Genomic DNA, 67,114 nt, shown 5'->3' with positions numbered 1-67,114 from the left:
GAAGAAGCTTCCTCCTCCTCCTTCTCCTAAAAACAAGTAGGGCTGGTACCTCATACAGCCGGTATGAGTCCCTGGAACTAGAGGGCCAGACAACTGATGAGGTGGGTGAAAGTTCTTCTGGGGCAGAGGGGACTCCTAAACCAACACCAACTGTACTCTGCATCACGGCCACCTCCGCTGAAAGGGGAACAGAGGGCCTGATGTGCACACTGGACCCAACTCACAGGGAAGTCTGTTCTCTCTCAGGAGCTCTGTTGACAGAGGGAAGAGTGCCAGCAAAACTTGAACTCAGGACATGAGGAGAGCAGACTTCAGGCTGCTTGGGGAACAAGCAAGTAAAGTCCCCTAGGAAAATGTTTTTGCTGGTGCTCAAGCCCACCAGTGCTGGTCACTCGCTAAACGTTGTCTCCTAAGGGCACAGGAGCAGGCAATTCCTAAATGTCAGAAGTCAAGCAGATGAGGCAGAAGGCTGAACAGGGAAATAAGGTGAAAAAGGAAGGTGTATGCTCAGCGGAAGCAAGATCAGCTGACATGAGAAGAATACAGAGATACTGCTTGCCACTGTGGGGGTAAAATTCATGAGGCCAAAGCTCAGCTGGAGTAAAAGCTGGCCAGAAATGTGGGGGACAAAAAAGAGTTTTTTCAAATACATTAATGGCAATAGGTAGTGTGTAACATTAGCCTGTCATAGGATGAGAGTGGTCACCTCACAAACAGGAACAGAGACAAGGCAAAGGCATTTAATGCTTTCTTTGCCTCTGCCTTCAACATGGATGATGGACCAAGGGAATCTCAATGTCCTGAACTGGAGGACCATGACTGTGAGAATGATCAACTCCCAGATGACCCTGAAGTTGTGCAGGATCTACAACAGGATAACCCACCTAGTTGATCTAGGAAAGCCAGTAGATGTAATCCTTTTGGACTTAGCAAAGCTTTTGGTACTGTCTCACACAATATCCTTCTGGACAAAATATGCAGCACACAGCTGGATAACCATGTTATGTAATGAGTGAACAGCTGCCTCACAGGTTGGGCACAAAGGGTTATACTGAAGGGGGTATCATCAGGCTGGTGACCTGTCACTAGTGGGGTTCTGCAGGGCTCCATCCTTGGCCCAGTTCTCTTCAACATCTTCATTAATGATTTGGACACAGGACTTGAAGGAATACTAAGTTTGCCAACAACACTAAACTGGGAGGAGCTGTTGACTCCCTCAGGGACAGAGAGGACCTGCAGAGACCTCAACAAATGAGAGAGATGAGCAATCCCCGACTATATGAAGTTTAACAAGGGCAAGTGCTGGATTCTGCATCTGGGATGGAGCAACCCTGGTTGTCTGTACAGACTAAGGAAAAAGAGACTGGAGAGCAACACTGCAGAAAGAGACCTGGGGGTCCTGGTTGATGGGAAGTTGAATATGAGTCAGCAGTGCCCTGGCAGCCAAGAGGACCAACCGTGTCCTGGGGGCATCAGGCAGAGCATCGCCAGCTGGTCACGGAGGGGATTGTCCCACTCTGCTCTGCACTGGGGCGGCCTCACCTTGGATGTTGTGTGCAGTTTTGGGCACCACAATATAAGAAAGACTTTAAGTTATTAGAGAGCATCCTAAGGAGAGCCATGAGGATGGTAAAGGGACTGGAGGGAAAGACTTATGAGGAGAGGCTGAGGTCACTTGGTCTGTTCAACCTGGAGAAGAGGAGACTGAGGGGAGACCTCACTGTGGTCTTCAACATCCTTACAAGGGGATGAACACTGGAAGAGGCTCCTCAGGGAAATGGTCACATCACCAAATCTGACAGAGTTCATGAAGTGCTTGGACAATGCTGTCAGGCATATGGTGGGATTCTTGGGGTTTCCTGCACAGGGCCAGGAGTTGGATTTGATGATCCTGATGGGTTCCTTCCAACTCAGCATATTCTATGGTTGCATGGTTCTATGAAACTTTCCCAAAGTTCAGTCAGGAATTCAGGGATGCATTTTTTTCCAATTCTGGTATGGATAAATGCTTTCAAGAAGGTCCTTTTTCTGAGCCTATGTGACTTATGGCCCATTCTATGCCCTATGGAAGCACAGAATGATTCGTGTTGGAAGAGTCCTTCAAAAATTATCTAGACCAACTTTGTTGTCGTGAGTAGAAACACTTTTCGCTAGACCAGGTTGCTCAAAGACCCATCCAACCTGGCTTCGAAATCTTCCACTGAAGGCATCAACAACTTCTTTGGGCAAACTGTTTCAGCGTGTCTCACCACCTCCATAATGAAAAATTTCTTCCTTACGACTTATCTAAATCTACCTTCTTTCACCACAAAATCTTGCCTCTTGCCCTGTCACTACAGGCCCTGGTGAAGGTGGGGTGTCAGTGGAGTGAATGAAGAGAATCACCTCCCTCAACCTGCTAGCCACGCTTCTTTTTATGCAACCCAGGATACAACTAGTTTTCTGGGCTGCACATTATCACCTCATGTCCAAGTTTTTATCCACCTATATCTCTAAGTCTTTCTATGCAGGGCTGCTTGCAATCAGTTCATCCTTCAGCCTGTAATTATATTTGGAATGGCCCTGACCCGGGTGCAGGGCCTTGCACTTGACCTTGTTTCACTTCATGAGGTTCAAAGGGGCCCACTCCTCAAGCCTGTCAAGGTCCCTCTGGATGGCATCCCTTCCCTCCGGTGAATCAATTGCACCACTAAGCATGATGTCATCCACAGGCTTGCTGGGGGTGCACTCAATCCTGCTATCAATATTATTGATGAAGATATAGAACAATAACTACACTGCAACTATATCTACCAATTCCCTGAGGACCCTGGGGTGAATTCCATTAGGTCCCATGGATTTGTGTATGTTCAGGTTTCTTAGATGGTACTGAACCTGAACTTTTCCTACAATAGGAGGGACTTTGTTCCCCCAGTCTATGTCTTGAGTTCAGGGATGTGAGAGATGGGAAACAGAGACTGCCAGTGAAAACAGGCAAAAAACTTGTTGAGTACTTCAATCTTCTCCATGTCAGTAGTCACTAAATCTCCTGTCTTATTTAATAGGGGGCACATTTTCTTTAGTCTTCCTTTTCAGTGTACCTACATAAAACTTTATTATTCTGCACATCCCTTGCCACATTCAGTACCAGATGTACTTTAGCTTTTTTGATTCCATCCCTACACACCTGGACAACATTCCTGCATTATTCTCTGGGTATGTGCCCCTACTTCCACTGTCTCCGCATTTATTTCTTGCACCTCAGTTCAACCGGAAGGTCCTTATCCACCCATATTGATCTCCTACCTTCCTAGCCTGCTTTCTTACATGTGGGAATCAAGTACACCTGTTCTCTAAGACAAATGTCCTTAAATAGCTTCCAGGTCTGTCCTGCTCCTTTATTTCTGAGGGTAATTTCCCAGGGGGTCTCATCCCGTATTTTCTTAAACAAGTGAGAGTTTACTAAATTAAGGGTCTTGTCTTTACACTTTGCCTGGTCCATACCCCTCAAGTTAATGATGGGTCTAGGCTTAGGCAGCAGCCCAGGTTACCACCATTCTTGACCTCTTCAATTAGTTAATTTGTGTTGTTAAGCAACCAATGTTTACTGTAACAGTAGTGCTTCTCCTCTAGTTGGACTTTATTTCACCTGGATTTAAAAATTATATGCAGCATGTTTCAGGAGCCTTCTGGATGGCTTACAACTTGCAGTGCCACTTTTCCAGCAGATGTCAGGTTGACTGATGTTGTCCAGAAGGATCAGAGCCTGTGAGTATGATGCAGCCTGTAACTGAAGTAAGAAAACCTTCATCAACATCCTCCTCCCTATCATTGGGTGGCCTGTAGTAAGTACCAACCATGAGGTTTCCTTTGTTGGTTTGGCATCTAATTTTTTTACCAAGAAGCTCTCAACTGTTCATCACTGTTTTCCCAAGACAGTTCTGTCCATTTTTTTACGTAGAGGACAACCTGTGCCTACCTTCCTTCTTTCCTGACCCTTCTGAACAGTTTAAAGCCATCAATTGCAACACTCCAGTCTTGGGATTAATTTCACTTAGTGAACTATGACTGTTGCTCTGGAGGATATATGGAGACATCCATCTCACAGATGTAGCTGAGGAGGCAGGACTGCAGCATATACGTGCATACTTCAGACAGAGTGATCAAAGTTGTGTATTAAGCCTACAGCTGCAAAGCCCCATTAACAAGTTTTTCACCTTGGGCTGTCTAAGGCTGCACAGTAACTTCAATATTTTCTCAAGGCCTTCCTGAATCCTTCCTGAGCCATCATACTTTATATATGTTCTGCAGTGAAATTAATTCTGTTTTATGGGTGCTCCAGGTACGTAAAAAACATCAGTAAAGTCACAAAGTCACTCAAGACAACTCAAATCTGCCCTTGATGTAATTGCAGACTTTGGATGATTTGAAAGATATCTTTTGTCCATGTATGATGGATTTATCATGATGTTCTAAACTACAACACATTGTTACATGAGTAAAAAAAGTTGATGTCTCAATAGGGAAGGACGTATAACTGCATATTGTTCAGTCTCCAGCAAAGAGTTTTTTCTCATGATAAAATTTTTTTGTATTCATAGAAATTTGAAATCTCCAGATAGAACAGTAATCTCTTAAAATAAGAAATCCATGATGAGACATATAATAGGCATTAGGCAGAAAATTTACATATTACAAAGGGATCCATAGATACAGCTTTCTTGCTTGCTTGCTTTCTTTTATTCATTCGTGCTTTCATTCTTTCGTTCTTTCTTTCTTTCTCTTGCAAAATACTTATATTTTTTTTTAAAGTTTTATTTTGGTTCAAGGAAAGAGATAAATAGTTCTTTGATAATTCCAGACCACAAAGTTTTTGATAACTTCTGAGCTCAGTTCAGGGATAATTCCAAGAATCAGTTCAGATCAATTAATCAAACAATCAATCAATCTGCCAAATTATTAAATTTCTTGGTTAGTATTTAATGTTTCAATGTGATATAAATAGAATACATATGAAAATGCTACTGTACTGGATTAATTTGTATTATATATTAGTGGTTTAATAAAAAGGTCACATGAATGTGACATTTCCTTTGCTGCTGCACACTTTGTGCATGTTACCTGGGGTCTCCCAGTCCAGCATGTCTGGACTGCTGTTACTTGCTCTGTGCTTTAAAAAGGAGTAACTTCTTCCCACTGAGGATTCCTCTGGGGAAGGAAGTGGCACTTTCTTTCCTAGGCCATCCACTCCACAAACAGCGTGAATAAAGGTGACTGCAACATATGACTGAGATTTCATTTGCATTTCAAGATGGTGAGAACAAAATTTTAGTTTTGACTTGTGCCTGGCTTCTACAGTGGTGTGGGTCTGATTTGTCAAGATGAAGTAAAATATTACAGAGGGTACGCCTTGTTGCAGAACTGAACTGTCCTGTACTATCTATAAACTGCAAGTGATACAGGCAGAGATTGAGTGGCCGAGTGACTTCCCAGCTGTCTGGTGCCCTGGCTCAGAAGACCTGCAATTGATGGTGGAAAGCAATACTACAAGGATGGGAAGAGGGCAATTCGCTGCAATACTTCAGAATGTGGAAGGCATCTGAGGTACCCTATCTCTTTGGAGGTTATGATAAATGAGCATCAGAGCATTGCAGGTGAGCACTGAGAAGAGAGTACTCCGGAAAAAGAGCTCTAGAAGTACTCTGGAAAAAGTGCTCTGGAAAAAGAGAGGCACTGGAAAGCTGATGTCTAGGACTCCTTCCCAGACATTTTGAGATTGGGAAGACCTACGCATTTCAGAAGGAGCTTGTGGTTCTCTCCTTCTAGGAGATACCCAGGAAGTCATAGTGGGCTTTTTGCTCCCAGGAGCCACTTTGTTTGTTACAGTCTCTAACTGCTGTTTCCTTCTTCTCCCTCCTCAATAATAATAATAATAAAAAAAAATACATGTCTTGTAGATTGTTCTGGAAGCTTCTCTGCATGCAGGCCAGTATTCACAGAGTAAGTAAATTTCATTCACAGAATGAGATAAAAAAAATCAGTAGGATGTAACTATGATATATCTAATTTTTGATAATTCCTTCTCTTAATCTGGCTCATGAGTACCCTTGCTGCCCCTTGCTGCCTACCTTTTGGTAGGATCTCTGCAGATGAAAGTGTTGGGGCAACCACCAGCATCTACTTCCCTACAGGATGCTGCCAACTATCACTTGGGTATACAGACACTTCAGGCAAGTGGTCAGCTTTGATTCACTGGTCCCCTTGGGTGCCTTTATCTCCTCAAGATATGATGCATCACTGTGTCACCTCTTCCACTAGCTCTCTCCTTTGTCCATCTCACCCAGACAATGGATCAAGGTAGTGAGAGGGGTTACTATTCTCTATTTAGCTGGACAAAGAAATATTCTGTCTTCTTCATCCTAAGCTTCTCCTGTCTGTGTAGGCTGACCATAGTAATGTTCAGCACAATTCTTGTCTGAGTTACTACAGCTCAAACCCACAGTTTATGTCATGAATCAGGCATCCGGACATTTGATGTGGCAGGGAAGAGGTGGATGCTACATGTTCAGTAATGACAGACATTGCTCATATGCTGTGAGGAAGAAATAGTCCTCTGTGAGGGCGAGTGGGGATGAGAGATTGTGGGTATGTAGCAACCGCAGAGAATAACAAACAGGAGGCACCTTCATATGGCTGAGGTGGATACGAAGAATGACAGAAGAATGAGAGGAAGAAAAGATAGAACAGTCAGAACAGACTGACAGCAACTATTACTGACACCTATGACACTTTCAAGCCAATATTCGTAGAAGCAGATGTACTTGAACTGTGTCAGCAGTATGTCACAGTATCAGACTGGGAAAGATTGGAAGGGACACCAGCAGGTCATCTGGTTTAACATCCCTACTCAAGCAGGACCATCCTAGAGCATATGGCACAAGATTGTGTCTAGACAGTTCTTGAATATCTCCAGTAATAAGACTCCACAACCTCTCTGGGCAATCTGTTCCAGCATGTGATCACCAGCACAGTAAGGAAATTCTTCCTCATATTCAGGAGGAACTTCCTGTGCATCAGTTTCTGCCTCTTGTTCTGCTGCTTGGCACCACCAAAAAGAGCCTGGCTCCATCCTTTTGCCACCCTCCCTTCAGATACTTACATACATTGATAGGGTCCCCTATCAGTCCTCTTTATGCAACTCAAGGGGAGACTGCCCTGATATTTTCCCAGTATCAGCTATTTGAGAAAGTGATGGCAAGTTGAGCTAGAAAAAGTGATCTGTGCAGGATCACACTGCTATCTCAGGAACTGCTTGGAAGCAGCTGAATTTTTACTTCAATCCTCATATCTGTGCTATCATCACTAATACACTAGATGAGGACAGATGTGTAAATGCTGGCTATTTTAAAGAGAAGACTCTCTATTAAATCTAATTTAGTTTCATTAAACATATTTCTAAAAGAACAAATATGTTCACCAAAGTTTGTGAGGAATTGCGGGAGGGGCCTGCCCTGCAAAGGTGAGTGAGTTGAGAGACAGGGGGGTCAGCAGGGCATGAAGGGCCATGCAATGACCAAGGACACAGCCCTGCAGCACCTGTACGTGGCAAGTGGGAGAGGGATGGTCATAGTGATTGGGGACAGACACGGCCCTGGATCACTGGGCAAGTCTGCTGGGATGAGGTCGGGATGAGGTCAAGCTGGGAAAGTGGAGCCTGTGGAACAAGAGATGCACAGGCACAACATATAAGGTAAAGCCTGAAACTGAATGCAACTCTGAAGTCAAGGGATTAAGACCCGTGTGTGGAGGGTAAGACCTTGAGAAATCGCCAAACAAGTCACTTTCAAGTCTGGCAAAGCGAAAAGGAGAAAGAATGTCCAAACAAGAAGTATGTTTTCCTTGTGAGAACAGAGCCCAATTTGATGTAGAAGTACAAGCAGAACTGCAATGAAATCTGCCTATACACATTTAATGTGAGGACTAAAGAATTTTTGCTCTGCATTGCTGGCCCAGGGTAGCATTTTCCATCTAGTGGAATAGGCAATGGAAACCGACTCCCCTTCCAAATGTCATTCTGTGTTCAGGGATGGATGCCTGCCACATTCTCCCCCAGTGTATGGACTCGAAGGCGACCAGGGGAAGCAAAGCGCAACACTTCTCGGCGCTGTCGTCCCCGACCTGCGCAGCCCCGGCCGTGGCGGCGAGCACAGGCTACCCCGCCTGGCTCTTCTCTGGCTGTCGCCCGCTTCTCCCTCCATCGCCCCGTCGCCCCGCGACCCGTCGATCCCGCCGCCGCAGGGGCTGGAGCCGGTCGGGCAGAGCCGGAGCCGCGCGACCGCCGGGCTCGGTCGGACCTGGGTGAGGACTGCGCGGCGCTTCCCCGCCGCCGGCCCGGGGGCGGCTCCCGAGGGGGCGGCGATTGGTGGCGCTCGCGGCCCTTCCCCGCTTGCCCAGGGCGCGCTCGCCGCAAGCGAACCGCGGCTTAAAGCCTGGCGGGGGAGCAGCCAGGAAAGGATCGTCTGGCGCGAACAGTCGGCTACCCCCCGCGCCTTCTGTCCTTCTGCCGCGGCCCCGAACCCAGCGCGGCTACTGAGCGGGAAGAAACAGCGAGCCCTCGGGGGAGAAGGCGGTTGCCGACGGCAGCTTGACCAGCGGTCCCCACGCCGGGGGCGGGCGAGAGGGGGAGCGGGTTTGCAAGAGGCCGGGCGCGAGGCGTGCGTGGGCGGCGAGGCCTTGTTCCGGTCCTGGCCTACGGTGGTTGCCGCCACCCGCCTGCCTTCCGAGCGACCGTTCGTGGCGGCGGGAGCCGGCGCTAAAGCGTTGCAGAGAGCCGGCAAAGAGCGAGCGGCGGCGCCGGGGCGGGCGCGGGGAGGTCGGGCCGGGCCGGCGGCCGCGGGCAAGGGGCGGGCAAGGGGCGGGCAAGGGGCGGGCTCCCCGCGCGGGAGGCGCGAGCTTTTCCCGGGCTCGCGCGAACGGTCCAATGGCAGCCGGGCGGTCTCGCGCGGCGGCCAATGGGCATGGCGCTGCGGCTATAAAGGGCGCGGCAGCGCCGCGGTCGCTGCAGTGGCTTGTGTGTCGGGCGAGAGCGCGGCGGCTTTTGCGGAGCGATGGCGCGCACGAAGCAGACGGCGCGGAAGTCGACGGGCGGCAAGGCGCCCCGCAAGCAGCTGGCCACCAAGGCGGCCCGCAAGAGCGCGCCGGCCACGGGCGGCGTCAAGAAGCCGCACCGCTACCGGCCCGGCACGGTGGCGCTGCGCGAGATCCGCCGCTACCAGAAGTCCACCGAGCTGCTCATCCGCAAGCTGCCCTTCCAGCGCCTCGTGCGCGAGATCGCGCAGGACTTCAAGACCGACCTGCGCTTCCAGAGCTCGGCCGTCATGGCGCTGCAGGAGGCCAGCGAGGCTTACCTGGTGGGGCTCTTCGAGGACACCAACCTCTGCGCCATCCACGCCAAGCGCGTCACCATCATGCCCAAGGACATTCAGCTCGCCCGACGCATCCGCGGAGAGCGCGCCTGAGTCTCCTGCCGCAGCCCTTCCCCGGCAAGGCACAGAGGCAGCTCACACAGACCCAAAGGCTCTTTTAAGAGCCACTACATAAGTCAATAAAAAGAGCTGTAATCCTATTTTTAGACTGCTAGCTTTAAAAGTTATTTTCAGGCTGAGAGCGTTTATTCTAAAGTCCTAGCTTCTCTTATATCTGTCCTATTTTATATTATTGTTTCCTCCATGTATAGAATTCTCCTTAATAAGCCTGACAAGGCTAAATATTTCTCTCTCTGAAATTCACCCGCGGTACTTTGCAGATACTAAAGGGGAATAACAAGTGCTTATGAACTCCTGGGCAGGGGAAGGAGATACAAATCAAAGAGCTGAAATCAGAGATCGATATATTAAAGGGGTTGAGCAGACAACCTGAGGCAGGATGGAGGGGTCTACATCCCTGTGACAATGCTGGACTTTACACAGCTTTGAGGGAGAAGGGAGGTGGAAGGGCGGTCGGTGGGGGGACAGGATAGGGTCAAGTCTGTGTCCAGGAAAAGCCCCCTGTGCTCAGGAAATCTGCACCTTAAAGTCTGCGGGTGGCTGGGTTAAAGCAAGAGCAGAAACTTCCTGTGGTTCCGTCAAACCTGACTAAAACAGATTGTCTTAAAAGGGGGTTCTGCCTTGTTCCAACGATTGTTAATGCCAGAAGCAAGAATTTCCACCTCAATAAATCAGTTTTAAGGCTGGTCTCAAAATGAGGGACTACCACGCTGATGACACAGGGTACCTGAGGCTTCTTTCTTGCAGCACAGAAAAGCACCTGAAAAGGCCAAGAAACTGATTGAAGAGTACTGTAGACAGGAATAACTTATCGTGTTTGTCCAGTTTTGTTGTCATATAATAAAACACAGCAGGAAAGATTATGTATTTTCTGAGCATTTTTGGGAAGGGGGTATTTTCAATAAGAGTATTATAAAAATCTTGGAGTACAAATCTATGTATTCTTGCAATAATGTATATTAATGTATATATATATATATATATAAAAAGCTGTAGTGCTGATAAAACCAGCAGTTTCACTGGGTGGGTGAGCTGAGACAAAATCAGAGGAGTGAAGGGGGAAATGTTAATACAGTCACTGGAGAACACTGAGTGCATGATCCAACTTTTATCCCTAGCCAATTCGATACACGCCTTTATATGTATTCCCCTCCATTTTTTTCAGGTTTGACAGTTACAAGGATGTATAAATCATTTCGCTTGGAGCTTTCAGTCCTGTCACACACCGTGTTTACAAGATGCCTATTATTTTTCAGTATGTGCAAAGGACTACCGAGACATGCCAGAGCAACAGAAATTAAAAAACTTATGGTTTTCAAAAAACTCTTTATATGCAGAACACTAATAAAAAGGTGACAATAATATACCTATGGTAGTTATAAAGCAGGATTACAGCTTTTTCTTGACTTGTGTAGTGGCTCTTAAAAGAGCCTTTGGGTCTGTGTGAGCTGCCTCTGTGCCTTGCCGGGGAAAGGCTGCGGCAGGAGACTCAGGCACGCTCTCCGCGGATGCGTCGGGCGAGCTGAATGTCCTTGGGCATGATGGTGACGCGCTTGGCGTGGATGGCGCAGAGGTTGGTGTCCTCGAAGAGCCCCACCAGGTAAGCCTCGCTGGCCTCCTGCAGCGCCATGACGGCCGAGCTCTGGAAGCGCAGGTCGGTCTTGAAGTCCTGCGCGATCTCGCGCACGAGGCGCTGGAAGGGCAGCTTGCGGATGAGCAGCTCGGTGGACTTCTGGTAGCGGCGGATCTCGCGCAGCGCCACCGTGCCGGGCCGGTAGCGGTGCGGCTTCTTGACGCCGCCCGTGGCCGGCGCGCTCTTGCGGGCCGCCTTGGTGGCCAGCTGCTTGCGGGGCGCCTTGCCGCCCGTCGACTTCCGCGCCGTCTGCTTCGTGCGCGCCATCGCTCCGCAAAAGCCGCCGCGCTCTCGCCCGACACACAAGCCACTGCAGCGACCGCGGCGCTGCCGCGCCCTTTATAGCCGCAGCGCCATGCCCATTGGCCGCCGCGCGAGACCGCCCGGCTGCCATTGGACCGTTCGCGCGAGCCCGGGAAAAGCTCGCGCCTCCCGCGCGGGGAGCCCGCCCCTTGCCCGCCCCTTGCCCGCCCCTTGCCCGCCCCTTGCCCGCGGCCGCCGGCCCGGCCCGACCTCCCCGCGCCCGCCCCGGCGCCGCCGCTCGCTCTTTGCCGGCTCTCTGCAACGCTTTAGCGCCGGCTCCCGCCGCCACGAACGGTCGCTCGGAAGGCAGGCGGGTGGCGGCAACCACCGTAGGCCAGGACCGGAACAAGGCCTCGCCGCCCACGCACGCCTCGCGCCCGGCCTCTTGCAAACCCGCTCCCCCTCTCGCCCGCCCCCGGCGTGGGGACCGCTGGTCAAGCTGCCGTCGGCAACCGCCTTCTCCCCCGAGGGCTCGCTGTTTCTTCCCGCTCAGTAGCCGCGCTGGGTTCGGGGCCGCGGCAGAAGGACAGAAGGCGCGGGGGGTAGCCGACTGTTCGCGCCAGACGATCCTTTCCTGGCTGCTCCCCCGCCAGGCTTTAAGCCGCGGTTCGCTTGCGGCGAGCGCGCCCTGGGCAAGCGGGGAAGGGCCGCGAGCGCCACCAATCGCCGCCCCCTCGGGAGCCGCCCCCGGGCCGGCGGCGGGGAAGCGCCGCGCAGTCCTCACCCAGGTCCGACCGAGCCCGGCGGTCGCGCGGCTCCGGCTCTGCCCGACCGGCTCCAGCCCCTGCGGCGGCGGGATCGACGGGTCGCGGGGCGACGGGGCGATGGAGGGAGAAGCGGGCGACAGCCAGAGAAGAGCCAGGCGGGGTAGCCTGTGCTCGCCGCCACGGCCGGGGCTGCGCAGGTCGGGGACGACAGCGCCGAGAAGCGTTGCGCTTTGCTTCCCCTGGTCGCCCTCCCGCCCGTATATTGGTCTCAGAAGGGGAAGCGAGCGCCTCAATCCCGAGCTTTTTGCTCAAAAAATAAAGAACCTAAAAACAAGCTGACAGGGTCTGCTATAACCCCCTGAGCTTTTGCTGTCCCCGGTTCACACGGTATTTCGGTGGCACACCTCACGAGGAAGCAACACGCACCGGCTTTCCAGGATACATTTGTTTGTTTGGGGTTTAAGAGACCGAAACAGCGTTTGTTAATTATTTGACCCATCGCCCCCCAAACTACACCAAAGGAAAGGGGGCTCCCTCGGATTTTTTTAGCGAGTTGTGGAGGTTCTCTGCTCCGCTGAGGCAGATGCTACACAACACATTGTTTATTGCAAGCGAGATGCCACTTTCCTTACACTTTACATTGCTTCCACTGGCACTACTTTTTTCCTAGAAAAAAACTTGGGCTAGCATAGAACAAATGAGCACAGTATCAGCTCTTTTAATGAAAAGGTGGGTGGCTCTTAAAAGAGCCTTTGGGTCAAGGAAATCTGGCACAGGGAGGCTGCAGAGGCAGCTTACTTGGAGCTGGTGTACTTGGTGACAGCCTTGGTGCCCTCGGAGACGGCGTGCTTGGCCAGCTCGCCAGGCAGCAGCAGCCGCACGGCCGTCTGGATCTCCCGCGAGGTGATGGTGGAGCGCTTGTTGTAGTGCGCCAGGCGCGAGGCCTCGCCGGCGATGCGCTCGAAGATGTCGTTGACGAAGGAGTTCATGATGCCCATGGCCTTGGAGGAGATGCCCGTGTCGGGGTGCACCTGCTTGAGCACCTTGTACACGTAGATGGAGTAGCTCTCCTTGCGGCTCTTCTTGCGCTTCTTGTCGCCCTTCTTCTGCGTCTTGGTGACGGCCTTCTTGGAGCCCTTCTTGGGCGCGGGCGCGGACTTGGCCGGCTCGGGCATGGCTGCGGACACGCGACCGACTCGCAACACACGAAAACCGCAAACAAGGAACCGACGACAGCGCAGAGGCGGCGGGAGCTGCTTTTATAGCGGTGCTGTTGCCAGCGTCGCGTCGCTATTGGTTCGCCCCGCGGCCGGCTTTGCCATTGGCCTCCTGTGAATTCGCCTTGCCATTGGCTGCCGAAGGATTCCTTTCTTGCAGCCAATCGGAGCAGGCGCTGCCGCTCCGCCCGGGTTGTATATAAAGCGCCGGGCGGGCCGGTCTAGGACTTACGGAGGCTTTTGGGGCTGCGGAGCGAGCGGCGATTTGCTGAGTGGCTGCCATGTCCGGGCGCGGGAAGCAGGGCGGGAAGGCGCGGGCCAAGGCCAAGTCGCGCTCGTCGCGGGCCGGGCTGCAGTTCCCCGTGGGCCGCGTGCACCGCCTGCTGCGCAAGGGCAACTACGCCGAGCGGGTGGGCGCCGGCGCGCCCGTCTACCTGGCGGCCGTGCTCGAGTACCTGACGGCCGAGATCCTGGAGCTGGCGGGCAACGCGGCCCGCGACAACAAGAAGACGCGCATCATCCCCCGCCACCTGCAGCTCGCCATCCGCAACGACGAGGAGCTCAACAAGCTGCTGGGCAAGGTGACGATCGCGCAGGGCGGCGTGCTGCCCAACATCCAGGCCGTGCTGCTGCCCAAGAAGACTGACAGCCACAAGGCTAAAGCCAAGTAAATATTTCTGAAGAGTAATCAAGAAACAAAAAGGCTCTTTTCAGAGCCACCCACTTTGGTCATAAAGGGCTGAGTCATTGTGGTTTTCTTTAGTGAACTGAGGCAGAAATCTGTAAGCGTCCTTTTTTTCTCGGCTTTGCTTTAGTGATGGTATTCTCTTGTCCCATCTGCCTGTGTTTTGTGGGAAGCCTTTTAATAGTAGATGCTCAAATTTTTAAAGAAACTGTACTCCCCACTAAAATTCATCTTGTTGGTTGTTGCCTTTTTAGGATTTTTTAATTATTTGGTAAACTGTTCTGCTTTTAGAAAGTGGATATTTTCAATCTGTTAGCAGTAGCAATTATGGGGTTTGTAACTGGCATAAACATTACATCTGTAGCCAATCAGCTCTGGCTTTCTTTTAAGCGCTGTGCAGTATTTACTAGAGGGTAACATTAACTGAAGTCACTACTAATCTATATTATTACTGTTCAAGAGTACTAAATAGCTGATTGCTGTTGCGCCTCCAGGTTTCAAACTGAGAGAAAAGGGAGTGGGAAGGGAAGCAAAGCATGCACATGAAAAATTAAGCCCTGAAACAATCATCGAAGTCCTGGCAGTGACCCTGAACCAATTGTTTTGCAACATGAGGGGTGTTCCCAGCCTCGGGCTTCTGACTGATTTTCATTTTTGCTGGGTTTTAACACTATCATGTGTGTAAGAATCCCACTGGCTTTCCTTGGCAGAATTAATTGTAAAGCACTAGGGAAAGGTTTCAAGCAGGGAAGAGTCCTCAGTGTTCTCATCTGATGCCACGTTCCATTAAGATGACAGTCACTGCGTTCAACTGCAAAAACACTACCACTTAATTTCATTTTGCTAGCACTACTCACTGAATCCATGTCCTCTTCTCCACGTGGTATGGGGAGTTTCGAGCTCACACTTTGTTTTGGGAGAAAGTGAGTTGTTCTTAGAAAAGCTGCTGCCATGCAGCAGGGCACAATGTGGCTAAAAGTTTGTTTCTCTGCTTTGGTGCTGCCCTGCTTGTTTCTGATTTACTTCTGGCTTTAGTGTGGCTTTTCTTGTGGTCTTGTGCAAGCTCTTGACCAGAGAAGCCTGACAGCTTCTTGTCTTTCTGGGGCTCTCTTCTGCAGTTCTTGGCACTGGAGAAACAGGAGCAGTTTTCAATGTGACTGTGGTGTTCCCCAGCTCTATCCTCCAGTCTAGGGAAAAAGAGAGATGTGAGCTGACATATCTGTGGACCTGATGTTTACTGAGTTTAATTTTCCTAAAATTAAGTTGGTGATATATTCACTCCTCTATAAGGGAAGGAAGTTTACACTCCTATCTGTGTTTGTGTGTTCTACATAATGAAACTCTCATCTGCATATCAGATTGTAATAAACAATGGGACAGACTTCTATGAACAACCCTGGGTACATTATCTTGTTGTTGTGTGAGTGGATTTAAATTTTACTTTGTAGACTGCATAAACTTTCAAGAGAACAATTTTGTGGGCTTCTTTCCCTTATAAATGAATGCTTGGCTATCAACTATACAATGGTAATAGTCAAGAAGATAGAGTATTAATAGTTATTTTTGTAGTCGTTCCTCTTTCTTCCCTGCTGAAGAATGAGTTTAGTCATTACACAGTTCTAGTTTTGAATTATACATGTGGGAAACAAAGCCAAAAAAAAAAATATGGCTACATGAGGTCTAAATTATGAAGGGTCACAGGGCCTTGAATGTATATTGTACACCCAGACACTTCTGGGAAGATATTTTATAGACATGGTTTACCAAAACTGGGGTAACTAAGGAGATTGGTTTTTAAAATATATGTATTTCCTAACAATGCAGTTGTGAACACTGGTAGCTTCCTATAACCAGCACAGACAGATACCTGGATATTTTTTTGACAATAACTTGATTTTATATCAGCAGAATGGGAGAGGAATGTGAAAATGCCTCTGATCAGAAGGAGAAAAAGAGAAAACTGCCTCCTGGGACCCATTTAGCACCTCTGATAAGACAGCTTTCTTGGCAGTGCATCACTCACACTCCCCTCCTGTCCCTACTAGCAGGTCCTGCTCCCACACAGCCCATCCACTGACACTGCACCCCCCACCCAAACCCCCCACTACACATCCATCTTCTCCCACCACGTTTGAGGAAAGGGGTACGTGTACAGTTTCAGATGGCAGAGTGCACAGTGGCCCCTGGATTGACAAGATAGCTGCGCATTGAAATGAACGAATCACGTATGAATTTGTGTTTTATTTGTTTTTTCTTCATTGTGTGTTTTGTTCCTTGAGAGAAGGAACCAGAAAAAAATAACCAAAACACTCACAGGCCTTTTAATACCTATTGAGCACTTTGGCTTTTCCATGTTCTTTAATCACACAAGTTTCATTTGGGCACGTTAACAGAGGATAGCCCAGCTGAAGCATAAATGCAGCCGGGGGTGAATAACAGAGTGGACTGTTCCCACCAGGACCCATTGTTTCTCCAGTGGTGATGAAATTCTTAATTCTTCAGGTTTGTCAGGCTAGCCATGACAAACACTATATTTTCCCGCTCCCCACACCAGTGTCAGAGACAGGGATTCAAGGACTAATCTGCCTCTGGAAGGAGGAAGCCAAGGTCCATTACAGAAGAGTCTAAGGAGGAAGAGCAGGGTAACATGAGACAATTTGAAGAGAAGTAGGAAGGGGTGTTGAGCTGGGCAGAAAAGGACTTTGCAGGGGGAATGGGGGCATTGCGAGGGTTGGGGACTGAGTGGGCTATGCTGCTCTGCAGCCTCCTCCAACCCCCCTGCACTGCAAGAGTCCTCTGGGAACAGCGGGGAGAAGGCAAAGAAAAGGGTTGGATATCTCCTGAAAGAGCAGAGTGGGCTATTAGATTTTTAAATCCAGAAGCAATCTATCTCCTCTTCACTTCCCCCCCCCCATCAACCGATTTTTAACTCTTTCATTGTCAATAAAGAAGCCTGTAGGTAAAACGGAAGAGTACACATTACTTAGTTTAGATAAATGTTGTAAATAAACTACAGTTCTTCTGCAGTTTCTTGTTGTCTTCACCTGTTGTTCACCTGATGTCTTCACTCTGTGCCATATCCTGCTGAGAAATACGATCTTCCATGCAAATGTTCTCAGATGGAAAATACTGTAAAAATGAAAACAAAAAGAGTAGGTGACTTACCTGCCTTCATTCTGTTAGAAGTGTTAATCACCCTGATTGCCTTTATCAACATTTTGGAAATCGTCATTGTTTTATTTTTAACCTGTCAATAAATGCACAATTAGAAGCTGCGATGATAAGTCTGAATTATGACACATACACATCCCACGAGGTTTTGCCTGACATTTAAATATCAGCTAAGGTTAAAACTCCAGCAACTAAATATGCTTTACATCCATGTGACCATTTCACTTCTTTCGTAGGATTTGTACCTATGGAAGGTATTCAAAAGCCCCCACATGTAGAGAGCGGAACTGATTCAGGTAAATTTGGCTTCCTGAGCCAGCTCAGCTGAGTCCAAGCACCCGGGTTTGCCTGTGGTGCAGCTAGTCTGGTTCGCTGGTGCTTGGAGCACAGGTGGAGGCAGCTCTGTTTAAAGACATGTCTATGTGTAGAAAGATTGGGGCTATGTCATTCCTATGGTAATTCTTGTCCTCTTTTCCTAGCAGGATGATTAAAGATACTAACCTTGATGTGTCCCAAGTGCATAACGCAGAAATAAAAACTTGATCATGTCCAGTGTTCAGATTGTTTAACGTTGTAGTGGCTGCTACCTGCTACAAAAAGAAAAGGGAGGCTTACAGGAGGTGTGTACATTTCTTCACAGATCTGATGTTGCACAAAGGTAGGTCAATATCCTTTCCTCTGTCTGAAGTCCAAGTTTCAGATGTAACTCTCCATGTGTGCTCTCTTCTTATTTCAGGAATTGTTTCTTCCACTTTCCTGTAACCTTTGCAAGTAAAACATCTACATGAAAATACAAATAGAACTACAAATACAAAAAGACTGTGGATTTTATTAGTGATTAAAATTCCAAGCTACTCTGTTATTCCTTTCACACACAAGCAACTTATTTTCTAGTTTTGAAATGCAAGCAGAATTGCTTCCTGAGCTTTTCAGTGTTAGAAATGAAAGGATGAACCTTTGTGATTAATATGTATTATCATTTTTTACAAGAAATGCTTTTGGAACAACCACTCCATCAGGGCTGCTGTCAAGTAATTTAGTTCTTTGTAGCCATGAAAGAAACTTAACTCACAGCCTAAAAGGCCTTTCTACCTACATAAGCCTCTTGTTCTGTGACCCTAATCTTTGAGGAAAGAGCTGTTCCTGCTCATTGAAATGTTTCTTCCTTTCTTGTAAGTGTATGAGATGGGAAGGGAGAAGTTCCCAGCTATGTTCCCATTTACTTTTAGTCCTCTTCTCCAGTGAGATTTGTGTCCTGTCTTGAGCTGTCCTGTGCTCCGAACGGCTTAACCCTGACACCAGTTTTGGAACACAAAGTCTCATTTTTTTTTCATTTGCAATTTGAACTGGGCACATTTTCATTACTGGCCAAAACCATTATATATGGGTGTGTGTAAGACCAAATATTTTTCCCAAGCTGCCGTCAATACTTTCTCCTACAATGCTAATTATTTTAAAATATATTCTTTTTTTATTAAAACTGAAAAAGAAAGTCTCTGTGACAATAACATTGCAATAATTTGCCCTGTGTGTCAAGTAGTTATAATCTGTGGCCATTAGGAAAAAGAATTTGATTTCATAAGCAGGTGAGCAGATATTGATTTATTCCATTAATAAAAAACAAATGAAACAACAACAACAAAAATACTCAAAAAACCACAAACAAAACTGTCAAGTAGTAGAAAATTGCTACAGATAGTTGGTCAGGTTTTGGATCAGGTGTATGACACCTATTTCTAATTTCTAATTCACTATTCAATCAGTTAACTAAACAATACAGTTATTTTTTAAAATTTTATATATTTTTAAAATTTTATATTTTAAATTTTGTGTGTTTCACTTTTGTAGAAATAAAAGCAGAGGGTGTTGGTTTTCTTTTTTAAACATGACAGTGGATATAAATAAATTTTACTGTAGGTATGGTGATCTAGAGAATTTTCCAGGAGTGCTACTAATTTTATTACTCTAATAAAAATAAGATATGAGAAATTTTGTACTGGTTGTATTGTTCTTCAGTATTATTTATTGCCGGTTATTCACTACACTACTAAACTGTAATGTAACTCTGGTAATTTAAGATACAAAAAAGTGATGGTAAAAAAAAAGTATTTTAACAAATATTTTTGCATAACCAAATGCAGATACAGCCTATAGTTCAGCTAATGTGAATCAAGAGGTATTTTGAAGGCAGACATGGAGGGTAGATAAAAATACAACACGAAGGGCCTGTTTAAAGATTATGCATTCTAGCACATCCCAGTGTTGAGAATTGTTAGGATTAATAGCCTTGCTTATCACTGGAAGCTCAACAAGTTGAAGCCTTAGGGTACAAGAGCCTGAACTTTTTGATAAAATTAATGCCACGAACACAGAACAACCTGAAATTGCCAAGATAGAAGCAGAATGAAGAAAGATCATGGAAATAACCTGAAGAGAATGAAAAAACTTCAGAAGATGACCAGCCCAGTGACCAGAAAATGTATTTGAAAAATGTCATCTTACTGTTGCTGTTGATGTCATCTCTGTAGAGGGGAATTAAGAATACAAACAGCACTGCTTTGAACTAAATAGGAAAGAACAGCAAAGAACATGAATGATGGAAAAATAAGCAGCCATGTGATTTCATGTTCACACCCTATATATGTATGAAAATATGTATATTCACACTATTTGCATTATTGGGTTGGAATGTTTTGAGTGTTTGAAAGTTCACATTCTCCTGAGACATGAAATCGAATTGGTTATTTTTGCTGAGCTCAAATCCTACTACTTTTACCTCTGGTGAAAAGAACAAGCACAAAAATATTCCATGTTAGTTGCTTTTTGTCAGTTCAGAGACTTTTTTCTCAGCACTGTTAGAAAATTAAGGGTTGTGTTACAATCAGATCTGATGTCAAATGCTATGTTCACATTATAGTCCCCTAATATTGCCTTATCATTGATACTGAAATTGAAAGAAACAATCATAGCAGCATTTAATTTTCTTGAGTGAAGTTTCATGGGCCTAGAAACAATTTCCCATACTGAAATAATCTATTAAAAAATCCCTGAAATTTCTATGACAGCTATGTTAATGAAGTGTGCAACCTGGACCATATAAAGACAGCAAAGGCAATATGAATGCTTATGAGCTGGGAGTCCAAAAGGCACCACCAAGCTCCTATTTTAATGTAGGCAACAGGGCTGCCTTGTGATAGCTGTATTTTGAACTAGGGTGCTTTTACATGACTGATTATAGAGAATAATAGCCAGTGTAAAATTCTTCTGGTGATTATCATCATGTTAAATATGAACATAGTTATGTGCTCATATGATATAATCCTTTACTAAAGTCCTTTTCTAGTGAGCCAGGTACCCTTATAAAAACCTAGAGATTGGAATATACTGTGGTTCATTAATCTTCTTAGGCGTTGGACACATACAGAGGTCCAGAATATGCAACCTGTGTTCCAGAGTTTGCAGCAAAGCACTTGGTGAGCAGATGTCTAAAATGCCATTTCGAGCTGCTGAAGGAGAGTATGGAGTACAGAGGATGCCAATTCCCACGGGATATCTGAAATCCAATCTGAGAAGTCCCCATAAACCTTCAAGCTGAAGTTAACTTTGATTAGGTAATAGATGTCAGATTTGAGAGACCTGGTGCCTGTCTCATTACCTGTACTACCAAACAACATGCAGTCAATACTAGGAAGGCTGAGTCCCTCTATGAATTCAGTATCTTCAGAAGTCCAGAATATATACTTGACATTCAGGATTATTCAGACCCAGCTGAAAAGTGATAATGGCTTTGATCTGTGTCTATGGTAGCATTTAATTATCCAAGAACGTGATGGAGTGATTCTAAAAACTCGTAGTTTGAGCCTGACAAGTAGCTATATGAAAAACTGATAGCTTGCAAACTCAGCCCAGTTTCTTAATATTTAAAAGTTTTAATACAATTAATGACATATAAATGCAGGAGATGTCAAATATGTATAAAAAGTATTGAACTTCACATATATTTTTTAATTGCAAAAGGAACCTCAAGCGGTCATAGGGAGAAACTAGGCAAGTTACTGTAAAATTCACATGAACTGTATAATAATTAAGACAACTGTTGAAGACAAAGATTGTAGAAAGTACTTCTGAATTGTATTAATCACTGGGTTATTGGTAACATCTTAAGATAAATGTCACTTGTTACTACTTAAATACATTTATAGTGCAGTGCACTGCGGTCCTCTTACTTCTGCTACCATAAAAACTACCAAAAGCCCCAAAGACTGAGCAGCATCAAATGGTAGATCTTACAAACAATAGCTATGCTGTACATGGATAAGAATCCATTAGTAATAATTTTGATTTTCCTGGCTAAAAAAAATGCAGAAATATTTTAGTCTTTTAATTTACAACACATATAACACAAACCCTGAGATCAGTGAGGTATTGCTCACATATAACACAATATTAAAAATTGCAAGAGAACCATAGATTAACAAAAAGTGGTATCACCTTGAGAAAAGTTAAAAATGCCTCTAGTTATAGTGATTTATTGCCCAATTAGTTTATGTTCAATAACACATTAAACTACAAACCAGCATGTTAACAGAACTAGCCATAAGTGGCATGCACAAACTCCCCAAAACTGCAAGATAAGGTTCCACACTAGGAAACTAAAGTGTTCTCAGTTGACTGTACAGCCCTTTTATTGAAAAGTTGGGTGGCTCTTAAAAGAGCCTTTGGGTTTTACAGTATTTCTAGCAGCTATTTACTTGGAGCTGGTGTACTTGGTGACAGCCTTGGTGCCCTCGGAGACGGCGTGCTTGGCCAGCTCGCCAGGCAGCAGCAGCCGCACGGCCGTCTGGATCTCCCGCGAGGTGATGGTGGAGCGCTTGTTGTAGTGCGCCAGGCGCGAGGCCTCGCCGGCGATGCGCTCGAAGATGTCGTTGACGAAGGAGTTCATGATGCCCATGGCCTTGGAGGAGATGCCCGTGTCGGGGTGCACCTGCTTGAGCACCTTGTACACGTAGATGGAGTAGCTCTCCTTGCGGCTCTTCTTGCGCTTCTTGTCGCCCTTCTTCTGCGTCTTGGTGACGGCCTTCTTGGAGCCCTTCTTGGGCGCGGGCGCGGACTTGGCCGGCTCGGGCATGGCTGCGAACGTGCGTCTGCCACAAGTCACTACAACAGCTCCACGTCCCGGGCAGAAGCGAAGTGACGTGACCGACTTTGTGCCACTTATTTATAGCCCCCTTATGCAAATGAAGCATCAGCTTTGCTCACTCTCATTGGGCAAAATAAAAGGCATCACCATTCCTCAATAGCCTGGTTTTATTGGTCAGAATTCGATTCGCCTCGTCATTGGCTGCTCAGACGAGACCTACTTCTCAGCCTATCAGCGAAGGGACGAGGTACTAAAGCGGGGCTGTAGACGGGGAGCGCCGTCTGCCCACTCGGTCCTGCAGCGAGTTGTTCCAAGCGGCGAGCGAGCCAGGGAAGATGTCCGGGCGCGGGAAGCAGGGCGGGAAGGCGCGGGCCAAGGCCAAGTCGCGCTCGTCGCGGGCCGGGCTGCAGTTCCCCGTGGGCCGCGTGCACCGCCTGCTGCGCAAGGGCAACTACGCCGAGCGGGTGGGCGCCGGCGCGCCCGTCTACCTGGCGGCCGTGCTCGAGTACCTGACGGCCGAGATCCTGGAGCTGGCGGGCAACGCGGCCCGCGACAACAAGAAGACGCGCATCATCCCCCGCCACCTGCAGCTCGCCATCCGCAACGACGAGGAGCTCAACAAGCTGCTGGGCAAGGTGACGATCGCGCAGGGCGGCGTGCTGCCCAACATCCAGGCCGTGCTGCTGCCCAAGAAGACCGACAGCCACAAGGCCAAAGCCAAGTAAACGAAAAAGAAAAGCGGCACGTTGTCTCCTCCGGAGAAAATAATCCAAAGGCTCTTTTCAGAGCCACCCACAAAATCATAAGAGAGCTCAGTTATCCATACCACAGTTATGCCAATTTATATTAATCACTCAACCCGTGTTTTGTCTTTTTCCGTATTTATTAACAGCATTTTTGGCTTGGTGATAGTAGCAACGCTTTCCAGGTTTTCGTTAACAAAGGCGTGCCAAAAGGTCCTCCCCATGCAAATTCTTCCTGGTGTGGGATATTTTCCGTTTAGTTGCTATGTCGGAGAACATGGGAACACTATTCGTTGAGAGTTCCCATCCCTCCCCCCTCTTCCGCCTTTTTCTTCTCCGAGAGTGGCTGATACAGTTCAAGAGATAACAGGCGTAATGTTCGGGGAGGGAGGGGGAAGGGGGGGCCAGCGGGCCGGGCTCTCCGCTGGCCAATCCTTGGTCAGAGCGGGCTTTTTCAATACTTCAAGCTTTCTTTCTCAGCGGGAACAAAAGGACTGGGAGAGCTCAGGGCTATTTTCGTGTCAATAAAGAAACCCTCCCCTCCTCCCCCAGATAAACAAAAGCATTTAAGGAGACACCTTAAGAAAAATAATACAATAGATTAGACATGGCTCAGTAGTAGCGTGCCTGGCAATTGCATTATTTTGTTACAAAATACATCTTTTAAAAAAACATACATCCTTTTTTTATCAAATCATTACAAAACATTGCTTAACATTGCTTCCTGGTAGTCAAACTAATTACTCGGAGAAAAAAAAAGTCTACACTTCCCTAAAGCCGCCGCGTTATACCGCGCTCGTTAACATTTCTTTCGGTAATCCTAGGGAGAAAAAAAAAAAAAAGACACAATTGACCTCTTGACGACTTACGAATTACTGGATCCCTGCTGCAGGTTATGGACGACCTCGGTGCCTCAGCTCCTTTAGGGAAAGTGTGGGTGGCTCTTAAAAGAGCCGTTGGATAACAAAATATGTAGAGCAGGACTCTTCTGGTATTATAATTTACTTCTTTTTCGGCGCTGCCTTCTTCGCCTTGGCCGCTTTGGGCTTGGCTGCCTTAGGTTTGGCTGCTTTGGGCTTCACCGTTTTTGCCTTGGCCGGGCTCTTCGCTGCCTTCTTAGGGCGGCCTGGCTTTGCGGCTTTCTTGGGGCTCTTGGCCGCTTTCTTGGCCGCCGCAGCCGCCGGCTTTTTAGCCTTCTTAGGGCTCTTTTTCACGGCCGCTGCTTTCTTGGGCTTCTTGGCGGCGCTAGCTGGCTTCTTGGCCGCCGGCTTCTTAGGCTTGGCTGCGGGCACCCTTTTCTTGGGAGCTTTTTCCTTCACTTCTCCAGGCTTCTTGTTGAGACGGAAAGAGCCGGAGGCACCGGTGCCCTTGGTCTGCACCAGGGTGCCTTTGCTGACGAGGCTCTTGAGCCCCAGCTTGATGCGGCTGTTGTTCTTCTCCACATCGTAGCCGCCGGCAGCCAGCGCCTTCTTGAGCGCGGCGAGGGAGAGCCCCTTGCGCTCCTTGGAGGCGGACACGGCCTTGGTGATGAGCTCGGTGACGCTGGGCCCCGCGGGCTTGCGGGCTTTGGAGCCGCCCGCCGCTTTCTTCGGCTTCTTGGCGGCGGCCTTGGCGCCGGGCGCGGGCGCATCGGGGGCGGCGGCGGGAGCGGTCTCGGACATCGCGGCGGCGTCCTCTGCGGAGCAGGCGAACACAATTGGGCTGGCGCGGGTCAGATGCTCGTATTTTTAGAGCGGAGCCGCGCGGTGATTGGTGCGTTGCAGAGCCCGCCCTGCTGCACGGCCGGGGAGCCCTTCGGTGTGCTCGATTTGTGTTTCTTTGGACTAACAAAAGTGTATTTTCCTCGGAATTTCTGCCACCAAATCGCCCCATTTCCCCGGTGAGGAAGGAGAAGAGCAGGTACTTGCGTTCGGGAGAGTTTCCAGCGGCAAACACGCGGTTTGAGTTAAAGGAGAGGCGATAAATCCCGTGTGCTGCTGCTGGAGAGACCTCTGAAGAGAGAAACTTTTGTTTTTCCTTGCAAATTAAAAATTTCCTTTTGACATAAATGTTACAGCAACAACTCAGTCTGATTCTTTAGAGGGTTTTCTTGGGGTCAAAGTTGAAATCTTCCGATTTAAAGCTATTTTGACAGTTTAAACTGATTTTGAAGAGGAGGAAGTAACACAAACTCTTCTTTCAGCTCTGAATATGGATTAAGAACCAGTTCCTTTGACCATGTGTTTTACCTCTTAAAACGCTAAAGTCTAGTGAAATAGTGTCTCATACAGCCTCCTATTGCACTTTTTATAGAAACATAAGCAATTTATTAATATCTGGAGATTTATGAACATACAGTTGGCTTATTTTGACGTCCTGGAATTTCAGTACAAGGGAGGCAAACTTACTCTACTGCCTTGTGTGGGGTGTTTTCTTTTTGTTTGCTTGTTTTATATGAATTTTTGTACCAATTATTAAGTAAATCAAGCTATTTACTTTTCACGTTGCATTTTAGTTTCAAGTAAATAGTCGTTTGATATCTGATGTTACAAAACTGCAGCTTTGTACAAGAAAGCAATCTCCTAAACTTCTGGTGATATTTATGGAAATTATCTTTGTTTCTCTGGTAATTTAAGATGTGCAAGGACTAGCATAGCAGTTTAGCAATTATGCTCTTCCTCCTCAGAGAATGTTATCTTGTTATGTATTTTCTCTAATAGTAGTACAATTTAAAACTATATTAGTGTTTGGATTTTTCTTACACATCTCACAGACTATGTATGCACAAAGGTTTACCTTAAGCCAATTCTGAATCCTCTTCCCACTCTAAATACAACCCACCTAATTATTCCTTGTGCATTTTACGGTAATTACTGAAATAAGGAAATACTTTCATGATAAAAACTAGAGCGCTTTGCGATAACCTGAGTTTTAACAAGGGGAGAGGTAGGCCATAGGTCGTTCATAAAGAACCAGGAAGGATTCAATCAATACTGATATCTGGTGGGAGACAGGGTAATATGCTGAACAGAACAGAGCTCTGAGGAATATTTCATTAATCTGTAACCAATTATGAAAAAAGCATATTATCATTGCCTTTTGTAGGTATTTAAGAATCACAAAGACTACACTACAGCTCAACCCTTTTGTATTAACAGATATAACACATAATGTGAATACAGTGTTTAAGTACACATTAGCAACCAAAAATTCAGATTGTATGAATAGGTAGTCTTTGGTAAGTGTAATTCTATTCCCGTCTCATGGTTTTATCTACAATGACTATTTTGTAAATACCAAAAACGTATATAAGATGAAAGATTTTAGTTTACTGTAAAATTGTGTTTCATAGAATGTGAAACTATGAATAAGTGCAATAAAGGGAAAAATTGCGACTTCCACCACATAAGAATGAAATACCAGAAAAAAAACATTGCAGGAAAAGTGCACCTGAGTTCTGTAATGCTTCAATGGGAAGATAATTTAGAGAAGAGCTAATCAAATTGTGACTTTCAAGGTCCTCTTTGCTAACACTGTGTAACATAAAATAAGGATACAAGGATTAAATAAATTGGAGTGGATGTGTATATTACAGATATACCTTTAGAAATTATCAAAATTAAAGTAAAATATATATATTTTTAAGCCTTTATCTTGTGTACGTTTGTAAATAAATGACCAAAACTTTTCATTGATTTGACTGCACAGTGTAATAAGGTAGCAACTGTTGTGAGGCTATGAGATTTAACAGTTGTCTAGAGACTTCATAGCATATAGATAGTGGAAAAGCATAGACTGTAAGTGACATATCAGCAAAATGAAAAACTGCTGTTGCTTATTCTTGTTATTTTGAACACATTTACTTCAGTAACCTCTACTGGAGGAATTGTAAATATTCCATCTCTCAATTGTGGCTTCACAGAGCTTTGATTCACATTTATCGGTGGCTGAAATGGAGGTGGCTAAAATGGTCACTGTTCCAATTTTTCTGCCTGGCTTTTCTCCCAGCAGTTGCTACCCTTTTCCCATTCTCAACAAGGACCATTAAATATATGCATATCAGTTTCTGATCTCCATCAGTTACAATCTACTATCTTAAAATAAATTGAAGTTTCAGAAATTTTATGACACAGAGAGAAGCTTGGATCTTTTTTTTTTTTTTTTTTTTAATGGTTTTGCAGAAAAGACATAAAATAACTTTAATAATGTCAAATTTCTGCTTGGAACACGTTCTTCTCTATGTGAAAGAAATACATGCAGGAACAATATTTTGGAAAGTTAAGGTGTATTTGGCAATTTTAAAAAAAGCTACTCTGCAATCTAAGCAGATAGTTCAGATAGAACAAACAGATGTACTCAAGCAAAGGAAAAATGTGGTGAAGGATTACCTAAAAGGCAGGAATAGGAGTTTCACCTCCAGCTGAGCAAATGAGAAAGGGAAATAGTCCTGATTTAGATACAGGATATTGCAGAAAAATTTCATTAAGATGACATCACATAGACTGTTACATGCAGTTTGGTTTTCCCAATAGAACTGGAGGGAAGCAGACTTCATTATTCATTAAAAGAGAAGGAAAGTAATATCAGGATCTCCAGAGATACTTTTGGGGAAAGCGCCACTGTAATGCCTGCTTCATATGAGTGAATTCAATCCTTCTCACCTCATGGGCACCCCAGCAGGACACACTATATCATAAACCTGCAAAAGATTGCAATCTGAGCCCTCTCTGCATGTTGCTTCCCTGCAGATACCCAGGTCTGTCCAGCTTTTGCATATTTAGATATTTAGACCTCTTGGCATAAGCAAGGAGACACATAAGCCACAGCCAAGGACTGGCGCTACACCTGAGAACTATCAAACATTCCCATCTCCAGTTTAGGACCTGCCAATACTTGTTCCTAAGAAAATAAGCTCTGGGGAATATTTAGATATGTTTGCAATAATGAGAGGGAGCACAGCAGTTGTTCTCAAACAATTTTGTTAGGAGGCATTAGCATGAGAGCAGCCACACAAATGTGGCTAATGGGCTGCTCTACCTAATGTAGGTGAGTGCTGTGGTCAGTCGTTCTTGGACAGCTGGAGGATGTACAGCTGTTACATCTGGGCACCATAGTCCCTCTCCTTGCTTCAAATGGCAATTTCCAGAGAGATTTAGGTGAGCACCTTTATATTATGTGCTGCACTCGGGATTACATGTTCCACAGGAAAGAGGTGTAAATGCTCCCTCAACTGTGATTACACTCCTATTACAGTGTTACACCCATGCCTTACTTGCCCTCAGTGACTTCATCCTTCATCTGAGGTACAAATGTAATGACTTGTGTGATCCAACCAGCCAGCACAGTTTAGCAACTTTTAACATGTAGCTAAGGAATTTTAAAGTGATACCTACCAAACTGAAAACTTGTTGCAGCTCAGCAAAACAGGTCTCTGCCTACTTAATACTAATGTTGCAGCTGCTACTGCTGTTAAAGCTCCTAAGTGAGCTGAGGTCACACGAGGCTTTTAAAATTCAGTGTATGGATGAGCATCTGTAGTGAACAGGACAAAATAGGGAAGGGCAATGGATGACTGTCCTTGTAGACTCAGCTTCCTGGAATGTTGAACACTCCTCCCTGTACCCTTGGTTAAGGGTTGGGGCACCTATTGAGGCCTCCTGTCTTCATTGCCATGGCATGTCATTTGGCAATTGAAAAACTATAGTCCAAAACCTGGATATGTCCATAGTTAGGAGGCACTAGGAAGGATATTCTTCCTGGGAAAGAAAAAAAAAATCAGCAAAAATGCAGGGGGCCAAAACCCTTCTGAGAACAGCTAACAAGGAAAAAAATATGGAAATATGGACCTTTCTTTACTATACTGAGTTTATAAAGTTAATGCATTTTTACTCTTCTCACGCACAGTGAAAAGGTCCTCAGTCAGTCATATGTCAAAGAATAGGATTATTTATATTTGAATGTAATTTGGTCTTCTAAAACTAACCCAAGATATTTGACAATCTGTGTTCTGGACCACCCCGGCATTGTTTGAATGTAGTCATCGGTGAGTGATTGAGGACACCTCCAGCCCTGAGACAAAGTATCCATGAAAGGTAAGCAACACGAACAGAAGCTCCATCAGCTATAGCTCCCCCAAAAAAATGTTTCCTCCTGAATCGAGAGTGCCTTGCTTTCACCAAGAAGGGGTGCCACCATGCTGTCCTTTCATAGCAGCATCTTCATCAGCACTGAATCCTGGCTGCTCAGACCAGTGAGCAGCTCTCATGGAGCTAAGCAACTCATTCTTCCTCTCCACAACACCCTAGTACTTCTGCATGCTTTCTGCCCTCCACTCTTTCCTATTTGTTTGGCAGGGCTGTCTGCGACTTCTTGTAAGAGGGACGGAGCAATGTGGCCAATCTAAATGCCTTTTCCCTCTCCAGCCAGCAATGTGTTTGCTACTATGAGGGACAAAGTGTCCTTGGACACAGAGTTCATGTATAGCTGATCTACAATTTGCCATCTCCTGGCTGTTGACCCCCCAGATACTGATGTGACATGCTTCCAGGTACATTTGCATTGGTAGGCAATCCAATTTTTTGCCACACAGGCAATGATGGTGGCTGGACTTTAGCTAACAATTAGAGCCAAAGCACTGTCACACACCATGCAAAGGCACCCTCAAATGGTGCTGCCTTGCTAGTTTTTATCAGTGGTGTAAAGGTGAAGCAGGTACTGGCTCTAGATAAGGCTGTTTGTACCAGCTTTCTAGAGAAGGAGTATTGCAAGGTGGTATTTGGGTGCCAGCTATATAAACTGGCTGTCTTCTCATGGAAGGGAACAGGAAGGTTTTGAAGAGTTGTTCACTGTGTAAGTTTGTGTTGTGCTGTAGCTTATGTTTTTACAGATCATGCTTTGGTGCTGTGCAGCCCATGGTCTGGTGCCAGAGCAGCATTATCCCAGGTTAGTATGTCATCCAGACTGTCAAGGGCACCAGAAGGACCGGCTGGTGCCTGAATTTCCCCACAATATATAAATGAGGCGAGTCACTCAGCACTCCTGCTATCAGACAGTTGTGAAGTCAGGAATCTGGCTTCACAGGCTCATGAACCTATGTGTATACAGTTTGGGCACATTCAGGAAGAATAGGTTTCGCCTATTTTGCCCACAACTTGCCTTGTATGATCTGGTCCCAGAAATGATTGTCTTCCATAAAGAATATATTAAAACTAAATTTTGGTCTTCATGACACAGGTTTTTTTTCTGCTTTGGAACTGAAAATGCAATCAAGATTTTGTTGATTTGGGTTTGAAATAAGGAAAAGAATAACAAATTTAACTTTTGTGTGCTGTTTGAGGTTTGTAGTTTGTAACGCCTTATATTTAATTATATGGTCAACCAGACTAGCACACAAGGTAAGCACTGAGCAGCCAGGAGTAGGGATCACCTAGTATCCAGCTGTATAGAGGTGGTAAGTAAAGAAAAAACAGCTGGGGTTTTGGGTTTGCTCAAACTGCAACAGGAGACACGTACAAGGAAACTTAATAGCCCAAATTACTCAAAGCTGTTGAGAAAAGGGCCTGCTGATCAACAGAGTGAACATTTGAGTAATTCTGATATTAATTGTCCAGTTCTAATGCATGTTCCTTTTAACAAACAACTTCCTGGGAGGGGGAGGAAAAGAAAAAAGAACCAAAACCTAAGGGTAGGCAAAAGTGTAATCAGTGCTTCTTTTATTAATTCTTTAGAAGAAAACAGGCCTTGACATGCTTGAGTACATGGAAAGGCTTTCACAGATTATCAGTGTCAGCCACATCAATGGATGAAGACAGGAACTTTTGTTTGCATTTGACACTAAGAAAAAAAAATAAGAAGGGTTCTTAATCCTGAAATCTATTTGGGTTTAGATTTTTTTTTTTTTTTTTTTTTTTTTTAAATTTTACAACATGTGCTTGTTGTCCTTATGTGGAGAATGATCTTAACTCTGGTTTGGTATTTTGGTGGGCTTGTTTGTTTGCTTGTTTTGGTCACCTCCTCCCTAGGGTAGCAGGGTTAGCTGGTTACGATCCTTTTTAAAGTTGAAGGATACACTAGCTCTATTGGGCTAGTGTTGGGAACACATGAGCTATAAGTCTGGGAGAGGTCAGAGGAAGAATACACAGTGTAGAACAAGTAGAACTTGTTTCTGCAGTTAGTAATATCATCAGGGATCCAGAGTGCAGAGAAATTAATGGGCAATATGAGCAGGACAGCCTTGATATTCTGCTGTCCTTTGAATTGCGTTCTGGACACATGATCATAACACTGGAAGAACTGAGTAATTCACAGGAAACTTCAGCCTGGGACAATATCCCAACTGTGACAGATGCCAGTAAATAAAGATGGTAAGAACAATATCTGTTAATCTCATCAAAATGGTCCCTTAGGTCCTAGTGATTTGTAGACCAGGGACTCACTGAGCCAGAGGGGACGTCTTTGAGTTGGGGAGCCTTGAATGGATTTTTTTCTTTGTGTTTAGCAGTTGCTTTCTCTAGGCAAAAGATCTGTCATATTTAATGCTTTAAGATTTTGCTTTGGCATTACAAATCATAAAAGGTCGAGGAATAGATACAGTGGGAGTGGTAGATGGACAAATGGGTGATGGACATGTATATTATATGTATCCCTTTCATAGAGGAGAATCTCATTAATACGTGGTGAACTGTCCTCAGCGTGTGCATGTGTTATAAAATGGTGCTGGAAAACATGCATGAAGTGGAACAAAATGGCAACCAGCAAGGAGAGTGAACTGAATTCCCTTTCCTGTAGGTAAAGAGAGAAGATAATATAAGTGAAGCAGAGTGAGTGACAAGTCATTTGAAAGAAGAGATATAAAGGAATCATGAGTTTTCAGGGCCAGGCTGTTATGCTCTTATATAAAGTATCTGAGCTGAAAGATGCTGCAGAGGAATTACTTCACCATTACACTTTTAGACCCCACTCTGATGGACCTAACCTCCTGGAGTCACTGTGACTGAGGCAGGAAAAAATGCCAGAATCAACAAGACAAATGGTTGCCATAATTCAGAGAGATCTCCCCCAGTCTTTCATCTTAAAGGGCTTTCCTCTGTGTGAAAAATCATGTGTGTATTTGGCCACGATGAACACAGGCAAATCCTCCATATTGGAATTATGCTAATTTCATGGCCCCAGTGGGCCCTTAGCTACAAAATGAAGGACTGCAAGGACAGCCAGAAGAAATGAGGTATGGATTTAAAAGTCAGGATGACTGATTTTTCAAGTCATGAAGTTATACCAAAATAATGGAGAGGAATGTTATCACTTGCAACATGCCCTTGTGAAAAGAAAACATATTGCATGAAAGAAATAGTATCCATTGATAATTGTGCCAAGCCTTTAAAAACATGTGCATGGCTGACATAGCCAGTTTTGATTAATTTTCATCCAGTAATAACAGTGACCTTGACAGAAATATAATGCTTTTTGTAAGTCACCAGGATGTCCGGGATTTATTATGAAGAAACACTAGAGATACAGGATAGACAATAAAGGATCTTCTCCAGGTCTGTGTTGAAGAAGCCCTATATGGATTCTCCAGTCATGTAATACTCTGAGTCAGGCACAGCCAGCTTCTAGAAAAACACACATTTCTTTCTGGTCTGAGGTGAAGATAAAGGCATGATTACCCTTATGCTTCACAGCATATAAGCCACCTACTACCAGAACGACATGAAGCTGACCTGACAATTCTTATATCAGATGGTTCCCAGTACATCGAGTCCTTCCTATCCGACCTCAGAACTACGGAGACATTCAGAGTGATCCTAACAACGGTAGCCTAAAGGCCACTAGTTCTCTCTGCAGTGCCATTGTCACACAGTCAGAAAAAAAACACGGTTTGTGCATCCCCACCACACCCTAAGGGGAAGATGCGGGGAAAAGCGGTTCAGTGGGCTGAGGGGGCTGGGGGCCTCGGAGCGAGGCGAGGGCAGAGGGGGAGGCGGGGATTGCGGCGGAGAAGCCGCCGGGGACCCGGGGCGGCGGCCGAGAGCAGCAGAGGGGGCGGAGGCGCAGGCCCGGCCCCCGCCCGCCGCGCCCGCCCCTGCTCCCAACCAGGTCGGCTCCCAGCGCATAAAGGGCGCCGCGCGGGCGGCGGCGGCTGAGAGCGGTTAGAGGCGGCAGCATGTCTGGCAGAGGCAAAGGCGGGAAGGGGCTCGGCAAGGGCGGCGCCAAGCGCCACCGCAAGGTGCTGCGCGACAACATCCAGGGCATCACCAAGCCGGCCATCCGCCGTCTGGCTCGGCGCGGCGGCGTCAAGCGCATCTCGGGGCTCATCTACGAGGAGACGCGCGGCGTGCTCAAGGTCTTCCTGGAGAACGTGATTCGCGACGCCGTCACCTATACCGAGCACGCCAAGAGGAAGACGGTCACGGCCATGGACGTGGTCTACGCCCTTAAGCGCCAGGGACGCACCCTCTACGGCTTCGGCGGCTAAACCGAACCTTTTGTTCCCGGATCACCTCGAGAAACCGAACCCAAAGGCTCTTTTAAGAGCCACCCACTTTCTCTTTCAGAAGAGCTGTGTTGCTTGGCTGTATTTGTGTTTGCTCCTGCTTTCTTTTCAGGAAGTCTCCTTTTCATGCTCCCGCTCTCCGCCTCGCCAACCCCCAACCCCATTTTTCATGTCGGGCTGCAGCTTCTAAGCGGCTTAAGAAAAACGCCAAAACCCCGGTTAAGGCAATAACATCCTCCCCCAAGAAAATAATCCTTTGTTTCCTCGTGACCAGCGTGTTTGACGGACACGGCAGGGGTTGTGAAGCAGGCGCTTGATCACTTTTCAGCGGGCGGCGCTGCCGGCAGCCCTAGCCCAGACGCCCAGACCCATGTCCAGCGCCGATCGGGTTAAGCGCCCGCGCCATTTCCAAAAGCCCGCGCGGACGCCGATTGGCTCCGTCCGCCACCTTCCTTGCTCGGCAGAGCCCGCGCTCCGATCCCGGGACGCTCGTCCCAGCAAAGCGCACCCGCCCCGCAGCCCCGGGAAAGTGACAAGGGAGCTCTCGCCGGCGGTGGCTCACGACCACAGCGGAGACCGCCCGGCCGCGACTGAGCTCTCCGGCAGAACCAGCCCGCGCCGGGCTCTACGAAAGGGACACGTCCCAACCCACCCGCCACGCACGCACCCAAAACCACACATAAAAGACTAAGCGCTCCCTTCAGCCCCCCCGGATGCACGATCCGCAGCGTCTCAAGCTCTTTCTCGAGGCTGTGGGTGGCTCTGAAAAGAGCCTTTGGGTTCGCTTCTGGGCTCGGGACGCTTTCGCCGCCTGCTTTACTTGCTCTTGGCTTTGTGGCTTTCAGTCTTCTTGGGCAGCAGCACGGCCTGGATGTTGGGCAGCACGCCGCCCTGCGCGATCGTCACCTTGCCCAGCAGCTTGTTGAGCTCCTCGTCGTTGCGGATGGCGAGCTGCAGGTGGCGGGGGATGATGCGCGTCTTCTTGTTGTCGCGGGCCGCGTTGCCCGCCAGCTCCAGGATCTCGGCCGTCAGGTACTCGAGCACGGCCGCCAGGTAGACGGGCGCGCCGGCGCCCACCCGCTCGGCGTAGTTGCCCTTGCGCAGCAGGCGGTGCACGCGGCCCACGGGGAACTGCAGCCCGGCCCGCGACGAGCGCGACTTGGCCTTGGCCCGCGCCTTCCCGCCCTGCTTCCCGCGCCCGGACATCTTCCCTGGCTCGCTCCGCGACAAACTCTCACCCTACGCTACACCAGCAGGTGAGTGACGACCGCCCTCAGCCCGCCGCTCTTATATCCCCTCCCTCCGCGCCGCCACCGCCTCCCGATAGGTCGCGGCGCCCGCCGGGGAACGCGCAGCCCAATGGCGGAGCGAATCTCGTTCTGACCAATCGCGGCGGGCGCAGCGCCCAAAGGCTCCGCCCGCGCTCTCCACGCGGCCAATGACGAGGCGGCACGAGCGGGACTCAGCGCGCGCGGCCCCGCCCGCCCTGAACGGTCACTCCCGCTCCCCCCCCTCCGCCGCCGCCGCCGGGCCCCGGGAGGGTTCGTTCTCCCTCGCTTTTCTTTGCTTTAGTCTTTGAAAGCCGCCGGCATGCAGAGGCCGGGTTGCGAGGGCGGAGTTGCAGAAACAGAGGGGAAGAGAGAGACGCCCTGCCTGTGTCAGCGAGCGGGAGAAATTAGGGGAGTCAGGATAGGCGGTACACTCTTGCACTCCGGGCATTTTCCCCGCTGGAGGATTGCTCCCCTTTTTAGCACCGCGGCACCCCTAAGTTTTCCGCTCTTTCAAAACTTCGGACTTTCTGAAATTGCAACAACACAGCGCTTCACTCCCGTCTATACCCCTAACTTTAAATGAACAAAGGATAATACTTCAACAAGGTCTCCCCGCTCTTTTAATGACGTTACGTAATTTTCCTCACTGTTGCGCGGTTTTCTTTTTGATATTTCGATAAGGTTGGCAGGAATACTTTGAACTCTACTATAATTAGTGGAAACACCCTCAGCTTATCGCAGTGTCACAGCCCTTTTTATTGTGCATGTAGTGGCTCTTAAAAGAGCCTTTGTGTTGGTTAGAATATTTTTTAAAACTAACAGTATTGTTCTGTAGAGTCTTAAGCGCGCTCTCCGCGGATGCGTCGGGCGAGCTGGATGTCCTTGGGCATGATGGTGACGCGCTTGGCGTGGATGGCGCAGAGGTTGGTGTCCTCGAAGAGCCCCACCAGGTAAGCCTCGCTGGCCTCCTGCAGCGCCATGACGGCCGAGCTCTGGAAGCGCAGGTCGGTCTTGAAGTCCTGCGCGATCTCGCGCACGAGGCGCTGGAAGGGCAGCTTGCGGATGAGCAGCTCGGTGGACTTCTGGTAGCGGCGGATCTCGCGCAGCGCCACCGTGCCGGGCCGGTAGCGGTGCGGCTTCTTGACGCCGCCCGTGGCCGGCGCGCTCTTGCGGGCCGCCTTGGTGGCCAGCTGCTTGCGGGGCGCCTTGCCGCCCGTCGACTTCCGCGCCGTCTGCTTCGTGCGCGCCATAGCTGCCAAACGAACGCTGAGAGGTGCCCGCAGCAGCACTACCACCCCGCATCTCTTCGCGGGCTATATATAGCACTCGTGCCTTCTCTGATAGGCAGACGGGTACGTGCTGAGTTTCATTGGTGGATTCAAAGTTTAAAACTCCCGCCATTGGCAGATACCGCCTACTCTTCTGCGTCTTTGTTCTTGCTGGATATTTTATGTTCTTAAAAATAAAATCACAATTTTAACATCGTATAATGCTTTGATTGGCAGAAACTAGAAGACTTAGTTTTATTATTAACTCACAGAATTTCTTGTAACTATGAAGCCACACAATATCTGGATTTTTTGTGTAAGTTAATAATTTGCACTTCCTTTATTAAACCACTTTTACTTCCTGTAAGTGTGAAATTTTCGATTTAATTTTAATGGATGTATTTCTGCAGAGCTACCAAGGACAACAAGCTGTTGAAATTTTTATTTTGATATGTTCTGTGTGTTTCTGTAATATTTTAACACAAAAGAGAGGGATGGCTGCTGCAAACCTGTATTTTTAAGAATAAATACAAAAGATTTTAAAAAACATATATTTATTTTTAAAACTTGAAAAATATTCAGATCTCTTAGCTCTTAGTATATTATTGATACTTTAACTCATCAGCTCTATATGGAATTCTGGACCAGAAGAGAAGTCTAGGATTCAAAGGCCGTGAGTAAACTTTTAGATTTTGAGTGCAGAGTCAATGTTCAGCTACTCTCCCTCACAAGCTGGGAAGGGGGTCCCGACAGCGGCTGCTACCTTTCCGTTCTCCCTGTAACCCCCCAGCACCTTTTTTGCACCACTCACTGACACAGCAAAGAAAAGCGAGGGAGAACGAACCCTCCCGGGGCCCGGCGGCGGCGGCGGAGGGGGGGGAGCGGGAGTGACCGTTCAGGGCGGGCGGGGCCGCGCGCGCTGAGTCCCGCTCGTGCCGCCTCGTCATTGGCCGCGTGGAGAGCGCGGGCGGAGCCTTTGGGCGCTGCGCCCGCCGCGATTGGTCAGAACGAGATTCGCTCCGCCATTGGGCTGCGCGTTCCCCGGCGGGCGCCGCGACCTATCGGGAGGCGGTGGCGGCGCGGAGGGAGGGGATATAAGAGCGGCGGGCTGAGGGCGGTCGTCACTCACCTGCTGGTGTAGCGTAGGGTGAGAGTTTGTCGCGGAGCGAGCCAGGGAAGATGTCCGGGCGCGGGAAGCAGGGCGGGAAGGCGCGGGCCAAGGCCAAGTCGCGCTCGTCGCGGGCCGGGCTGCAGTTCCCCGTGGGCCGCGTGCACCGCCTGCTGCGCAAGGGCAACTACGCCGAGCGGGTGGGCGCCGGCGCGCCCGTCTACCTGGCGGCCGTGCTCGAGTACCTGACGGCCGAGATCCTGGAGCTGGCGGGCAACGCGGCCCGCGACAACAAGAAGACGCGCATCATCCCCCGCCACCTGCAGCTCGCCATCCGCAACGACGAGGAGCTCAACAAGCTGCTGGGCAAGGTGACGATCGCGCAGGGCGGCGTGCTGCCCAACATCCAGGCCGTGCTGCTGCCCAAGAAGACTGAAAGCCACAAAGCCAAGAGCAAGTAAAGCAGGCGGCGAAAGCGTCCCGAGCCCAGAAGCGAACCCAAAGGCTCTTTTCAGAGCCACCCACAGCCTCGAGAAAGAGCTTGAGACGCTGCGGATCGTGCATCCGGGGGGGCTGAAGGGAGCGCTTAGTCTTTTATGTGTGGTTTTGGGTGCGTGCGTGGCGGGTGGGTTGGGACGTGTCCCTTTCGTAGAGCCCGGCGCGGGCTGGTTCTGCCGGAGAGCTCAGTCGCGGCCGGGCGGTCTCCGCTGTGGTCGTGAGCCACCGCCGGCGAGAGCTCCCTTGTCACTTTCCCGGGGCTGCGGGGCGGGTGCGCTTTGCTGGGACGAGCGTCCCGGGATCGGAGCGCGGGCTCTGCCGAGCAAGGAAGGTGGCGGACGGAGCCAATCGGCGTCCGCGCGGGCTTTTGGAAATGGCGCGGGCGCTTAACCCGATCGGCGCTGGACATGGGTCTGGGCGTCTGGGCTAGGGCTGCCGGCAGCGCCGCCCGCTGAAAAGTGATCAAGCGCCTGCTTCACAACCCCTGCCGTGTCCGTCAAACACGCTGGTCACGAGGAAACAAAGGATTATTTTCTTGGGGGAGGATGTTATTGCCTTAACCGGGGTTTTGGCGTTTTTCTTAAGCCGCTTAGAAGCTGCAGCCCGACATGAAAAATGGGGTTGGGGGTTGGCGAGGCGGAGAGCGGGAGCATGAAAAGGAGACTTCCTGAAAAGAAAGCAGGAGCAAACACAAATACAGCCAAGCAACACAGCTCTTCTGAAAGAGAAAGTGGGTGGCTCTTAAAAGAGCCTTTGGGTTCGGTTTCTCGAGGTGATCCGGGAACAAAAGGTTCGGTTTAGCCGCCGAAGCCGTAGAGGGTGCGTCCCTGGCGCTTAAGGGCGTAGACCACGTCCATGGCCGTGACCGTCTTCCTCTTGGCGTGCTCGGTATAGGTGACGGCGTCGCGAATCACGTTCTCCAGGAAGACCTTGAGCACGCCGCGCGTCTCCTCGTAGATGAGCCCCGAGATGCGCTTGACGCCGCCGCGCCGAGCCAGACGGCGGATGGCCGGCTTGGTGATGCCCTGGATGTTGTCGCGCAGCACCTTGCGGTGGCGCTTGGCGCCGCCCTTGCCGAGCCCCTTCCCGCCTTTGCCTCTGCCAGACATGCTGCCGCCTCTAACCGCTCTCAGCCGCCGCCGCCCGCGCGGCGCCCTTTATGCGCTGGGAGCCGACCTGGTTGGGAGCAGGGGCGGGCGCGGCGGGCGGGGGCCGGGCCTGCGCCTCCGCCCCCTCTGCTGCTCTCGGCCGCCGCCCCGGGTCCCCGGCGGCTTCTCCGCCGCAATCCCCGCCTCCCCCTCTGCCCTCGCCTCGCTCCGAGGCCCCCAGCCCCCTCAGCCCACTGAACCGCTTTTCCCCGCATCTTCCCCTTAGGACACATCAACGGCCCGTAGACCTTTCTATGATATTCTGAGCGCGCTTCCCCTGACGAGTCGATCTAGACTGGGCCTGACCAGTCTCAGGTGCCGTAGAGTGTTGCGGCCTAGTGCGGCCGTGCACCGGGATTCCGCCAGTCTTGCGGGGGGTCCCCCGGATCTTTCCAGCTGGTTTACGCAGCCCTATCCCGGTGCAGTGTTGGGGGGAAGTGTTCCGAGTCACTTGCCTTGACTCCACGTTTCTTACCCTCTCCTGCCACCTTCTGGGCGTTATATAATTTTCTTTAAACATTTTTAAACTGGGTTTTCTACGAGATGACTTAAGTGTTAGGAGCATATATTTGTCTTGCAATTGATGTTGGTCTTTCAGTCTTGCAATGAATATGTTCCACTTTGCTGTGTTGCTTTACCTGCAGCACAACATATCTGTTTTTCGCATGTCAGGTTTTTTTTATAAATAGCCTATCTTTTGCTGGTACTGATTATTTCCAACAATAGGTGCAGATCTTATGATTTGGTTTCATTTTATTTTCCTTTGTGAGGAGCACTAAATCACTGAACTCATTCTCTAGTTCTTCTGCTGCTGCTTACTGTATACTGGGAACTTATATGGTAATACTTTAAAAACAAACTTAACCAGCTACAGAATATAATTGTCAGAAACAGTGTGCCCACTTTATTATTCTTTCTCCCTTTTGCCTTTTTTGGATATCAATTTGGGGCCTACGTAGGCTCTGGAACCATTTTAAGTAGCATTGCATGTGAAAATATATATATATATAGCCTAGAAGACAATGAATAACTGTTAACAATTTATAAAACCACTAGCTAACTATAGCAAATAGGGTATTAATTATTGGTTAAAAATTCTGAAAGCATATCTTATAATTTTTCTTAATTGTTTTACCTGTTTGTTTAGGTTATCTTCATTTATATTTTTTGCAATTTTCTTCTCAGCTTCTTTCCTTCATAAATTATCAGCGTGGAGACCATTGTCTGTGCATTTATCTGGTTGGTTTCTTCAGTGCGGTTTGTTTGATGGGTTGTTTTGGTCTCTGCTTGTTGGTGTTTTGGGGGTTTTGGGGGGCTTTTTTTTGTTGTTTTTTCAGAAAATCTGCATGAAAATAATTTTATATGCTGATGAAGTTCCGATTTGTATGTTACGAACACTAAGTTGACCTCTTTATGTTTCATCAGTGAGGATTACTGCTGAACATACGAAATGTGAGCATAGCAGCTGCAAACTGCATTTCAAATTCCCCCCATCTGCAGCAAACAGCAGAAATCAGTATGAAGTGGCTGCCCTGGGCTTTGTTGCCGTGTATGCCTCTAAACCCTCAGAGCTTGGACTGTTACATAGTAACAGGAATTCTGCTAACTGCTATCAATGGAGTTTGAGAACTTTATGAACTGATTTTGCCATATGGAGGAAAAGTAAAAAAATTCCACGTGGGTTAGGAATTTTGCAAACATTTTTTACTTTCCTCACTACACTATACCAGAATGTTATCTGCTTGTGCCATATCTGGAGTTTCTAAAGGGCAATAACTGTGAGTTGCTTGTGGACAAGAAGGCCTCATTCCCATCCTACCCTTACAATTCAGGAAGGAGCTCTAATATGGTTGTTACAAAACCACTGTAGGTCACATTCTTCTTCCATCAGCTTTGGGAATCTGTGACCTGGAAAATGATTCTTTCTCACCCATACTTATTAGTAGATCTATACTGTTGACTAAGCATAAAACGACCCTTCTTATCATTCTCATCCTTTTGCCAGCTCCAAAAGCAGCTTTTAGGTCTCATGCTGTGTCAGAAACTGCTATTACTCCACCCGACAAAAAGAAAAATTAAAAGATACAATCCATTTGAGCTTCTTCAAGCTGAGCAGCAGGGCTTCTATCTTCCCAAGAGTGTTAGTGGACAAAGGCTGGAAGACAGAGAAATAGTTTTCATTTGTATTTGAATGGTGTTTCTGTGATTTCAACACTGATCTATTTCCTGACAATGAGGCATATTTTTTGCATGAGAAAAAAAGAAATAAAATTGATATGTCTTTCAAATGCGGAATACAGACTTTTTGAACATTTTGTGGTGCATAACCCACGATGAACCTTGCCCTATATGTAGAAATTGTAAGACAAATAGAATAAGCTTGCCCTACAACCAAGCCAAAAGCCTCACCCTTGTGGAAACCACAACTCCTGGTGAAGAAATTAGCTGTTATTCATTTACACATGGGATATTGAAAATACTGAATCAACATTTATTATAGGACATTTTGACTTTAATTAGTCATTCAGGAAAATAAATGTCAGTAGCCACAGAGGAAAGCAATGGGAGCCTGTGACTCTTTTAAGCAGAAAGAATCAGTGATTCATGATTTACGGAACAGTAGGACACCTGTGCTTGGCATCAGCTTTGAGATTTTTTATTAAAACACAGGAAAACAATCATTTGGTACTACCTACCCCATTCCTCTTTGGAATAGGAGCAAGGGGAAATGTTTGGTTTCTGTAAACAATCTGCATAAATTTGAATTCATCTAGAGCAGGTGTGGGATTTTAATGCACATTTTCCTGTCAACGGCTCCTTTTTTAATTTTTTTTTCTATTCACCTCTAAAAAACCCTCTGGGTAGAATCTCTGCAAAAGCCTGTGCTAGTCCATAAACATGCTTATTTCCTGGAAGGAAAGTCACAACATTTAAAAAAAATATTTCAGTATTACTACTGACACTTACTGATTCAGAAAATGAAGGGAAGGTGAATGGAGTGATGATACCCAAATACAACTTCTACCTGAAGAAACAGGAGAATATCAAAGTCTGGAGAAGCCTTCCTGCTATACCTGTGTTAATTGCACCAAGTTGTTAATTTGAGCACTTGCTCTCTGTTTTGGGTTATATTTTATAGTGGCTGCAAAATAAAATTTTATTCTACAATGGCTGAGAAATAAAAACCTACTTACTGGATTAAAATACAAATATTTGGATGATTCTAGGATATTATGTTTGAACATCCAAAAGTAAAATACATCTGAATAAAAAAGCCAGGGAGGTAAATTATCTCTGAGTTGCATCAACGCTCAAGTCTGCCCTTCCTGTGCTCTGGTTTTATGCCCATCTTTGGTTTTGGCCTGCACTGTAGAGGAGATCATAATGACTTTTTACCTATATGCATCCACAGCCTGATACTACCAATCTGTCCTTTCTTGGTCGCAAATCTCTCACACATGGTGGGTAGGGATTATCTCCAATGTTCAGTAATATATCTTACATGAAGCAATGATGAGCTTGAGACACCAGCATCAGATCACTAAACACTTCAGTTTCTAAGTGAGTCAACAAAATATCGTGACAATGAAAGCCAAGAAAAAAGTTGATGTTCTGTTTATATTTCCAGGAATCTTGGAATCCGTTTCTGTCTGAAGGAATTAGGGAAAAATAAAAAGATTACTATGAGTCTCTCAAAGTTTGATAAGGATTACAGTACTCCTTGTACAAGTCCAGAGAATTCACAAAAAGCTGCAATTAAATATGAATAACTTGATACAAACAAACTACTTATATAAAGATATCAAAGAATTACAAAATATTAGCCCCAGTGCCTCTGGGAGGCGTTGAACTCTCTATTCTTTGTGCCTATGGGATTACTACTGCTAGTTCAGAAAAAAATATTTTCCTCATTGTCAGCATTCTGATACAGCAATCAGTAATGTCACTGAGGACCTTAATCCTCCCCCATTATACATAATAAACATCAGATTAAATGGGCATTAAACACAATTTCCCATTTCTGTGTTTAATAAATAATCACAGTCCTGCAGTACACTTTGTAGTTTTGTCATGATCGTTATCACAGCCACATAATCCAAAACACATATTTACCTTTGTTTTATAGGTTTTATAGATTACTGAAAGAGACCTCACTAAGGTGTATTTTTTTCAATATTTACCTTTGAACAAAGGTTTGAAAAAAACCCTGGTATTCCAAATTACTGGTACTTGATCTAACTGTAGCCCTTTAGATTTTTCAATTAAACACGGGTAATTAGAAAAGAATATGACAGTTCACAAAGGCTCAAGTTACTGTGTTTTTTTATTTTCACAGTCCCAGATAGCGGGAACTCTATTACCTACATTTCATTCGCCCTTTTACATTTACTTTTCACCCTGAATATATTTGTTCACACATTTTTGGGAGCTGATGGTAGCCCGGACATCTAATGTATGAAACACGATACTATTGCAGGCAGACTGTTAAATGGTATTTAAAAGAAAGCAGCATGGCCTTGCAAACGAAGCAAAGAAGTGATATACTGCAATTGCAACCATCATGACTCCTGAATTTAACAAAGGAATGCGACTTCATTAAGATTACATTGAAAGTGCAATGACAGAAACACCAGTCTTCAGAGGGGGCACGTCGGAGATTTGTTCCAGTGAAATACCGAAGCAGAAGGAAAATAACATCGACTTTCACACATGCAGCTAAAGCACAAACGCCTCCCCACAGGACGTTAGCTGAGACACCGGGATTGCTGGAGGGACACTGAGAGGGATGATTTCGGAGGGAAGCGGCTCAGCCGAGGGAGTCAGCTCTGCATCCGCGCCTGGGACCATGGGGCGAAACTGTGTTACTTCCTCGGCTTTAATATCAATTTACTGTGAGACCAACCGTCCAAACCACCTTGGTTTTGACCTGCTCTGTAGGGAACCTTCTAAAGAACAAGATTTCATGCCAGTTGTGCCCATTTAGCCCATGGTATAATTTTAATTTAAAATAAAACCAGAAGGTTTCTCTCTGCCGAGGTCTCTGCGGCTTCACGCTGCTAAGTTTCAGCGGTCGCGTTTCCCTCATTTCTACTCCTTCCAATGGGAAACTCCATTAGCTTGTAGGACAGACTCCCTCCTCTCCTCTCGGGCAGAAACGGGGTGCATCGGCAGCAAATTTCGTGAGGAAAAAGTCCTTTTTGGACCGGGAAAAAACACAACGGGTGCGGCGGCGGGCGGTGGAGCAGCGCGCGGCGCACCAATCAGCGCGCGCGGCGCTGCTATAAAAGGGGCAGCGGCGCCGCCGCTTCCATTGTTCGCTCGGATCCCGCCGAAGCATGGCTGAGACCGCTCCCGTCGCTGCGCCCGATGTCGCCGCCGCCACCCCGGCTCCGGCTAAGGCTCCTGCCTCCAAGAAGCCGAAGAAAGTGGCAGCCGGCTCCAAAGCCCGCAAGCCCGCGGGGCCCAGCGTCACCGAGCTCATCACCAAGGCCGTGTCCGCCTCCAAGGAGCGCAAGGGGCTCTCCCTCGCCGCGCTCAAGAAGGCGCTGGCTGCCGGCGGCTACGATGTGGAGAAAAGTAACAGCCGTATCAAGCTGGGAATCAAGAGCCTCGTTAGCAAAGGCGTTCTGGTGCAGACCAAGGGCACTGGCGCCTCTGGCTCTTTTCGCCTTAGCAAGAAACCTGGAGAAGTGAAGGAAAAGGCTCCTAAAAAGAAAGCAACCGCAGCTAAGCCTAAGAAGCCAGCGACTAAGAAGCCTGCCAGCGCCGCCAAGAAGCCCAAGAAGGCAGCGACAGCGAAGAAGAGCCCCAAGAAAGCCAAGAAGCCGGCGGCCAGCGTGGCTAAGAAAGCAGCCAAGAGCCCCAAAAAGGCGACAAAGGCTGCTAAGCCTAAAAAAGTGGCGGCAGTAGCGAAGAGTCCTGCTAAGGCAAAAGCGGTGAAGCCAAAGGCAGCAAAGCCGAAGGCAGCCAAGCCAAAAGCAGCGAAAGTAAAGAAGGCAGCACCCAAGAAAAAATAAATGGTTTGGAAAAAATCCTGTCTGCCTTGCAGATAAACCCAACGGCTCTTTTAAGAGCCACCCAAGTTTTCACAAAAGGAGCTGAAACTTCTTTTTTACATCTCGGGGTGGGGTGGGTGGGTGTGTGCGCGCGCGCGCGTACAATTTTAACCTTTTTTTCTCCGCTCCTCTCGCTTACTTTTAGGTGGACTCGGTAATAAATTTCCGCGCTCTTGTTTTTTACAGGTGCTGGGCAGCACCGCAGCACAGCTGATTTCAAGAAAGTCCGCTGGCGTTGGTGCAAATACCATCCCGTTATCCGCAAGGAATAGGTGCGAGCCCGGAGTCCCCGTTCGTAGTTAAACAGCGCTCAGGGTGTCCCGGCTCTTGGGAGCAGGGCTGGCAGTGTAGTTTCTCCTATCAGTCTGGAGACGGGAGAGCCGCGTTCGGAAGCACCTCCCTCCGTCCCCGGAGACCGACAGATTTCGAAAAGCCCGCGCTGCGTAAAGATTGGCCGCCCCGCTCTTGGGCTTTTCTACTGCCCAGCAGTTTTCAGGTTAAAAAGGCGCTTCACCTTTTATAAGTTCACTCGGAAGAGGCTTAAGAACTTCCTGGTACGTTTCTTCCCTTCCTCCCTTCCTCCTCGCCTCCCGCTCCCCCACTCCTCCCCCCGGCTTTTCCACTTCCAGTCTAGTTTTCCTCCTTTGGAAACTGTAGGGCGAGGGGGATCTGGGATGCGCGGAGGTTTCGAGCTACCTTGATGCTGCCCGCAGGTCCTCCGCTTCGGTGCTGAAACTCCTGCGCCTTGGCGCTGCCGGGCTCGGCTCTTAGCTGGGTGTTCGTTTCGTCAGTGGAGGCGCTCGGAGACGGCGTTGGGCGTGGTAGGAACCCGCGGGGGTCGGAGCCTCCCTCGTGTCTCCCCCTAACCCTGAAACGGCCTCGTTTCCCGGATGAATCTGTTTTCCTAAATATGGGTTCTTTCAGCTGGCGTGCAAGCCATATACAGAGTCAAAATATTTGATTTTATATCATATCAATGCAGAGATGGGTTCTAGGTGGAATATCCACAAGGCTAGTACGCTTTCAGTATGCCAGGTTTTCATTTTTATGGAATTCGAACAATAAAAAGCTGGTATTTTCTGTATACGTAACAACCTACAGATGTAGTCACTGGTTTTGTGTTCTCTTGTCTCTGTTTAAAGATACAGTGCACATGCTCTATGAGGAAGGGGCTTATGTGAGTAAGGGGCACTCATAGTCTAGGGGTGGGTACTTACCATGTTAATGAGCTCAAAGTTCAAGCAAAGTTGTTCTTTGGGTTTGTAGTTTCATTTGTAGTGTTCTCCAGCTCTTGCTTCTCAGGGCATGGCTCTTGGTTCCTGCAGGTTTAGTTATTCCCTCATTTTTCATAAGTGCTTTTATTAGTGCTGTACTAAACTTAGGTGTATTTGCTACCTTCTCATGGTACTTTATTCAACAACTCAGCCATACTCTCCTTCCCTTGCTTTTACTGCACTCAAGTGATAGATACCCTTCTCTCCTCTTAGCTCTGTCTGTGTGCAGGGGTGGGAAGCAGTCAGGGAGCAGTGAGGGGGGAGAGGCTGTTTCCTTGCTTTAGTCACAGTGCTGGTACTACTGCTTCCCCAAGGAAGAATGGGGAATTTCAGAAAATTACCTACTTAGCTCTCAGCACAGATGGTTGATCTCATGTCCATAGCTGTTAACCTCATATATCTCAAGGGATCACCTGGAAACAGGGTCCCTGCAGTTTGGAAGAGAAATGGTGGGATTTGATTTTACTGGTATTCGTGTTTTCTCAGACTGACAGCATCCTAAATCTGTACTAAAAGGGGAAGAAATAGAAAACAGAGCATCTATTTTGAAGTCTTGTTCCTGAAACACTGTTCTTACTCTTCATTGCCTCTTAGGGTGAATCCAACATTTTGATCCTTGCTTAAGTTTGTGATCTCTTCCTTTACATAACATACACACTGGCATACACACCCCACTTTTCCTGAAATTATCTTGCCATATCCCTTCACCCTGACAGCCTGAATTCCTGAGTTCACTTGCCTGGGCCCCGGTTTGGGGTGGAGATGTGCTTACCAGACTTTCATAGTTAGCATTAGTGGAGGATGTCAGGAATTGCACATGCTAATTCTCAAAGGGCTTCACCCGGCTGGGTGCACTGACCCAAAGAGAGTGGGTCAACTGCAATTTTCCAACCTGCTACCACTATTTCTGGGAGGGAAACTAGAGGGGAGGTGTTTTGACTGGGCACGGTCAAACTGCACGTATATTGTTGTAGTAAACGTGGTATGCTTAATTTATTCTTAAAGATGAGCTTGAAAAGGTGAAACCCATTTATAGTCACATGGGCAAAACCATATCACACACATCCCTTCTAATTGAATTGAACTCAGCGGGACAGCCCTGGAATAAATACTTCGGCCTCTGGATAAGTCTCGGTAATGACAGAAGTTCAGTCTTAGCCAGTTGCAACTTACCCTCGCTGCTCACTTTGGGGAGGCATCGAGCTGGTCCTTTTCTGACAGGTAAGAGGGAAAACTCAAACTGTTATAACTGTATTTATACAGTTATTTTGTATTTATACAATTATATTGGAGCAGTTACACACTTCAGATATTGCAGTAGAAGGGATTTAGAAAATTAGCGCATTACTGAACACAAGTGGTGGTAGAGAGCACTGGCCTATGTACAATAATACCTTTACAGGCAAAGAGTATATAGCTGTGGCTTCAGCTGAATAGACTTTATCACTCTTATCTGGAGATAGCTGCTAAATTATGGAAGACATTGTTCCACACTACAGAAAGGAAGTGTGTATGTGTGCAGGAACACTGAACATATTGGCTGTTTAGGCTCCAGTGTCCAGTACAAAACAAAATTAACATCTGACCAAAAAATCCTGTTAAACTTGTAAAGCTGGTTTGGGCAGTATAGCATAAATACCTATTGGATTTTTTTCTTCCTACTAAAAAAAGGGAGTGTAGTGACTAAGCGCAAGAGTGGCCTGAGAAAAATCATACTGCAGGGATAAGTGTAATGTCATTTTTATGCCAATTGCACCGCTGGCATATAAGTCTGTAACCCTGATTCATCATTGCTCATTCTTAACCCCTCAGCATTGTGAATGCCATCTCATCTTATCTGTGGGATAGGTGTGCAAAACTCCAGACTGATTCTCCCTTTAGAAATAGCCTATGTTAAATTGCCAAGTAACTGCCATGATGACCAATTAATGTGTGTCCCTCAGGACCACACATAACCTTCAGCAGGTTTCTCTCCAGCTCTCAAGCAGATTCCTGTTCTGATCATAAGAAAAGTTGATATCCTTAGAAAAAATTTTGCTGTCATGCCTCAAATTTCTAATTAACTTGCTGAACTGGGGTTTAAATATGTGATTTATGATTGCAGTGAAGAGGGAACACATCTCACTGTTCTATGACATCTTTTTTGGACATCTGGGCATTAATTTGTTTTGTCAAACGTGTTAAGATGCCCTATGATACTGGAGAAAGAAGGAAAAGAGATGAACTCTGTTAGTATCTTCTAAGATGTGCTATATGGTAAGATGGACAGCTTGAAAAGGACTTGAGATGTGTTCATAACGAAAAATCAAACCTCAAAACAACTAAGGTGCCCTAATGTTTGATTTTGTTATCTTATAATACTGATGAACTGGTCACACTCCTTATTACAAGGAACATCTTCCTTGCTCATCATGCCTTTATCTCCATACCTCTCCTAGGTGGATGTCTTTTCTATGAACCAATGAGCAGAAACTTCTCCAGACATTTCCTACCACATTCAGTAGTTGCATTAATATCCCAAAATAAGATGCCATCAAGACTTCTGTATTATTTGACAGAACATCTCTATTTATTGAACTACTTATGTCCACTATGTCATGTGCCCAGACTGTTCCACATTTGCAAAGTACTCAGACTAACAGATATTCCGAGATGAATAGCAGATTTGTTAAATTTCTGCAATGCCCTCACTGGATGAACATTTACTTATACTAGAGACTCTAAAGAATACCACTGTTTGGAAAGCAGGTGATAGGGAAAACAGAGCTTTAGGATCTCAGGCAGAAAACATATTTTGTTTTGTGAATAGTTCTCACCTGGGAATGGGATGGCAACCAGGCTGATTAGGAATTCTGTGCAAAAATTTGACACAGAGAACTGAGCTGCTGATGGTGAAAAAGGAGGTGGTTTCATAGGAGGAAAAAAACCAGGCCAGTATGACAGTGGGCAGTCATACTTTGACAGAAAACAAAAGGATCTGCTTTGTCATTTTAAATGCTAAGATGCCCCAAAATGAGGAGGAAGGTCAAAAAAGAAGAGTTCAGCATTGCAAATTATTACAATTACATTTCTCTTCCATAGGGTCAGCTATTTATTTCACAGATGTACTTACTGAGTAAATGTGCATATCAAAAGTTTATGGTGTTCTATGACTGGAAGTAGAAATGGAGAAAGAAAATAATGTCAAATGAATCAGTGAGTTAGAAAAAGGTCTAAAAATAGCAGAACAGACTGTTAGCAACCTGCCAAGAATTCTGTTTAAGTTAGTCATTCACAGAATAATGTGAATAATGCGAATGTTAGTCATTCACTTGGTACCGGTGAGCAGGTCTATGATGGGGTTACAGAATTTTTCATCAGCATTAGTCACCACAAAGCCCAATTGCCTGTCAGATTGCCACAAAACCAGGTAATTTTCATATATGTATTTCTTTACATCCTTGCTCTCTGTTAGTGAGTTGTGTTACTCCTGTGCTTCTTGTGTATCTGTATCTTTTATGGTCATCGTTGTCATGTGAGAGTAAGAGTTTATTCAGCATGGCCTTAGCATGTCTTTGAAAAATTATTAAAAAGTCTCTCTTAGAGGCTCACTTCTTAAAGACACCAACGCTGAAGTTTTATTTCAAGTGAAAGTACTCCAATAGTTTCCAAAAAACCTTCTGCATTTGATTGAGAAAATTGGAAGCTGATCTTGCATAAAAGGTTGAGCAACGTTAGTTTGTGCACAAAGATGTTTCAAATTTGTGCTGGAAACAGTGTTGATAACAAAGGCTTGTTTTCAATATTGCTGAGCAATGTTTACTCAGCATCAAAGCCTTTTCTTCTTTTCGCACCACCCCACCAGTGAGGGGGTTGGGGGTGCACAAGAGGTTGGGAGGGGACACAGCCAGGACAGCTGACCCCAACTGACCAGAGGGATATTCCAGACCATATGGTGTCATGCTGTGCTGGTTTAAAAGTTAACCAGCAGGGGGAATGAACCCAACTCAAAGGAGAGATTATAAGTCAGAATAACAATTTATTAAAATAATACAGTAAGTACAATAATACAAACAAACAATTGGTCTCAACCCACAAAAACCCAAATGTATAACCCAGTACCCTGGGGCCTGAACAAAGTGGTGTTCCTTGGGCCCTGTTTGAGTCCAAAGTAAAGGGAGAGGGGAAGAACCTGCTGGTGGGAGAGCTGCTGCAGTCTGGCCAGAACTGGTGATCGCAGTCCAGTGGTGGTCTAAGTCTGGTTGAGAGCGATGAGATGCAGCCGTCCTCTGGATCCCACGAATGGGTTGAAAAATGTTCCAAAACTCCAAGATTATATATCCTCCAGTTCAGGCAGGAATGCTTGGTACTCCCCTCAGGGCGGGGAGTTCACAAAGGGTGTGAGGACAGAAACATCCTTCTATCTCACAGGCCTCTTAACACCTAGTTTATAGCCTGAGGAGTCAGGCTCTATGGGCAGAGGGTGCGAATAGTCTATTGACAACAATAGTCTAGTTTCTGGGAAATGACATGGAAGGCTATAGAATACAGTTTTGGGTTACACCCACCATGATGAACTGATCTCAGCTGTCCTAACTAGGACACATGCTCAGGCAGCTAAAGTGGGGAGAAATAAAAGGAAAGGGGGTGTTCAGGGGGATGGCCATTATCTTCCCAAGTCACCATTACGTGTCATGGAGTCCTGCTGTCCTGGAGAACACCTACCTGCCAATGGGAAGTGAGGAATTAATTCCTTGTTTTGCTTTGCTTGTGTGCATGGCTTTTGCTTTACCTATTAAACTGTCCTTATCTCCAATCACAAGTTTTTACATTTTTCTCATCTCTCTGGAGGTGAGTGAGTGAGCAGCTGCATGGTGCTTAATTGATGGCTGGGGTTAACCCATGACAGATGAATAAAGCAGAGGAAAAGTCCTTCATAGTATCCTGGGCTGAATAAATTGTGAAATGTATGTTGTGTACTTTTCAAGACTAAGTTTACAGGTTCTCAAAAAGAAGGAGCAGAGTGGAGAGACAGCTATAGTGTATGGACAGAAGCTTGGGACAACCACTGTGGAGTCTGGAAGAGTACAATATGAATGGCATTAATACCAGACTTGTTCTCTGCTGGTTGCATGTTGGTATAGATTTGGGCCAGCTTCAGTTCAGGTACAGAACCACTTTTCAACCAGACAGCTCTGACTTGGCAAGGTTACACAACATAGTTTTTCTTCCACAAATTTCTTTTTTACTGCCTAGATCACAGTGCACCCAATCTACTGCTGGGCACTGGGGGTTACCAACCACTTTTTTTTCTGTGGGAATTTGAAATCCCTCTTCGCCAGAACAGGTTGTCAAAGCACAATAAATTCATCAGTGTGACTCCTCCTAAGATTCCCATTCACTCTCCCTACTCTATTTTGAACAATTCTTCCTAGATTTGGATGTGTTTTATTCTGATTTTCACTTTGCAGATTGGTTTTTGTGATCTCTTGTATTTCTATTCCTATGTGAGTTTTGTTCATCATTCCTACAGGCCTTCTGCTGGGACATCAGTGAAACCTCAGTGAGTGGAGAGTTTCCCCATAAATGAGTTCAGGATTGGGCTGCCAGGAGTTGGGGAAAATTTGAAGTGTAGAAAAATAATAATAGGATTATTGTGTACATCAGTCACTGAAAACTTGATCTAGTAAAAGAAGTCCTTACCCACAGCACAAGGGTGTGGGATGTTGACCAAGGACCAAGGCAAGGGCTGTATCTTACTGTCTGTGGCCTACACTGTGTACTTTCTGTGTCCTCTTTGTGCATGGAGGTATGTATCACTGCCGTCAAGTGAGAATGATTTGATTGAAGGAAGAGTTCTTGTGGAGATAAGATGGTCCTGCTTTAGCTCTGAGAAACAACACAGAATAGAACAAAGTCATATTATCTGAACTTTGAGGGACACATGGCCAAAAAACTAATTTTTGCCTAAAAAGGAGTCATTTAACTATTAAAACTCATACTACTACATATGCTAATAAGCTTAATGAAGTATGTGTTACCACATATATGATTATATTACTTAACTCTCCACCTAGATCACGCCATACGTAAGAGGAGAGTGGGATAAGAATGTGCTGTATATAAGAAAGGTAGAAATTTCACCTAATTAGGAGGAAGACCCTAAAAAAAAACCTTGGAGACCATCAACGGGTTACTCTCCTCTCTCTCCTCCCAAGTGGGGAGGCCTTCTTGCTAAGCTTCTGCACACAATTGTTATTATTATTATTACTATTATTGTTATTATTATTATTATCCAGGTTAACCCAATATTATTGTTCTTGTTGGAGCTCTATCACAGCTTGTGCATTTAGCAATGGCTATTTCAAATCGGTATTTCTGTTGCTTCAACAAACTGCACTATTTTTGAATCTGTGATTACACAAGTTCTTATTGAATGCAACTAGATCTGTAGTGCTGGATCATAAACTGCACTATTTGTGAATCTGTGCTCATGAAAGTTCTTATTGAACACTACTAGGCTTACAGTGCTGAATTTGCAGTAATCAGAAATTAAGCCCAGCTAGAATGCAAGGGTGTTAATTTTCTGCCAATTTTTTAACGCAACACAGAGGTTAATCTATATGATCTTGAGTGTCCCTTACAGTGCAAATAATTCTATGGATCTCAAGTTCCAGTTTAATTCATTCTCACAGACCAGAAGATATTTGATGTATACTTTAGAATCAGCTGGAAGGGAAGAAGAGAGGGAACTCAGCTCCAAACTTGCTTCACTTTATTAGTTGTATTTCTGTCATGAGTTTAAAGAAATTCTATGGAGAAGCATGTATCTATTATTTTTTAAAAAAATCCTTTTCCAGATTGTTCTGACATTTTGCAAAGGATGTAGACAGCAAGAGACACAGAATATTATATGTAGTCACAGACTCTTGGGCAGAAGAAGCTCATTATGGGGGAGGGTTATACTATGAGGCTCTAACTTAATTTCATTCCCTTTAAAAAAAAAAGGCAGAAACAAAAATTCAGCTTTGCAGAGCTGGACAGCTTATGAAAAATGCATAGGTATGTGATTTGGCAAAGCCCAGAATTTTCTGATAACCTCATGGCAGACATCTGCAAGTGGTAATAACTCCCAGGAGAGGCCCTTGATACAGAGTCCCTGAAGTCTGACTGAGCAGACTGAACAACTGGATTTTCATGGCGGAGCGGGTTCAAGCAGCTCTGCAGCAGCCAGTGCTAAACTACTCTGTAACATCACGTGGATTTGTTTGTGTACACAGAGAGTGAAAAAGCCAGCTGGAAATGTTACACCAAGTGTATCCTTACCAGTGCAGGGCATACCTACCTTACTGTCAAAATCTCCTGGGAATGACAGAGGAAGTGACTATGGAGTGCCCAGTTTCTCCTGGTAGCCTGGTCTTCCGCAGCAGCCCAGTCATGGTCCCTGAAATTCCCCCTGTGAAAGGAGCAAACTGGCCTTACGAGAGAGAACACCATGAACTTGGCTTTGGCATCCCCACTGTACTCTGGAAATAAAGTACCTCCATTGCCCAATCTAGAATGCTATCACGTTCCTTGTGGAACAGGGCCTTTGTTACTGGTTTGAAACTTTAGGATGTCTCCTTTGGAGTCTAGGTATTTGTCTTGCCCCATTTGGGTTTCTTTTGGGCCTGTGCTGAAGAAACTACGCATGAATGACATGGCAGACTACATTATTTTCATTTGTCAGTGAGGAGCCACTGGAACACTAATTTCTCTGCTAACAGATGCAACATCTGTACCTGTGATCTGTATGAAGATAGAGGTTGATTATTGTTTAATCTTATGTTCTATCTTTATGAAAGTGTACATTACAGAAAGCTGCCAAGTTTGTAGGAAAAAAACCCACACAAAAAAACCCAAAAAATGTCCATGAGAGGGCAGCAAATGCTCAATATTGGAAACTTTTTTTACCCTTTTGATAAATACTTGTTTTCAACAGAAAAGTCTCAGAATATTTTCCTCTGCTAAAGAAAGCAAATCCAGAGCTGAATACCTACCCCACAAGTACAAGGCCACCCTTATTTTATGTATTTAATTTTTCAATGTCTCTAAAAATAGCCACATTCTTGTCTTTGCCACTACAGCAGTGGAAAATCCTGTTTAAAAAATCGTTTTATCTTTTAAAAATGAAACTGAAACATGTAAACTCTTGATAAGTGTACCCTTACTGCTAAACTCACCTTCAGACAACTTTCAGAGAGAACAGGAAATGAAGATGAGAAAAAAAATCGAGGAGGGGTAGAATTTCTCTGAAACATGATTGGGCAGACTTTGCTGCAAGATTATCCGTTAAAAAATGTGTGCAGTAACTATATAAACAGTAAAACCGCACATGAGAATCTATGTAAACTGGTGTAATTGAAATACATAGGACATACAAATCTTTGAAAATAATTATAGTGAAAAGATCAAAACGTAATTTAAGAGAATCAATAACTGTAATAATTTTCTATGAGTGAGCTTTTTCTTCTAAACGATCACAACACATCAATTATTTTTAAAAACATATATAAACTATTATACACAGACACAATGAGTTTACTGTTAAAAAAAAAAAAAGACAAAAAATCGAAACCAAAACCAAACAAACAACAAAATAAATTAAAACAAATAAACAAACAAAAATCGAACGCACCGAAAAGTGGCAGAAACACCGAACCGCTTGCGCTGCGGGGAAGGGAAATTCGCAAAAATTCCGCACACTTTTGCTCGCCGGTCGTGCGATACAGAGGAGGTGGCGGGAGCGTGACTTATGCTCCGCCCCCGCGCTCTGCAGTCCTCAACCAGGTCGGACCCTCGGCAATATATAGGCACTGGGGCCCATCCTCGCTGCATAGCGGCTGCAGCTGAGCTGGAGGCGCCATGTCTGGCAGAGGCAAAGGTGGGAAGGGGCTCGGCAAGGGCGGCGCCAAGCGCCACCGCAAGGTGCTGCGCGACAACATCCAGGGCATCACCAAGCCGGCCATCCGCCGTCTGGCTCGGCGCGGCGGCGTCAAGCGCATCTCGGGGCTCATCTACGAGGAGACGCGCGGCGTGCTCAAGGTCTTCCTGGAGAACGTGATTCGCGACGCCGTCACCTACACCGAGCACGCCAAGAGGAAGACGGTCACGGCCATGGACGTGGTCTACGCCCTCAAGCGCCAGGGACGCACCCTCTACGGCTTCGGCGGCTAAACCAAACCTTTTGTTCCTGGATCACCTCGAGAAACCGAACCCAAAGGCTCTTCTAAGAGCCACCCACTTTTTCCATTAAAAGAGCTGTGTTAACTTTTTTAAGTGTGTAGTATCCAATTTACTAAGATTATTAGCACTAGTGATGGAATACCATTGCTATGCATTGTGGTTAACCCTGTGCTGTGTAATGTGTAACTGCTGCTAACGGGGAAATGCTCATTCCTGTGTAAGATGCGCTTTTCCTTGTGTATTCCAAATTCTCTTAGAAACGTACCCCAATAAAAATCACTTCGAGCGCTATTTAGTTAAAACTGAAATCCTACTTTTTTTTTAGTGTTCGCCAACTTAAACAACTATCTTAAGTACAATTTAGTGGTTTGTACTTCAAAATTTTTGTTTAGGTAGATACTTGTAAACCAATTAGCTAGGGAAAAATAAGAAACTTACTCTGAGATAAACGTTTTCTTATATTTCTAATTTTTATAAACTTCCTTTCCATGTCAAATGGTTTATTTCTAGAAGAAATCTCAGTAAATCTAATATTATTTCATAGAGATCATATTTTTAATTGGTTTGGAGGGAAGGGAAGGGCTGGGAGGGGACAGGACAATAAAACCAAATCATGACCCTAGAAACACATTAAAAAAAAATTTCAATAGAAGACGTGTGCGAGCACTTTGCATAGGAAGAACACTCCAGTCTGGGACTCACTTCTAAAGTATTTTTGTTGTACTTCCTTCAACACTGAAGGGAAAAGAGCAGGATTTCAACTTTACCTAAAACCTTTGGAGATCATTTGCCACCTGCAAACAATGATAATAAATACTCGTGGTCACAACCTGATTTTGTCACAAACTTAATGAGGAGAGACAAATTAAATAATAGCGTGATACCATATTCCTTAAGCTTTTAATTTCACTGGAAATAAAAAAAAATTACTTGCCTGAGTAGTCTCAAAGTCACGATTTTACCTGGCGATATGTAAGGCCTCTCATTCAGAATTTCCTAGTGAAAATAAAACTAGAGAAAAAATAGAAAAACTAGGAAAAAATAGGAGGAAAACATTAAAATATGATCTCCATTGTTACAGCTTGTTACATACTTGGTACAACTTGTTATAGGTACGAACTTGCATTATTAGATTCTTTGAGCGCCTGATTTAAAGGTAACAGCCGGTTTTTCCTTTGAGACTTTCGAGATAACGTGCCCTTTAACATAAGAAATAGCTCTCTACGGCACTGAAGTAAGTTTTTCCTTTTTTTGTTATCACCGCAGGAGACCGGCAGAGCCGAAGCAGAGGGGATACGAGCGCAGTGTCTGAAATACCCGCCCCGCCCCAGGCCACGGACCGGCAGCAGGGTCCGCAGGGCTGCGGCCGGGATTGACACGGCAGCCAATGAGAGCGCGTTCCTGTGGTCCAATCAGAGACGAGGCGGCTCTATAAATAAAGGCGTTGCAGCGACTGTTACAGTTACTTGGTGTTCTTGTTCCGAAGGTTTGGGATCGGGGAGCGATGGCGCGCACGAAGCAGACGGCGCGGAAGTCGACGGGCGGCAAGGCGCCCCGCAAGCAGCTGGCCACCAAGGCGGCCCGCAAGAGCGCGCCGGCCACGGGCGGCGTCAAGAAGCCGCACCGCTACCGGCCCGGCACGGTGGCGCTGCGCGAGATCCGCCGCTACCAGAAGTCCACCGAGCTGCTCATCCGCAAGCTGCCCTTCCAGCGCCTCGTGCGCGAGATCGCGCAGGACTTCAAGACCGACCTGCGCTTCCAGAGCTCGGCCGTCATGGCGCTGCAGGAGGCCAGCGAGGCTTACCTGGTGGGGCTCTTCGAGGACACCAACCTGTGCGCCATCCACGCCAAGCGCGTCACCATCATGCCCAAGGACATCCAGCTCGCCCGACGCATCCGCGGAGAGCGCGCCTGAGTCTCCTGCCGCAGCCCTTTCCCGACAAGGCACGCAGGCAGCCCACACAGACCCAAAGGCTCTTTTAAGAGCCACTACACAGGTCAATAAAAAGAGCTGTAATGCTGTTTTAAAACGATCAGGGTTTTAACATTTTTTTTCAGGCTGAAAGCTCTTATTCTGAGGTCCCAGCTGCTCTTATTTCTGTCCCATCTTATTTTACTGCTTCCTGCATATAAATAATTGTCCTTAATAAACCCCACAAGACTTAATATTTCCCTGTTTGCAATTCACCCGCGGCACTTTGCAAATATTAAAGGGGAGTAACAGGTGCTTCATGAACACTGGATGAGAGAAGGAGACAAATCGAAGGGTTGAAATGAGAGATCGATATATTACTTAAAGAGGGGTTGAGCAGACAACCTGAGGCAGGATGGAGGGGTCTACATCCCTATCACAATGCTGGACTTTACATAGCATTGTGAGAAGGGAGGTAGAAGGATAGTGGGTGGGGGGAGGGAATAGGTTTAAGCCTCTGTCCAGGGAGGGCCCCCTGTGCTCAGGAAATCTGCACCTTAAACTCTGGGGCTGGCTGGGTTAAAGGAAGAGCAGAAACTTCCTGTGGCTCCTTGGAACTGTGTTACTGTCAAACCTGGCTAAAACAGATTGTCTTAAAGGGGGCTTCCACCTTGTTCAAACCACTGTTAATGCCAGAAGCAAGAATATCCACCTCAATAAACCAGTTCTGAGGCTGATCTAAAAATGAGGGACTACCACGCTGATGACACAGGGCACCTGAGGCTTCTTTCTGGCAGCACAGAAAAGCACCTGAAAAGGTCAAGAAACTGATCGAAAACTACTGTAGACAGGAATAGATTATTGTGTTTGTCCAGATTTGTTGCCATATAATAATAAAAACAGTCGGAAAAAGGTTATGTATTTTCTGAGCATTTTTTTGGGAGGACAGTATTTTTAATAAGAGTTTTATAGAAATCTTGGAGCAGAAACTTATGTGCTCTTGTAATAACAGATATAAATGTATTTGTCTTTGAATTTACACTTCTCCAAGTAGTGATCACAATATCTGACATGCTGAGTTGTCAGATTTCTGCAGTCAGTTCTTTAGGATTCTTCATGAGTATCTGGAAAGATAGATGAATATGCATGCAGCTTTCAAATTTCCAAGAACCCACCTTTGCTCAAATTGTTACTTAGACAAGACTGGTCTAACAAGAGTCTGAGAATTAAATTAGGAAGTAAAAATTAGGCCTCGGATTCATGACGCAGATTCATACATAGTTGATGTTTCTCCTCTTATTTTGGGAAACATCTTCCTGTCTTCTACCCATTTGCAAACACATCTGGTACCTGGGGTGCAACAACCCTGAGTGCTGAAGGCTGCTATTAGAAGCCAGAGCGGTCACCTGTTGTCATTAGAGGCTTCTGGGCATTATTTGCCTTCTTAAAGACGCTGCGCCATAGACACAATCTGTCAGAGATGGCACTCAGGTAGATGAGAAAAGAAAGTGTAAAGACTCAGTAACAAACAGATAAGATTAAGGTTTGTTCAGGGGTTCAGTCTTCTTTTTTTTTTCCCTGCTTGTTTTTTTCTTCCTCCCACATAAATCCCCCTGAATGAATTTGTTGGTCTACATGGCCTTATTTTGGAATCAAGCTGCAATGAAAGCAGAGCTGCAGTGTTACCAAGTGCTGAATGGAATGGCTGTGCAGTCTGTATTGAACAGTATGTTACTTTGTTTTATTATATATTTCACCTCTGTTTCAAGATACATTTCACCTCTATTCCTTAGCATGTAAATTAAAACTTTTTCTGAGTTTGAAGTAAATGGAAATAAAAGAAGCCTAACTGATAAGAAAGAAAATATTTGCAGGTTTTGGAATTTAAGTTGTATAGAATTGCATGACAAACATTTCTCCTTGTTTGATTAGGCAGCATGATGTAAGAAGAGAATTTTAACTCACAGCCTGGGGAATGAAGGAAACCTTTCAACCAGCCATAAAAGTTCCATATGCTCTTAAAAGTCAGACAAATGCAGAAACAAAAGCATAATCTCAGACCTTGTTCCTTCTGCTTCAGTTGTCTTAGAGCATATTTAATGCTAACTAGAAAAAATAAATAAAGAAACTCTGTCTTATTTCTAACAAGTATCACTAATAATACATTGCCAGTGTGAAACAACAATTCGTATCAGCATGGAGCCTACTGAAGTCCTAGAGCATAGGCTGACAAGTAGTTAATTTTAAAATTATGATAATATAATTTCTTATAAATTAAACCTATAGGCACAGTCTCTGTGCTATACCAATAGGAGCACTGCTGCTTTCAGAGGCCTAAAATTGTTACCTTGCACTGCAAGTGGTGAGGTAAAAAGGGCTGAATGGAACAGAACAGTTTCAGCTATAAGAGACTCACAATGGTCATCTAGTCCAACTGAGAAGTAGTTCCTACCATTCAAAATACCATATCATATGGTTGGAAATGCAAAAAAAAAAAAAAAAAGCCAGGTGCTGCTGAGGCAGAGAGGTTTGGGAAAGAGACGGAGGTGGAAGGATTTGAGAACTAAAATTTTTGAGGGGAAAAAAAGCATATAAATGTATGTATACAGGTATAGAATATGTACATATATGTACGTGTATATACTTTGATACCTACATCACTATGGTATAAATATTTCTTACATATACCATGTTTATGTCCTGCCGGGTGTTTCAGAAACACACCATATGAAACTTCTTACAGACTCCCCCAGATGCCATACTCAAGTACGTGAAGTTTAATTTCAGACCAATTTGGCTGGTTACATTTACAGAAGTGTATTGGATAGGCCAGAGTCCATTATCAAGGGAAAAGGAAAAGATGTTGGGACAGCAAAGCAGCAAAATCCATAGGAATGTGGATGGTTTATTTGTGAATTAATAGAAAACTTACCTCTCTAAAATAATAAAACAGCAAGAGTCTACAAGCCTCAAACAACTAAAACTGAACTAAAGGCCAAGTGTAATTTCTTTACTACAAAACTTTATTGAATCAACAAAATTCTCCTAAGTGTTGACCTTCTGATTCCCTGATTTTTTTTTCTTCTACTGACTCAGTTTTCTTCTTATTGAACACAAACCCCTTGTCTTCGATTACCAAAATCGTATAAGCCTCTTTGCTGCAGCTCTCCCATTAGTTACAAAGGTGCAAAAGCTTGACAGCCTCTTCCTTTCCCTTGGTTGATTTGGCACCATGCAAAAGCCAGAAAAACTTTTCCAGAGCCAGTGCTCTCAAGGTATTTCAAAATCAGAGCAATGACTTCCCAAAAATAAACACCAGATTCTCTTTGCCTTTTCCAAACTGTCCTTAGTCCTTTTCTCCAGCCTTTTCTCAAAGTCACGACAGAAAAAAGAATTAAGAATAAAAGTGACAATAATTTATCATTTTTTTATTCCTTTCATCAAGTTTATAATCTTAACACTGTTTTATTCATGTGATAGAGGCAGGGCTGACATATCCAGCTAAAGTTTCTTTGGTACATCATAGTCAAAAACAATAAGAGTATAATGGTTAATAAAAAGTTGATTGAAACTTGAAGTTTGTCTTCCAATACTAACTCAGGTTATGCCTTCCATAATGCTTAAAAGTAAAAGGCTGCTCTACTCAATAAAAATTATGGCAAACATAGCACTTTACAGGAAGCAGTATGTAAGGAGTGGGAAGGATGCAGGGAAAAATGGGTGTAACTTGTCTGTAGTAGTGTGTTGCTTTTTCTCATTTGCTTTATCTCTACATCACTCCTTTTGTGCAGCTTACTTTATAGTTAAATGGGCATTTCCAGGCACCTCACTCAAACTGCACTAAACACTGCTCAAAACAATACAGTAGTTTAAGGCGACTACATAGCAAGGTTTACAAAGTTGTTATCGTTAGAATTGCAATAACCAATAAGAACTTCAGAACCCCTAGCTTGTAAGAAAGTATGAGAAAAGCCGTGTTTCAACTCTCTTGTGGAATGTAGTGGCTCTTAAAAGAGCCTTTAGGGTGTGGGGATAATGATCAGGATCATCTAGATGGAACCTGTGGCCGCAGAATCAGGCGCGCTCTCCGCGGATGCGTCGGGCGAGCTGGATGTCCTTGGGCATGATGGTGACGCGCTTGGCGTGGATGGCGCACAGGTTGGTGTCCTCGAAGAGCCCCACCAGGTAAGCCTCGCTGGCCTCCTGCAGCGCCATGACGGCCGAGCTCTGGAAGCGCAGGTCGGTCTTGAAGTCCTGCGCGATCTCGCGCACGAGGCGCTGGAAGGGCAGCTTGCGGATGAGCAGCTCGGTGGACTTCTGGTAGCGGCGGATCTCGCGCAGCGCCACCGTGCCGGGCCGGTAGCGGTGCGGCTTCTTGACGCCGCCCGTGGCCGGCGCGCTCTTGCGGGCCGCCTTGGTGGCCAGCTGCTTGCGGGGCGCCTTGCCGCCCGTCGACTTCCGCGCCGTCTGCTTCGTGCGCGCCATCGCTCAGGAGGAGCAGTCACCGCCAAGACCGCAGCGGCAAAATAAAACCGCTTCGCTCCCGCGGGCGGCTTTTATAGAACGTTCCTCACCCTGATTGGCTGCCGAGAATCCTCCGCTTTTATTGGATAATTTCGAATTCGAAAAGCCCGCCCGAAAAGCGCGCGCGCGCCCTCACCAACCGGCCGCCCGCGCGCGGCCTCCCCCCGCCTCTCCCCCCCCCCGCCGCGTCTGCTTTCAGCGTGGTCTGTTTCTTATAACGATTTTTACAGCCTACCACGAAAATAAAACCTTCGGGGGAAAGTGTTCAAAAGGGAAATAATTGGAAATTATGCTCTGTTAAACGCTTAATTAAAAGAAGAAACTTTCCTAAGCTTTAGCGCACCGAATGCACAAAGAATAATGGACGACTTCCTACACTCCACTTTTAGAGGTCAAACGGGATCATTCCGGTATTTAATTTTTTAAGAGGCTTAAGGAGCGACCAGCCGTGATACGTCCCACAAAGTACCACAATAGACATTAACGTAACTAAAATGCAAACTTATCTACTTCCACCATTTATTTTAAATAAACAGATGACATGCCTCTAAAACAGGTCACCTCGGATCAGGAGTTCAAGTTTAGAGTGCTTTAAAGCTACTCGTTTTGCTTTTACAGAGACGTGAAAAAAAAATTGTCCTAAACCTATAATAAAAGAATGACTATGCCCCCGCCCCTCTATGCAAGACGGGCCCCCAAAATGTTACTCATATTTAGTTAATAAGTGATTAACAAAGACATTTTCTTAAAGCAATAAGCAATAGGAACTAGGAATAATTAACAATTACTTTAAAACCACTCTTTTTTACCAGCTTTGAAGCAACTCAGCTCTTTTTTTGTTTAAGTGGGTGGCTCTTAAAAGAGCCTTTGGGTTCGTTTCTCGCGGTGATCCGGGAACAAAAGGTTCGGCTTAGCCGCCGAAGCCGTAGAGGGTGCGTCCCTGGCGCTTGAGGGCGTAAACCACGTCCATGGCCGTGACCGTCTTCCTCTTGGCATGCTCGGTGTAGGTGACGGCGTCGCGAATCACGTTCTCCAGGAAGACCTTGAGCACGCCGCGCGTCTCCTCGTAGATGAGCCCCGAGATGCGCTTGACGCCGCCGCGCCGAGCCAGGCGGCGGATGGCCGGCTTGGTGATGCCCTGGATGTTGTCGCGCAGCACCTTGCGGTGGCGCTTGGCGCCGCCCTTGCCGAGCCCCTTCCCGCCTTTGCCTCTGCCTGACATGGTGCCCCTCGCTCAGCCGCAGCCGCTGTGCAGCGAGGATGGGCCCCAGCGCCTGTATATTGCCGTGGGTCCGACCTGGTTGAGGACTGCAGAGCGCGGGGGCGGGGTTCCCATCACTTTTTCCTGTGATGGATGACGACACACCGTTTCTGCAACCTGTTAGAGAGCTGCAAAGTCTACAATATAAACAAAAAACCACGTCTTCCCCCCCCAAAAAAATTCAGACGAGATACGTGTTCGTACAATTGAAAAGCTTTTTTCTCTCTCCTTAGATTTGTATAAACCATTTTTATATGTGTATGTATTTTATTTTATTGCGCGAGCTGATGTTGGTTTGAATTACTTTAAATTATCATTATTTTCATGCTGTTGATCTTGATACTTTTAGTTTGTTTGTGTTCAAAGTGTTGTAAACTTTTCTACAGAATTTTTAATGATTTCGGATCTCTTACCAGTTTTAGGAAATTTTCCAGAATATCTAATATATTGGTTACTTTATTTCCGTTTCTACCTCCCATTTCTCAAATCTTCAATTTTTACATAAGTAGCTTTGTGTCTTTAAGCACATATTAACCAGAAGGTGAAATAGAATCCTTTTTTATAATGCTAAACTTATATTATTTTACGACCTCTGCTAGTTTTGCACCTTTCCAGTTACTGCAGTGGGGTAATTTTTTAAGTTTTTACCAAAGGTTCTTTACTACAACTGTAGACCTAAATTTCTGCTCCCTAATTAGTAAAAAAAAAAAAAAAAATCCTGCTGTTGACAGAAGACCATGCATTTGGATCTTTACCTGTTTTTATTTTCCTTTTTTTAAAGAGATCTAAATTTATACTTAAAAAAAAAGGAGATTCTGAATTATTATTTATTAAAGCAAGGAGCAATCCTTGACATAGGATGTTCAAAATGTCACATTGTAAGAACATCCTGAGCTGGAATAACTGCTAGACTAACACCTAAAGAATGTTTCCATTTTCTTCACAGAAAAAAAAAGAGTTTATTATTTATTTTCTTTTGTCATTTTATGTATGAAATGCAAATATAATTTCTGTGTACTTTTTAAAACTGTACCATTTTAGAACATACAATAAGTAGATTCTCTATTGTGAAACCAAACTGGGAAGAAGCAGCTTCCCTCAGTCTGTTTAAAAATTATGGAATTACAATTACATTCTATCATAAAACCAAAAAAGTGTTTTGCTCTCTAAGGCCATAATAAAAGCATAAAAGAGGAGCTCATTATCCTGACATTTCAAATATTTTTTCTAATATTGTCCCTAGGTGGTTGTGTGGTCAATATCAAATCTATGACTTTTTGGGGGTGTTTTTTGGTTTGTTAGTTGGGTGGGTGGGTTTTTTGAGACAAAGACAACAATTATGATTTAGATAAAAATTGTCTTCTCCCTATCTAATCTGTATCACTTCAGAAACAGGGTATATTAAGAAACATGGGGATCTCTGCTTATCCCCTCTTTCAACATGAAGCAACCCCCACTGCACTCTTCTCATCAGTTGCTGTCATTCACCAGGCAGAACCATTCACAGCTTCTACCTACACTGTAGAAACTGCTTCCTGTTGCAGAGGTGCAGAAGAATGCATATATATAATATTAAGTCTCCTTAGATTTTGGATAGTCCTGAGATCTTCCTGGGAGGAGTGAACAGGTGAGCTGAGTATGATTATATGATTATATGATTATATGATTATATGATTATATGATTATATGATTATATGATTATATGATATATATGAGTATGAGTATGAAGTGAGTATGATTTTGAATCTTAAAAAATGTATTATGCTGGCTACAGTTCTTGTTTATACTGAACTGTCAGGTCACAAAACAGTAAACAAATTCAAGCCTCCTCTGCTGTAACTAACCTAAAGAAGAATTCCAGAAGAGGGGTTTGTTTGTTTGCTTGAGGTTTTAGTTCATTGGTTAATTGGGTTTTTTTCTAATTCTAACTGTCTTTTCTTCATTTAGTAGTGCCATACTAGCAGCAGAACACCAAATTTCAATATCCTTCCCTTTCTGCTTTCCAATCCATACTTACTAGTGGCAGTCCTCAATCAATAGTAGTTAAAATTTTGTTCGTTTATCATATCTAATCTAATCAAATCCACGAGGTGGAATCAAGACATAATTCTGCAAAATAGAGGCAAAGGCTAAGTCTCTAGTGTACTAAGAACACTGTCTGTATATTCCCATGAGTTTTTTGCTCTCGTCGTTTGGTTTCCGTTTGTAAGTTTTCAGATCCCTTGCTTGTACTCTGGTTTGGCATCCCCTAGGTAATGAATGTGATGTTTTTTAATATGTGTCTAAACTCTACCTCAAGGTAGGTCACCTATAGAGTATTGTGTCTGTATTCATAAACTCAGGATGGGTAAATAGAATATGTAGTTATTAATTTAATAGTGACTTTTAAAAAAAATCATTAATTATACGTTACTAGAGCCTCAAGGTTTGAGTTTAGATCAATGTCACACATTCTAACTTAAGAATATATATGAATAAAATTCTGGAAACACATTCAAGTTTTCGGACCAGTAGTTTTGAATTTTGTATTGGAGAGTTTTTCATATTCCTTCTTTTCCACTCACTGGCAGCTGGTGCTTCATTCCCTCTTCAAAATATTCTCTGTCATTCTCAAAGGAAGAATAGAATTGCAATCTGTCATTTATGACTGAGACAGGTTGTACAGATCCCTGCTTTGCACTGTTGCATGCTCCTGTGATCTGCCAAGCTGAACACACAGTAGATCTCATCTGGACCACCTGGAGGAAAGAAACAAATTCTTCCCTCGTACTGAAAACGTGGGCGCTTTTGACAGACCAGCACACACTCACAGGAGAAAGGCAAAATGACAATGAGCTGGAGGAATAATTTTCTGTAAAGAAAAATAAGGTACTGTAAAGAAAAACTGCATGTATCTTAACACCAGGGAGACTGAAGGGTTACCATGGTTTTTGACAAGACAGCTGCACCAGTGAATCATCAGGTTCCCTCAGACTGACGTCTTTCTGAGCAAACCAGACTAAAATACGGGGTAGGGAGGGTGGGCCATGTATATGTGGCTCTGTCCAACACAAATTACAAAAACTGGACAAAATGGAAAGGTTTGAAGGGAGTAATGGGCTTGAGATGGTTTCAATCAATATATTTCTTCACAGGGACTGAGGCCAAGCATTGACATCGAGTGTATAGAGACTATAATGAGAATCACATTTCTACTGTGATTCAACTGTATATTGCAAATGCTTTGTTACGCTTGTGATGCAATTTCAGTACATTGCTGTATCCCTCTGCTAATTCAAAATCCAATGTAATGTCAATAAGACAATTTGGGATTAAACATTAAACTCTCCTCATGTGTAATATCTGAAAGAACTTGGATTGAGAGTATTCAGCCTCTACAGCACGGAGATCTGATCAGCTGGGACCTGTCTCTACATCTGCGTAGGACTGTAAACTGCACAAGATCTGACTTCTTTGGCAGACTTTAGGCTTTTAAATGTACACCTGAGGTCCTTGTTCTCTGTATCCTCGTGCCCATATACTCCACCTTCAGTTCAGCACATAAACCAAGCTACAAGCTACAAGTGTTGTTCACCGAAATAGATCAGCCCACATAAGTTTGGTAAAAAATTTTTTATGCACAGAAATCTTTCATTTTGAGACTGAGGTCTGAGTCAATATTTGCATGTGTAGATTTGCCATTTGGAAGGAGTCTTCTGGCAGTAGCATAGTTGCAAAACCGTTTTGTGCTGCTTAAGCAAAACTAGCAAACAGCGTCACAAATTTGCTTTAATGATTGGTACTTTTATAACTAATTTAATGTTTCCTCTTTCCCCTCTAATTGAGAAAGTGAGAGGTGGAGAGCCTCATTCTCACCTTTTTATTTAAGCACTCCTGTCAGTCAGAGACACAAGAGGTTGGGCTGCAGCCCTGGTTTGGACTGTTTTCAACCTCCTTCTTGCTGCCAAATTCAGAAACTACATAGAGACTGATAAATCGAGAAAAGACCTCTGTCGT

General features: G+C 45.6%; 15 protein-coding genes and 1 long non-coding RNA gene across 16 annotated transcripts; 7 read left to right on the top strand and 9 right to left on the bottom strand.

Moving 5' to 3' along the window:
- Positions 1-10,996: 10,996 nt before the first annotated feature.
- LOC127469673 (histone H3) lies at positions 10,997-11,480 on the bottom strand. The gene has a single exon (XM_051784319.1). The coding sequence runs from the start codon at positions 11,422-11,424 to the stop codon at positions 11,014-11,016; it is 411 nt and encodes a 136-aa protein (XP_051640279.1). The 5' UTR covers positions 11,425-11,480; the 3' UTR covers positions 10,997-11,013.
- Positions 11,481-12,839: 1,359 nt separating this feature from the next.
- Positions 12,840-13,420, bottom strand: LOC127469688 (histone H2B 1/2/3/4/6). Its single transcript, XM_051784337.1, has one exon. The coding sequence runs from the start codon at positions 13,340-13,342 to the stop codon at positions 12,962-12,964; it is 381 nt and encodes a 126-aa protein (XP_051640297.1). The 5' UTR covers positions 13,343-13,420; the 3' UTR covers positions 12,840-12,961.
- A 189-nt stretch (positions 13,421-13,609) lies between these two features.
- LOC127469678 (histone H2A-IV) lies at positions 13,610-14,122 on the top strand. The gene has a single exon (XM_051784325.1). The coding sequence runs from the start codon at positions 13,666-13,668 to the stop codon at positions 14,053-14,055; it is 390 nt and encodes a 129-aa protein (XP_051640285.1). The 5' UTR covers positions 13,610-13,665; the 3' UTR covers positions 14,056-14,122.
- A 7,771-nt stretch (positions 14,123-21,893) lies between these two features.
- On the bottom strand, positions 21,894-22,691 carry LOC127469686 (histone H2B 1/2/3/4/6). The gene has a single exon (XM_051784334.1). The coding sequence runs from the start codon at positions 22,366-22,368 to the stop codon at positions 21,988-21,990; it is 381 nt and encodes a 126-aa protein (XP_051640294.1). The 5' UTR covers positions 22,369-22,691; the 3' UTR covers positions 21,894-21,987.
- LOC127469677 (histone H2A-IV) lies at positions 22,649-23,147 on the top strand. Its single transcript, XM_051784324.1, has one exon. It carries the CDS (start codon positions 22,716-22,718, stop codon positions 23,103-23,105), a length of 390 nt encoding a protein of 129 aa, XP_051640284.1. The 5' UTR covers positions 22,649-22,715; the 3' UTR covers positions 23,106-23,147.
- A 97-nt stretch (positions 23,148-23,244) lies between these two features.
- Positions 23,245-24,830, bottom strand: LOC127469662 (histone H1.01). Its single transcript, XM_051784305.1, has one exon. The coding sequence runs from the start codon at positions 24,782-24,784 to the stop codon at positions 24,125-24,127; it is 660 nt and encodes a 219-aa protein (XP_051640265.1). The 5' UTR covers positions 24,785-24,830; the 3' UTR covers positions 23,245-24,124.
- Positions 24,831-33,228: 8,398 nt separating this feature from the next.
- On the top strand, positions 33,229-33,622 carry LOC127469696 (histone H4). Its single transcript, XM_051784344.1, has one exon. It carries the CDS (start codon positions 33,265-33,267, stop codon positions 33,574-33,576), a length of 312 nt encoding a protein of 103 aa, XP_051640304.1. The 5' UTR covers positions 33,229-33,264; the 3' UTR covers positions 33,577-33,622.
- Positions 33,623-34,355: 733 nt separating this feature from the next.
- On the bottom strand, positions 34,356-34,845 carry LOC127469683 (histone H2A type 2-C). The gene has a single exon (XM_051784331.1). It carries the CDS (start codon positions 34,798-34,800, stop codon positions 34,411-34,413), a length of 390 nt encoding a protein of 129 aa, XP_051640291.1. The 5' UTR covers positions 34,801-34,845; the 3' UTR covers positions 34,356-34,410.
- Positions 34,846-35,652: 807 nt separating this feature from the next.
- Positions 35,653-38,884, bottom strand: LOC127469703 (histone H3-like). The gene is made up of 2 exons (XM_051784356.1): positions 38,562-38,884; positions 35,653-36,146 (listed from the first exon to the last, which is right to left on the bottom strand). Exons 1-2 carry the CDS (start codon positions 38,846-38,848, stop codon positions 35,705-35,707), a joined length of 729 nt encoding a protein of 242 aa, XP_051640316.1. The 5' UTR covers positions 38,849-38,884; the 3' UTR covers positions 35,653-35,704.
- On the top strand, positions 37,257-37,761 carry LOC127469679 (histone H2A type 2-C). The gene has a single exon (XM_051784326.1). It carries the CDS (start codon positions 37,313-37,315, stop codon positions 37,700-37,702), a length of 390 nt encoding a protein of 129 aa, XP_051640286.1. The 5' UTR covers positions 37,257-37,312; the 3' UTR covers positions 37,703-37,761.
- A 5,322-nt stretch (positions 38,885-44,206) lies between the features above and the next one.
- Positions 44,207-44,968, top strand: LOC127469658 (histone H1.03-like). Its single transcript, XM_051784299.1, has one exon. The coding sequence runs from the start codon at positions 44,224-44,226 to the stop codon at positions 44,902-44,904; it is 681 nt and encodes a 226-aa protein (XP_051640259.1). The 5' UTR covers positions 44,207-44,223; the 3' UTR covers positions 44,905-44,968.
- A 1,206-nt stretch (positions 44,969-46,174) lies between these two features.
- Positions 46,175-55,069, bottom strand: LOC127469706 (uncharacterized). Its single transcript, XR_007904038.1, has 4 exons — positions 54,874-55,069; positions 53,542-53,673; positions 47,391-47,431; positions 46,175-46,262 (listed from the first exon to the last, which is right to left on the bottom strand). It is a non-coding gene; the product is annotated as an uncharacterized LOC127469706 (long non-coding RNA).
- Positions 55,070-55,079: 10 nt separating this feature from the next.
- On the top strand, positions 55,080-55,717 carry LOC127469697 (histone H4). The gene has a single exon (XM_051784345.1). The coding sequence runs from the start codon at positions 55,101-55,103 to the stop codon at positions 55,410-55,412; it is 312 nt and encodes a 103-aa protein (XP_051640305.1). The 5' UTR covers positions 55,080-55,100; the 3' UTR covers positions 55,413-55,717.
- A 1,179-nt stretch (positions 55,718-56,896) lies between these two features.
- LOC127469671 (histone H3) lies at positions 56,897-57,412 on the top strand. Its single transcript, XM_051784317.1, has one exon. It carries the CDS (start codon positions 56,926-56,928, stop codon positions 57,334-57,336), a length of 411 nt encoding a protein of 136 aa, XP_051640277.1. The 5' UTR covers positions 56,897-56,925; the 3' UTR covers positions 57,337-57,412.
- A 3,929-nt stretch (positions 57,413-61,341) lies between these two features.
- LOC127469676 (histone H3) lies at positions 61,342-61,862 on the bottom strand. The gene has a single exon (XM_051784323.1). It carries the CDS (start codon positions 61,816-61,818, stop codon positions 61,408-61,410), a length of 411 nt encoding a protein of 136 aa, XP_051640283.1. The 5' UTR covers positions 61,819-61,862; the 3' UTR covers positions 61,342-61,407.
- Positions 61,863-62,716: 854 nt separating this feature from the next.
- On the bottom strand, positions 62,717-63,097 carry LOC127469698 (histone H4). Its single transcript, XM_051784347.1, has one exon. It carries the CDS (start codon positions 63,077-63,079, stop codon positions 62,768-62,770), a length of 312 nt encoding a protein of 103 aa, XP_051640307.1. The 5' UTR covers positions 63,080-63,097; the 3' UTR covers positions 62,717-62,767.
- Between the last annotated feature and the right edge of the window lie 4,017 nt (positions 63,098-67,114).

Source organism: Manacus candei, unplaced genomic scaffold, assembly GCF_025592945.1.
Source record: "Manacus candei isolate 608988 ecotype Guabito, Panama unplaced genomic scaffold, ASM2559294v1 h1tg000018l, whole genome shotgun sequence".
Taxonomy (NCBI): Eukaryota; Metazoa; Chordata; class Aves; order Passeriformes; family Pipridae; genus Manacus; species Manacus candei.
The sequence above is the reverse complement of the archived record's forward strand: the minus strand, read 5'-3'. Positions and strand labels throughout refer to the sequence as shown.

Excerpts from the sequence above, each read along its gene's own strand:
- LOC127469677 (XM_051784324.1), top strand. The coding sequence starts at position 22,716 with ATGTCCGGGCGCGGGAAGCAGGGCGGGAAGGCGCGGGCCAAGGCCAAG.
- LOC127469662 (XM_051784305.1), bottom strand. The coding sequence starts at position 24,784 with ATGTCCGAGACCGCTCCCGCCGCCGCCCCCGATGCGCCCGCGCCCGGC.
- LOC127469688 (XM_051784337.1), bottom strand. The coding sequence starts at position 13,342 with ATGCCCGAGCCGGCCAAGTCCGCGCCCGCGCCCAAGAAGGGCTCCAAG.
- LOC127469697 (XM_051784345.1), top strand. The coding sequence starts at position 55,101 with ATGTCTGGCAGAGGCAAAGGTGGGAAGGGGCTCGGCAAGGGCGGCGCC.
- LOC127469679 (XM_051784326.1), top strand. The coding sequence starts at position 37,313 with ATGTCCGGGCGCGGGAAGCAGGGCGGGAAGGCGCGGGCCAAGGCCAAG.
- LOC127469678 (XM_051784325.1), top strand. The coding sequence starts at position 13,666 with ATGTCCGGGCGCGGGAAGCAGGGCGGGAAGGCGCGGGCCAAGGCCAAG.
- LOC127469673 (XM_051784319.1), bottom strand. The coding sequence starts at position 11,424 with ATGGCGCGCACGAAGCAGACGGCGCGGAAGTCGACGGGCGGCAAGGCG.
- LOC127469703 (XM_051784356.1), bottom strand. The coding sequence starts at position 38,848 with ATGTCTGGCAGAGGCAAAGGCGGGAAGGGGCTCGGCAAGGGCGGCGCC. Across the intron at positions 36,147-38,561 it reads GCCCTTAAGCGCCAGGGACG|GCGGGCACCTCTCAGCGTTC; the intron begins CACCCTCTACGG and ends GGTAGTGCTGCT.
- LOC127469698 (XM_051784347.1), bottom strand. The coding sequence starts at position 63,079 with ATGTCAGGCAGAGGCAAAGGCGGGAAGGGGCTCGGCAAGGGCGGCGCC.
- LOC127469683 (XM_051784331.1), bottom strand. The coding sequence starts at position 34,800 with ATGTCCGGGCGCGGGAAGCAGGGCGGGAAGGCGCGGGCCAAGGCCAAG.
- LOC127469676 (XM_051784323.1), bottom strand. The coding sequence starts at position 61,818 with ATGGCGCGCACGAAGCAGACGGCGCGGAAGTCGACGGGCGGCAAGGCG.
- LOC127469658 (XM_051784299.1), top strand. The coding sequence starts at position 44,224 with ATGGCTGAGACCGCTCCCGTCGCTGCGCCCGATGTCGCCGCCGCCACC.
- LOC127469686 (XM_051784334.1), bottom strand. The coding sequence starts at position 22,368 with ATGCCCGAGCCGGCCAAGTCCGCGCCCGCGCCCAAGAAGGGCTCCAAG.
- LOC127469696 (XM_051784344.1), top strand. The coding sequence starts at position 33,265 with ATGTCTGGCAGAGGCAAAGGCGGGAAGGGGCTCGGCAAGGGCGGCGCC.
- LOC127469671 (XM_051784317.1), top strand. The coding sequence starts at position 56,926 with ATGGCGCGCACGAAGCAGACGGCGCGGAAGTCGACGGGCGGCAAGGCG.